Here is a 54,041-nt window from a genome sequence, read left to right on the forward strand (position 1 = left end):
GTTTCCGCTAAATAGTTAACAAGTAATCCGCAAAAAGAAGCCTCCATATTCACAAATTGCACATACCTCATCTTTCACTCATTTCAAAGCATGATCGATCTTTCAGTTTGACTGTTAGCCTGTGGACCAGAATGACAATAGATACAGTGTGAATTCTTATAGGTTCCTTTAATATCGGGGTTCCCAACCTTTTTATTCAGTTTCCTCCTTATGTCTTTTGATAACTTTGATTCCCACACACTTTTAACTCACTTGACTAAAAACAGCCTCTACAAATTATAATCCTATTTTATTGTATGTACCGTATCTAAAAATATAACAACATATTATTAATTTTATACAGCACACATAGGCTACCACACAACAACACATGATCTTTGGCATGGCGGTGAATTGGTTTATGACTAGGCTAACTTACTATCCAATAAAAATCGGGATGGATGTGTTTACATATATCTGGGTTCTGATTAGTGGCTTATTATTAGCAACTAGTGTTATAGATAAAACCAAAATGTTAAATGATGAAACCCAAACTCACACGGCACTACAGGACATAAATTATAAATTTAACAAATCAGACACCTCTTTGTTCCCCCCTTGTATATTCAAAATTCCCCCTCGGAGGGAATTCCTCCCTGGTTGGAAACCCCTGCTTTAACCTAAGATGGTAGGTTCTTTCAGTCCAACATAGTCAGTTTCTTCAACTCAAGGTGTTACGTTCCTTTAACTTAACAGTGCAGATCCCAACCAATCTGGTAGATCTCAGCAATCGTGCCTAGAATTGTTTAGACTATTGGTTTTTAAAGTATAAAAAAATGAACTTAATTGTATATTGGAAGCAGAGCGAAAGGCATATTTTTATTTCTGAATGTTGATAGAGTGAGTCAACAAAGGGGAGTGTATGAGCACCTGTTCCGTTTGTCAGCTTTCTTAAAGCTCGGCTTTGAAGAACATTGCACAATTAATCCTGGGCACTACACATATTTCTTTAATAATTTTTGTTATTCTCTTTATGTTTGTAAATTGCACTAACTATTGTTAAACTGATTCTAAAATAGTACCAGACCATTGCTAAATTATTGCTAGAATATAACTAGACTATTGTTAGAATACAGCTAGACTATTGTTAGAATATAGCTAGACTATATTTGTTAGGATATAGCTAGACTATTGTTAGAATATAACTAGACTATGGTTAGGGAATAGCTAAACGATGGTTAGAGTATAGCTAAACTTCTAATATGCTTTTGCTAAACTATTGCTATGCTTTAGCTAGGTTATAGCTAAATTGCTGTAGGTTATTGCTTAAATGTTTTTTTTCAAATATAGTCAGAAGGAGTAATTGAACTTCATGAGTAACTGAATTTCATACTTACTACATCTTACATCATAAATTTGGTAGCTCTATTAAAAACTAAAAACATAGAAGAGTGAATTCACAAACCTTTCAATTCAAATGCAAAAATATTAATTCAAATCATTTAAACCTTATACTGGCGAGCTGCGTAGTTGCCTACTCACGACACAAAATTCAAGTTTATCGAGTTGCTTGTCTCTGTAGGCGACTCCATTGCCGTAATTTTAGCGTTTCGACGCCAGATATTTGCCGACGAGTAGTCTGTTGACGAGTTCTTACCAAAACGATAACTTTGATTTTAACTATTGCGATTGTGGGTTTTTCGGATCACCTAATGTTTAGAGAGGTGGTAAGAACATAATTTTAACAAAATGAATATTGAAAGAATGGAAGCCGAGGTTCTGCGGGAAAAGCTTGGAGAGCATCAATTAAAGCTGGCACGTACAATATCTCAACTCCAACTTGTAGAAAATAAATTGAGGGATCTGCAACAAAGATCACAACGAGCGAGTGCTAACAAACAACCCGCTTATGAATACCATCTTCGAATGAAGTAAGCATGTTTATTTCTAGCAGAGGTGTGTGTATACAATTTAAAGAGGGAATCTTCTTTTTTCATTGATACTAACACGTTTGGAACACCTAATAATATTAGAGTGTATAGATGACGCGCTTCACACGAAAGTCCTTTTGTTTTAAAAGTATTAGTCTCGGTTTGTTATCTGAAGTGAGGTGAAACCTTTACGGTATTCATGGCATAAAATTAAGAAAATGCTATATTTACGTCATTGTTAGGTTTCTGTTAAGTGTCTTTGTGTATCATCGTAGTCCTATTGAGGAATGGATTTAGGTTGGCTGGTATGCCTCTCATATCACTATTGGTAGGAGATGAGAAACTTTGATGGTATATATTTTTATTTGCTGCTAAGGGTGTTGGTTCTCTTTTAGCTGCTGATCTGGCTATTGTCATGGTGTGTTCTTAGTCTCTTATACTTTCACCTTGTGATTTGAAAAGAGCATAGTGCCACTCCTTGTCCTGGTGGATGTTTTAAAAAGTTGTTATGCATATATGCATTACAATTTTGGTTTTTTTAGCTTAAATGGTTGTGGTTTTGATAGAGCAATATTGTAACCCAAGCTAAACTAATTGAACAGAAAATAGTAAGCGATACTGATGGCAGTCAGGGTTGATCATAAATCATAGCTTTAAAGCTACTTGAGTAGTTCACTAGCAAAACCAAATTATGGTGCAACTTTGAAGTTCTACCAGCTGATTTATCTGGTACTGTTGTCCTACCTTCTCTTCAGTATGCGTACAATGAAATCATGTGGTTTTGATATAATAGTTAAACGGTTTCTTAAAACCTGCTACAGAAATCTATAAAAAAACTTTCCACTACTGTGATACTATTGGGGTGAGGTAACTGCGGTTGAATGAAGCTGAGAGAATCTTATTTTCAACTCAAGCGCTATTCACTGTGTACCATAGCAACTGTACTATGTGAGTTGTCGTTTGAGTTAATTCCTAAAGGATATTTGCCTCTCTTGCAACTACTCATTTTGTATTCTTGTATATGACACTGCGTCTGTAGCTGTGATTTTGCTAGCCACCACACTCTCATATACTGCCGTTGATTCTGCTATTTTCTTGAACTATAAAAGCTTGTACGTTTGCTGTAAGCTGATCAAAGCTATCTGTGCTTCTCCTTCTAGCGATTGACTGCTCTCAGTTCTGCATGAACGCGAGGTTTAGCATCTCACTTCGCTGTTGCTTTATGGAGCTTAGGCCCTGTACAGTTAGACTGTCAGGGGAGGAAAATTTTTGTTCTGGCAAACTGATATTAACTAAAACACATGGTTTGCTTTCATTCAAGTGAACAAATCTCTAAGAGTTTCCGCTTTTTTTATTTTGCCCTTGAACCTCACAAGTTCGTTCGTTCGTTTTATTTTACATTAAAAGTTTACTTGCAACAAAATTCACATTACAGTTATTTGGTATCAAAAACTTCACCATGTCTTACTCTGTTGTGTTGTTCATGTAGGTGCAAAATATTTGGAAATGTGTTTACAAGCTCTTAAAAGCTAAAAAAACGAACAGTTAATCACTGCCATCATGAAAACGCCCTAGTTTGGAATCTCTTTATTCCGACGACGTACTCAAACATTGTGATTATTGTTGTGACACGTGATGTTATCACGTGAAATTAAAGGCCAATAAAAGGCTCAATATAAAACGTCTCGTAGAACTAGTTGATGACAAACACTTCGGGTTCTACCGGAAAGCCCGTATCAAATAGAGATACTTGCAACTTTACAGTTGCGTTTCAGCCTGGTCTAATCATCTAGTCGTAATCTGATCATGTGACCCATACTTCCTGCCAAATGGCGCAAACAATTTCTGCAGCATTTTTCGACTATCACAGGTGACCAACAGGCTCGTCATGTTTATCAGAGGATTATATGTGCTCCTTCGAGCTAAGGTTGAAAAATTAAACAAATTTTTACGGTAGGTTTTAAGATATCGGTGCTCAAAGTGACAGCGTTACAATGATGATGATGTTACATGGTTTTATTGAATGCGTGAAGTATGTTTGTGAAAATATTTTGACGAATGAGGTTGCATGAAAGTGTAAACAGAAGCCATCGTGTTCAACTACGGTCCATTTTAGCTGTTTTAGAAATGGATTCCAATCTACGGCATTTTCGCGATGGCTGCAATTAACATGTTCGTTTTTGAGCTTTCAAGAGCTTGTAATCACATTCCCACACGTTTTACATCTACAACATAACAGAGTAAGACATGGTGAATCTTTTCATATCAAATAACTGTAATGTGAATTTTGTTGCGAGTCAACTTTTAAATCATAAAACTTGTACACAGACATCGTGCAAAGGCCAAATGCTTATACTTCTATTCTAATAAAAATTGGTGGCATCTTGCTATCATGCTCAGCAATATTGGGTTACACCAAACTAACAAACAAGCAGTCGAGCGAAGTGCAGAACGCTCTTTATGATCATTGCTTGTATTTCATCTATAGTTCTGCCCTGACTAGCTGCAATCATAGTTTTTTACCACAATTTTAATGCCCTGGTGTGTCAACATGTATTCCATATTACACAATTACCTATGATACAGCAGTGCTATTTCAATATACTAACCTCGTGTGTCAACATGTATACCATATTACACTGGTTACCTGTGATACAGCAGTGCTATCTCAATATACTAACCTGGTGTGTCAACATGTATACCATATTTCACTGGTTACCTGTGATACAGCAGTGCTATCTCAATATACTAATATGGATTAATAATAATAATAATAATAAAGGATTAATAAGGATTAAAAGCTGAGAGGAATACAAAAAGTGCCGACTTTGTTCCACTTAATACCAACATGCGGTTGGCGTTACTTTTGTCGAAATGACTGAGCTGAGTGTCTCTTTGTTATCCTTCACTTCCTACTGAGATTTGAGCCGTTTGTATACCTCTACAAGTACCAGGTTGTCGAGGCTCTACATCTCTTTACTTGTACGCTGATGGTATAATCAGCCTTTCTCGAACAATTAGCTTTTAGGTATTTAGTTTTTTATACCATTGAATGCCAATTTATCAAATTTTGTGATTTCCAAACTGCTGGTTAAACAGAATATCAATCCTGAGCGTTTGTGTTGCATCTTTGATTGTTTCTTTTATTACAATAAGTATAATATATTTTTAGTATTTGAGTAAAAATATGTGTAAATGAAATTTTTTTGTGTGATGGCTGCGAACAAAAGTATTTAATTTTCATTTGTCACATTTCTTTTAACTTAAGTTTTTTGTGTAAAAATTCCTATTTGCATAAATGGTAATTATTACACACACTGCTTATATACTAAAACAAACAAAAAATCTCATCCAGTTTATCAGTTATGGATAAAAGTAATTCACTGTGATCAGAATTCATCAGATATTCCTGAGTGAGAAAATTATATCTATTAGTGTGTTAGACTGATATACTATTGATCAGTACTGATCAGTAGTATTTATTAGTAATATTTTTTATTATTTACTTATTGTTGTTTATTGGTAATATTGATCAATACTGTGATCAATAGCGAGTTTGTAGAAAATATCTCAAGTCACAGATTTATTTAAAAAGATCTGGCATTTCCTGTTTTGGCATGTAATATTAAAATATGGTATAAAGTTATTTCAGTCTAAATTTACATGTCAAGCCTTCAAAGTTATTTAGAGTTTTAATAACTAACTTTCCGTACTCGCTTTTTTTAGTTTGCATGCCGACTACACGGACGACTTAAGGATATTTTGTCGACATTTGCTGACATATTTTTAGGATGCGGTCTAGTACTTAGAGCCGAAACAGAGCAGCTTTATCGGTCTACCTTTTCTGCTGTTTACAAGTAGATAAGGAAATAACAGTAATTATGTTGTTTTTTTGGGCTGGATATCTGAGAAGTTTAAGTAGATGATTTATATATTGTCATAAGTTATTTTAAATCTCTCTGCTTGGGTTTATTCACTGAGAATGCTTTCCTGTTTGAGATAATCCCACATTTTATTGCAAACATCGGGTGCTTCAGTTAAAATCTGAGCCTTTTGGAATGTACTTTAGTTAGTCACGCCACCTGTATCTAAACAATGACAAGACATGTATAATAATCATAATATAATTATCATAATACATAATAGATTAGGTACAAAGGAACTGTTATGTAAAACCAAGGATATACAGCCCCCCCCCCTGTATATCATTGGTAAAACTGAGCAACACAAAATTTTCTCAGCTGAGATGAAAAGCACTGATTGAACTTAATTCAGCTCGACACTGGCAGGCGATAAAAGAGTAGTTCACATGTAAAATGCTAGCTTGTGCTATATAGTGACAGATGAGGAATTGTCTTCTTTTTAGTAGCTTGAAAAATTGATAAAAATTGTGGCCTTACTAAACTCACTAACCTCCATACACCAGCCCGTTATTGCCATGATTGTTACACAACATTAGCTGCGTATAAAGGGTTGTCTTCTGTTGGATTTTAAATTACTCCCCGTGGTGCATTGCTAGCAATCCTGAAATTTTGTGATTTCTACAGCCAAAGTATTGAAGAACATGAGAATTTAAAATATGATAGAAGTAAATTTAAATTTCAAAATTTAAGTGTTTTAATACTATTAGTGCAGCCCAATATGTGAAGTTCTTCGTGTGCTGCTGTAATGTTTCAAGTTTATAAATTTACATGATGTTTTTTGTTGCTAGGCATTCGATTACAGGAAACATAAAGATAGCCTATCAGCAGTATGTGACCAAGAAAGCCGTCGAGGTTAGACAGATGGAAGAGGCCCTGGTGACGCTGTTGCAGAGGCAGCAAGAGAATGAGCAGGCTGCTCAGGAAATGCCTGCAGAACCGGCTGTCGCTGTTGCCAGGTGGGCTGATTTATAGATTTTATGTTTATGGCGGCGTTGTACCCCCACCTGCAGCGACGAGTGTAGTAACCCCATAACATTCATTAATGATATTCAGCCGAGCATCGACGATCGCCTTCGCACCGTGAACCATCTCGGCGATATTAATTCCCAAATAGTGTGATTTATTTATTTTCGTTTATGATAGTTGCTGCGGGACTAGTATTTGATTTAATCACACAAAAACAAAGAGGTTTTTTCGCGAAATTTTCAAAAGAAAAATAAGAACACTACATCCCGGAGTATCTCCTGATGCAAATGTGGATGGGTTTATGATAGTGTAAACATTGTTATCATCAACGATCACAGAAGTATAGCGCCGAGATAGAACGATATAGTGTGAACCAACTTTAAGGCCCACTGACTCGTATTGCATAATCGTGACAATAATATTTGTCTACATGTATATCAACTCGCTTAAAATTTAACTGTGTCTCAGATTTTTCTAATTAGTGACACACTAGTATTCTACTAGAGTGATATGTGGAGGCATCTGGTTTCAATCAGAACTATTTATTGTACACTGTAAGATACCCTATCTTCAGTTTATTGAATCTCTTATTTCTAAATTCATTCTTGCTGTTCATCGCTGGCCTCCAAATACAGCAATAGAAATACAGTAGAAAGAACTTCAGGAATTTCTTGCCATCCAAACTGTTGAGGAACTTTATATATAATTAATATTCTGAGGATGGAAGTATGACGGCGTAGTTTACACATTTTGCGGAACTTCTGACGATACACTGAAACTGGCAGAAGATAATTTTAAGTTTGAGGGGTTACATCGTGTTAGACTAAACAATTATTTATTTATTATTTATTACCTGTTCTACAATAGACGTTTCTTCAACATTTTGTCGCACTCACCTCTGGAGTACGTGTAGGGAATATGTAAGTGTCTTTAGTGCAATACTTCTAAAAATGTTGCTGGCTCCACCATACCAGTACAGATTTTTTTAAATAAATGAAAACTTTAATCGCACGATCACTGTTAAAGCAACTTGCTATTTTCACTGCTGCTTACACAACACTTAAACTTGGTTAGTGAAAAATTAAAATTAAATAAATTTAATTGTTAAATTTACAAATAGGTTTAAATAGTTAATATAGTAATAATAGGTAAATAGTTTAAAAAATTGAAGGTTTTAGTATTGTTAATGCAGTCAAATATGTGAAATTCTTCACGTGTTGGTTTTTGTAATGTTTCACGCTTGGGTGTTTTTATAATAATAATGTTTTTTCAAATGAAAACCTTTTTTCAGCTTTTTCAGATTTGTACAACAAATCAACCTTCAGCTTTACATTTACTATCAACATGCAGCTATCATTGTATTCTCTGTGTAATTACTAATACTTTTGACAGTCTAGTGTGCCTTGATAGATCATTAGGTACAATAACGGCTCGTTCAGTTATTCTGAAAAAGCCTGGAAGTGATCGGTCGGTGCAATTGTTAGAACATCGGTCTGTCGGGCTGAAAATCAGGAGTTTGAATCCTATATGATGCAATCTTTTTTCCAAACTCCAACAGTGGCTGATAGATGGACACAGCTCTTATTTTAGTAGAGCCTAGTTGTACAACCCGGCATTGCCCAGGTAATAAAAAATTCTTTGGACAGAAAATTGATTTGTATTTAACATATAACAACATTTGCCATTCTAACTTTCAAACTTCATATCATCAGAAAAGTGTTTTGTGTAATTGAAATAAATTAGAGAGAAAATAATCGAGAAAAATCCGTATCGCAGAAGATTTGATCTCAGAACCTTCCATACACAAAGCGACAAGCTAACCCATCAAGCTAAAATCAGAGAATCGAGAAAATAATTAATTAATTTTAATTTAATTACTTAATTAATTAATTAAATTGAGAAAATAATAGAGAAAAATCCGTATCACAGTTGAAAAACAACTGTAAAGGTTTTCAAACTCTGTCAAACAACTTTTCAACTTCATATCATGAAGAAAATGTTTCATGCAAGACAAATAAATTAAAAATAAAACGACTATAGAAAGGTTTATTTAAATCTTTCTATAGTCGGTAATATTTAAATACCGTAAATCTTTTATGGTAAAGATTATCTCTGACATCCGCATCGCTTTCTTAAGCCCGCCTGTCTATTCTAGACCTCATTATTAACTTTTCTTACTATTAACTAGGCTTCAAGTGTTTCTGTTTCACAGTATCGTCATACTATCAGAGATGTCGTCATACTGTCATAGATGTCGTCATACTGTCATAGATGTCGTCATACTATCATAGATGTCGTCATACTGTCATAGATGTCGTCATACTGTCATAGATGTCGTCATACTATCATAGATGTCGTCATACTATCATAGATGTCGTCATACTATCATAGATGTCGTCATACTGTCATAGATGTCGTCATACTGTCATAGATGTCGTCATACTATCAGAGATGTCGTCATACTATCATAGATGTCGTCATACTATCATAGATGTCGTCATACTATCATAGATGTCGTCATACTGTCATAGATGTCGTCATACTGTCATAGATGTCGTCATACTGTCATAGATGTCGTCATACTGTCAGAGATGTCGTCATACTATCAGAGATGTCGTCATACTGTCATAGATGTCGTCATACTGTCATAGATGTCGTCATACTATCATAGATGTCGTCATACTGTCATAGATGTCGTCATACTGTCATAGATGTCGTCATACTATCATAGATGTCGGATATTTGTTGGTTTTGTAAGTTAGTTCTTAGCGCCTATCTGTGTAGATGCCTGACATCAATCACCTATTGTTTACACTATAAGCTCCACATGGTTTATGACAATATTGTGTATAGCCGTGAAGAGTGGCTTGCTTTTCTTCTTGGAGTCTTTTCTGCATCCTGTTAGCCGAACAGTTTCCTCTCTTCACTCCAAAGATGTTTTCGCTTTTATTGGCACGTCTTCATATCAATCATTCTATGTATCTGTTATGCATTTTGATTGCCACTTTTCTAGCTAATTGGTCAAGTAAGGGTGCTTGCTGCGAGTACCCTGTAAACGTGACAAAATACCTAGAAATATGTCGTAGACATGGGTACGCGATAAGCATTCATTTTGTCTTTGGGTAATTTGCTACATACACGTCGCTTCTAATATATATGATCGACATGGCAATCACTCTATCAATGGCCGATGAATGAATCGAATTAAAACATTTTTAGCACACACTGAACATGTTTGTGGCAAGTGTTCAGTTATCTTGTCTTATATCTTAAAGAATAAAGAAAGCATAATATTATTATGCTTCATTATTTATCTTGAGGTGTTGACTGATGTTCTAAAAAAAGAATCAAGGAGATTGACCAACCAGAAGCTGAGATATAGCCAGCCAAACACAGGTCTACCAAAAAACATAAGTGTTTTGGTAATCATCAATATATGACGTATGAAATCGACTTGTGTGTCAATGGTCAATTAAGCCAGCTAATGCGCTCTCCTATAACAATCACGGCGTTTTAATTGGTTTAATCCCTGGAAGTATAGAACAATCAAATTGGGCCTAACAATCATTTCTCTGAGAATTCGAACCAGTCCCTCTGACGTGTAGATTAGTTTTAGCATGAAATAATTACACGCATCTATTATTTCGCAAAATTTCGCTATCTTGCTAGTTCAGCTCAGTTTTGTTGTTCTCCTACTTAGCTTCCCTATTCAGACTCATCTTTAGCGCTGTTCAGATTTTTTTAACTATAGCTAATAAATGGAATCAATTAAATCAATCATCAATCTCGGTTATCATTTGGAATTTTCTACAAATTATATTAGTTACATCATTTATTCTAAAGGCAGTTATATTATTATTTTGTATAATATGCATTATGATTATTATATCAATCATAAAAAATAATCATAGTTAAAATAATAGATAAATAGAAAAATCAAATCAAAAGTTATCGTTTTTTTTTTCTTACAGCAAGAGCAGCACGGTCAAGTTATTCTTTTTAAAATTATGGCTGTAGTGAACTTACAGTCTGTTAAGGCTGTCACGTAGTCACTGAGATCTTGTTGCAAAATTTTCACCTTATTAGATATTCAACATTTGCCAAATGAATATGATTTGTACATGTTTAGCTAGCATACATCTAGTTTAGTAAGCATACATCCCTTTTGAGACAATTTATGTTCTATAGCTTTAAAACTGGTATTTTATGGTTATGCTTTATGCTGGCTTGTGTTAAAAAGTATGTAACATTTTGTCTTGTAGGCGAGAAGGGAATATGTAATGCTTCCACATGTATCTGGGATCATCGACTGATGGTTACCATTTAGTCATACACACAGTATCTAGTCTTACTATGCAATGAGAAGAAAATTGTGCTTATGTCGTGTTTTTTATCAATTATTTTATATGCATACTCATATTTTACCTCTGCAGCTATTTACACTGTATCCTGGAATTCTTGTGCTAATAGGAGTCGTGCCAACTTGAAATATATGTTGGGACAACTCCAATTATTACTGGTGCATTTATATACATGTAGCTATTGTTTTGCCTGGCAGAAGTGGCCTAGGACAGATCTAGCTTTTCAAAATTTTTTGTACTCGTTGGAAGAATGCTATATCTTAAGGCTCTTACAATTGATTAGTGTTATTTTACTAATAGATTTACACAATAAATATGTTATCTCTTTATATGATGTTCTTTTGTCTATTAATGGCTTTCATTTCTTCTATCAGAAATTGTTCACGAAGTACAAAAAAGGTTCGAAATGCTTAACAAATTGGGGGGGGGTGAATTATTCGTAAATTTTATCATCATTGTAAAAGTTTTTTTGTGGACATTTTATAAACTAGAGATAGAAAAGGACAAAATGAAGTGGTGGTTGAAATATATATTGGCAAACATGTTGATCTGTTTTGGACCTAGCATATTGTTTAGGCTAGATTTCTCTCTTGATGGATTGGAATGTTTATAAGTCTAGAAACAGGAAATCTGTTTGTTGAAAATGATTGTAAAAACACGTCATTAGTACAGTCATAGACATGAAGCTTGGTGAAATTGTGTATAGGGTACAACAACACTGCTGCCATGGAAATAACGACATATGCAGTTTGCTGAGATAAGCACCTATTCTACATGCCGGCCAATGATCATTGACCACTAATAGTCACATTCTATGACGCATGAAAACCACACATTCTCGGATGCTGGCTATTAGTAGAGCGGGAGGGCCGTAAAAAATGATTTATTCCTTTGAAGGTGGGCTATGTGATAAGAGTGGCATCTAGATCAGAATTTTGAGCTGATTTCAAATATCTGGTTTCTACACCTCTCGGATTGTTCATTTTTGAGCAATATAATTAGTATATTATTTTAATTAAATAAATGTCTGTAATGTTTTATGTGCTTCTACGGACAATGTGATAATGGAAATGACATATAAATACTAAATAATTAGCAATAACCTAAGTTGGAATCAATTCTGATAACACTAAAATATTTATTCTTCAAATAATTATTATAATATTAGAATTGTATTATGTAATATTATGTATTCCCAGTTTGGTTGATATTGTGGCAGCTTTACAGTTTGTCTTTGTTATTCCGCAACTCCTATATCATTACAGATCTGCAAAACAAAATAAAAAGTATTTTTAAAGACTCAGACCATGTATAAATAACATTTTAGTATACATATATTCATCGTTAATGCTTATTATGTTGAACCGCGTACTTTATTATGCAAGTGAAATCGCAATTAGTCAGTCTTTTATTTGGTGTGACACATATGTATTCTAATCAAACATGATGCACACCTCTGGTTACAGTACCACTCGAATACTAACCTTCTAATTCACAGTCATCTGAATCTTCAGCATCACTACTTTCATCTCCATCCTTTTTATTTCTATTGCTACAGCAGGTGCGTCTGCACATGTCCGTACACTTGAGATCTGTATTTTTGCACTTACATCGACGAGACTGGCACCCAGTTTTGCATTGACATAACATGTTCGCGAGCACATTAGGAGGTGCTGGTTGTTTTGTCATCTATCTAGCTTTAAGCTCTCCATTTTCCATAAACCATCCATGTTGCTGGGGGATGGGGCATTGATGATGATTTGCTTGGCTCTTCTCTATGTCGCGGCCTGATAGGCGGCCCTAGATATATGGAGATTTAACTCATTTAGTGTGGGTGGTAGGTTTGATTGCGAGAAGGTGAGCAGAAGATCTTATACCGTGCTTCATTGATGGAATTTGTCTCTTCACCATATAATCTGCATATGAATGTCTCAATAGATTCTCTTATTGTACCCTCAACTTCAAAATCTGCTCCCAATGATTTCAGTGTATTACAGAATTCAAGATTGTTCTTTAGCAGCTTGAAGAAAGTTATCTTCCCTTTGGAATAGAATGCGCTTACACTGTCGCATCCACTTAGAGCATGAAACCCGAGCAGTGCTTTGCATCGTTCGGGTGTGAGGACGGTAGACAGACAGCCTGTTTACATATCTCAACTGCTTCTTACCACAGCAGTAAATGAGTTTTGTGATGGCAGCTCAACCACTAGAGATAGACAGCTTAGGAAAACATCTGTGTCCTGGCACTTAACTAGAACTTTTGAGCTGGGTTTGTCTTCTATTATCTTTGCTATATGTGATAACATGCGCGTATCTGCCTCCTCATGGTCTGATGCCAAACTATCTATTTGGCTTATAGCAATTAATCCATCAAGGTCATAGTTGATCATGTGGCATTCTTGAGAAAAAGCTGTTACAAGAACTAGTTTCTGCTTCACAGTTGACTTGCTCCATGTATCCTTCAAAGATTTCACTAGGGCAGTTTTGTTTGAGCCATCTGCTAAAAAATTCAGACCATTTTGGCACTAATTAGTTCGAACTAAACACAGCAACCTTCTGACTTCCTTTCACACTTCTACGCTGTCTCTCATCGCCATTAATGCTGATATCAGGGTATGTGTCACAAACAAAATCCACACGAAATGTGTGATACACGCTTTCAATACTAACTATCCATTGCAAAAGCTGACTTGCAACCATGCCAAAAGTTGGAGGAGCTTTCAGGGTCTAAATTTCGGCTGTAGCAACAACCACAACAGCGTCAAAGACTGGTAGCTGATCCTGGTTAACATAGATTGATGGTTGATCCTCAGCATCTTTCTCAACAGTAGCCATCAGAGGCGATATAGCAGTCTTCAATATATAGAGCCATCAGGGTTAGCCAGGTACCAGCTGATGTTGTCAAAAGAAAATGATAACACTTCTCAAATCCAAGTTACCCTGTTGGCTGACCACTAACAAATTCTCAAACAGTCTGTGCGAACACTCTAGGACTTTTTTTTGATTTCATCTTAGCTGATGGTAATGTGGTGAAATTTTTGAGCTTGTTTGACTTGATAGATGCATTGAAATCAATTTTTTGTGTTCTTAACCTCTTCTGGACAAATTCCGAAAGCTGTTTCTCTCCTATCACATTTGCTATTTCAAGATCCTGGTGGTTTGAAACGCAAACAGATTTATTCATGTATTCCCTCATTTCCTCATCAGCCTTCTATACCTTTTCACGCTTTTCATAATTTGCTTTATCCGAATCACCAAGCACTAGCATCTTTTTCATGTCTGTATGTACAGCTCTTTGTTTCGGGTGAGATAGAGTCCAGCGTTGAGAGGCCGATGACTTCCTGATAAACTCTATGATTCTACCATTAGTCTGAGTCTATTCTACCTGTTTGCTCAATAGATTGATCACAAGCAATAGAGCTGAATAGACAGTGATGTCGTGATTGATAAATAAAATACCCCTTCTTCATAAGAGCCTCATACACCTTGCTATGCAATACTTTCAGATTAGTCATCTCAGCATAGTACAGCGTGCCATATTTAGCGTAGTTTGTGTGCTCATACTCATATGCAAAAAACCAAGGAAGGATCATACATGTGGTTTATCTATACATTTATGTCCAAATTGTAGGCTATAACACGTCATGTAAACCGCAGTGTTAGTTTTGCTGCTCCAAAAAAGTGCAGACAAAAATGAAAATGTTTTCTTTTTTCCCCACCAAAGTACCATCATCATGGAGCAATCATCATAAATTTGTAAAGTTATAAATATCTAATCTTACCTCTTCTGCTGTATCACATTCTTTCTGTTTCTTCTAATGTTTTTTCTCAGCTCTTTCCATAACAAGTTTGTTACAATACTTTTTATAACAAGCATAATGACATAACAAGTCTGAACTCTCATCAAAGTTCTCAATGTTTAGCACTTTTTGAGCAATTTCACATAGAGTGCTCTTTGCTTCCAATATCAACCATCTGCTTGAATAGTGTTTGGCTGTCGCATATTGATGTTTAGTCACTCTGACTAGGGTTTCATTCACAGACTGATCAAGACAGTGAAACAAGCAGACTTGCTGCATCCTTGGCAGAAATTCAAAAATGCTGAGAGTTGACTCACCAAATCTCAAATAAAAGCATTTATTAATTTTCGAGATTATAAAATAGTTTTCTTTGTCTGATATGTAAAGTTTTTCAAGCAAACTTGGAGTTGTCCCCTCCCATTTCAAAAATTCTCTAGCTCAGAAATGTGCAAACACATAGGTGTAGAAACATTATAATTGAATTCAGCATACATATCTGACTATGAAACATCTTTGTATGAATAGCCCACCCTCTGAAGGAAAAGGCTGAAAGATAAGTTTTTTGTTCCAGCTCTACTATTATACTAAGCATTCTTTTAGCCCTATGCATATTCATAAGTTTAGAGTTATCTTCCACACACCAGTTTCAACAATATTTAACAATGTAATTACTCCATTGATGACCTCAATCAAGTAGAAAACAACTATAATTTTTTGCAATTATGAAGGGTATGTAATTAGAATCTGAAACCCAATTGCTTAAGAATCCAAAATCATCAGAAGTGTTTTAGTTTTTCCTATGAATTGATAACTTTTGCCTCATCTGCCTTGGCTTACTTTTATTTCACATTGTTAAATGTTTTACCCACCATAATTGCTGTGAGTTGTGCTATGTTGCTATGGTAACATTTCGAATAGAAACTAAGCTTAAAAATCAATTATCAAAACTTGTTTAAAAATATTTTTAAAAAATTGCAAAAAATTTTGATAAGGAAGTTTTGAATGTAAATTGATGGATGCTTTAGTTTTTTGTTAGAATACTCAGAAGAATGAGCATAGTCAACAATTCTTGCGCAACAAAAGAGGACAAGGGAGTCATAAAGAGTCATAACATGCGACTTAGCCTTGTACTGTGGTAGTTGTATGTAATTAAAGTAATTGTGTCATTTTGGAATTATGACGTAAGACTTATGGGTTACGTGTGCAATCATATATTATTTCTCTGTCCTTGGTAAACTATTCTAGCTAACTGTCCAGACCGATCTTATCAAGTGGTGACTGGCTATTCTCCTATTTACTTTGTAATTGTCCTGCACCATAGATATATAAACCTTATATATATATATATATTTTTTTTTTAGAGAAATATCTCCCTCTTGGAGAAGAAATTGAAAAATGCTGGAATGTAAGAACAACTGTAATTCCAGTAGTCATTGGGGCACTGGGCGCAATAACACCAGCGCATAAAATGTGGCTTGCCCAGATACCAACAGCAATCAACTCAGGTGAGTTGCAGAAAAGTGCGCTATTGGGAACAGCTAAGATCTTGAGGCGAGTCCTCAAACTCCCAGGTCTCTGGTAGGAGACCCGAGTTAGAGCAGAATTTACCACCCATACGGGTATCCGGGGTGAGGAGACAATTTATATATATATATATATATATATATATATAAAAGGTTTATATATGTTTATATATCTATGTCCTGCACTCACTCTGTAATTATTTATTGGAATGCAATGCACTTTTATTATGTTGCACGGTGATGTATAGTGTTTAATTCTCTATCGCTTATATATATAAGTACATATAGAGTACCCAGTTTATTCAGGTCTGTATGACAACCATGTAGCAATAGAGAATGGAGATATATATATCTATATATATATCTCTCCATTATATATCTCCATAAGTATATATATATGTATATCTTATATATATACTGTACTTATATATACATATGTATATAAGTATATACCTATATATATATAAGTATATACTTATATATAGTATATCTACTAACATCATATAAGTATATACTTATATATACTTTATGTTCTATGGTGGAATATTGTTACAGTAGGGTTATCAGCTTTTACTCATTAACGAAAAATGAAGCCACTGTCAAAACTTTGTATGCTAGAGTTGTCCTCTCTTGGGGACTGCTCTTCTGTGAAGATGCTTTGAAAAAACTCCAGTCATATTGATATTGGCTCTGCCTATCATAACAGGATACGTGATCTTTAATTTAGTCGTTGTGTTTTGACTTGGCTTCTGTTTTTTCAGGAAGTTTTTACATTGAGTTAGGGATGGTCTTGCTGATTTAGAAATACTTGGATATGTTCATGTGTGTATGGCATTGGGTTAATTTACTGAGAATTGAGTTGCATGCAGATGATATAGATAAATAAATTTAATCGAGTTTGGCATCTACATACACTGAATATATTTAGGCAAGCTGAAGATTTAAAAAACCGAATTCTCAGGTTTTATTAAGTAGGCATTGATGCAAACAGAATATTAAATCTAACGACTTCTTAAGTTAAATAAATGCGTTATTACAAACCTGTTACAAGTGAAAAGTCGTTACAGCTCTTCAGTTGGAAACTCACCAGTCTGGAATCTTGAAAAAAAGATGGCAAGCACGAATTGATAATCAACTCATCGTTTTACTGAACTCAGTGGTTGCAACATTTAATTGAATTGCTACGGACGTGCTATTGTTTTGCTTTTTGGCCCCAACTAATATAAATATAAGAGTCACGCAGGCGCCGCTTTTGGTTTCCTGCTTGGTAACAAAACATGGCCTCTAAAATGCTGTCCAAGGGGTAATGTTCAAAATCCTGTTGGGCAGCCTTTAGCTAGTGAGCAACCAAAAACCCAAACACGTTATACTATGTACAATGTTGAATCGCTCCAAGTTCTTGCACCAAGATGTGAATGCAACGGCTTCAAGCTCGCTGGGAATGCTGGTTGTTGCCTCCATTTTATTTGCCAATAAAAAGAGCCACATTGTTTAAAACTTTTATTGTTTAAAATTATTAGAAAAGATGTAGATTTTCTAAACATCAAGATCTACAAAAGTGAATTTTGAAAACTATGAACAATTTTAGTGCTAACCAAGCTGAAAATATTTCCTAACTTTCACAACTAACAACATCCGCTAGAATTTATACATGAAAGCAGCCGATTCATTTGAAAACATAATTAATCCACTGCAGTTAGACCATAGAAGTAGACATCGATGATACTCACACAGACAAATGATACAGACCATATTATAGTCATCCAATCATTAATTAACAATCGATCTTACCAGAATCAATACTCATAGAAAATCTAGTCTTCAGACCTGAACCCTTGTATATCTGTATATAGTGTCAATCAATTTATTTTTGTATAAGTTATCTCGCATAACCTATTTGAAGTCATCCTCTCATGTAAATTTTCTTGTACATAATTTTTTAAACAAATAATCTTAAACTAAACATGAATTGTTCACTACTCTAATCTTGTATTCAAGATACTTTTACAGTTTGCATTTTATTTGATAATATGCCTGCAAATAAAGGCTTTTTGTTATTTTGTTATCAATAAAATATTACTAACTAATCAAACAGAAACGCGATTGCTCACTCACGTGACCGCGCTGAGCGGTCCTAGTTTCACCACACCTCTTGCTTCGGACGACATAATATAGACGCGTACATGTGTAACGTATGTCGCACATTCGACCCCTCAAAAACTCTCGACTCAAAAACATGTAGTTTTATAAGATCAGTGTTTAGACAACTCCCCGGTATTGGTACTTTTATGATCGCGTGGTCTTCTAAAACACACGCTTATAGGGCGTGGTCAATGCCGCAGCTATTTATTGGCCGCTTGCGTTATATCTCAGCCATGATTGGTTAATTGAGCTATTGTTAAAGCAGCTTTCCTTATTACTGACTAGCAATAAGATTGTACTATACCGTCGATTGTAGTAGCTAGTTACAGCGCAGCTCGATCGCCGTCGTTGCAGTTGAGCTTTAGTTTGGTCAAAATTGACTTAAAAAGATCTCGCCACACCAACAATGAATATCAACAGAATGGAAGCTGAGATTTTGAGTGAAAAGTTAGAGGAGCTCAAATTAAAGCTGAGTAGGACAATTTCACAAATGCAACTGATTGACAATCGGATGAGAGATCTTTTGCAAAGAATGAGGAGAGCAGCAACAAATAAGAAGCATTCCTTTAGATATAATCTTAAAATGAGGTATGTATTTTGCTGATTATTTTAGTTTCAGCATTATTCTTATATAATGTTGGTCCTCGTATCGGTCTAGTCGTTAACATTGATTGCAAGCCTGTCCTTGTTTTATTTGTAATGTAGCCAGGTATCTAAATTTCGTTCTTTTTGCCGGCATTGAGTTTATTCTAGATCTGTCCTACTAGCTTAAATCTGCATACCAAAAAGTGAATCAGCTAATGACAAATTCAGGCCTCTCAGTTTCTAGGATTTTGTATCCAGCTCTGATTTTATAGCTCATTTCTATAGTTCGGCATGCCTGTGGGTATATTAATCACAGTTAAATTGCTGTGGTCTATATTACATATCATATTTGTGCATTGAAGAACGAGAAATCTTTTCAGACCTTACTTGACGTAACATTTCTTACTTGAGCAAATCTTAGTTACCCATAGGCCTAATGTTTAAAGAATACGTCACTGAGTGGTCATTTAATATGTTCATGGCTCTCCATTTTCTGAGAAACATTGCTCAAAGATTATCATAAACTGTTTGAGTTGGCTTCGGACCTGACCTGCATGCTTTATGCTGTTATTACGGGTTGAAAGGTCAATCACTTCTCTGTCATTACAGCCAACTAGCACGCTCCGTATAATGCACTGCAGGAGCTAAGTAGTAGCCAAATACTAGTAGTCTACTATTTTGCACTTCTGTTAGAACCTGAAAACAAGAAATATGTTTTCACTAAGAAAACATCTTAACGATAGAGGTTTACTAACCCGAGGACATGAAATGGGGTAGCTGTATCTTACATAAAAAAGAGCTGTAGTTCTTTTTTAAAGGTTGACTTGCAACAAAATTCACATTACAGTTATTTGATATCAAAAGATTCACCATATCTTACTCTGTTGTGTTGTAGGTGCAAAATATGTGGAAATGTGATTACAAGCTCTTAAAAGCTCAAAAACGAACAGTTAATTGCCGCCATCACAAAACCGCCGTAGATTAGAATCTCTTTCCAAAACGGCTCGAATGGGACATAGTTGTACAGTATAGTTTCTGTTTACATTTTCATGCAACCTCATTTGTCGAAATATTTTCACAAATATACTTCACGCATTCAATAAAACCATGTCTATTGTTCTTACGCGTCTGTTTTATCGTCATTGTAGTGCTGTCACTTTTGGCCCTGATATCTTATAACTACCGTAAAAATTTGTTTAATTTTTTAACCTTAGCTCGAAGGAGTACATGTCATTGTTTGATACTCATCACGAGCCTGTTGATCACCTGTGATAATTGAAAAGTGCTGCAGAAATTATTTGCGAAGTATTGGGTCACATGAACAGATTATGACTAGACGATTAGACCAAGTCGAAACAAAACTGTAAAGTAGCGAGCATCTATATTTGATACGGGGTCTTCGGTAAAACCCGAAGTGTTTGTCATAAACTAGTGCTACGAGAAGTTTTATATTGAGCCTTTTATTGGCCTTTCAATTCACGCGAAAACATCACGTGACAAAACAATAACCAAATGTTATGAATGTCAGAAATATGAACTGATTCCAATCTACGGTGGCTCTTCGTTTTTGAACTTTTAAGAGCTTGTAATAACATTTCCACATATTTTGTACCTACAACACAGCAGAGTAAAGCATGGTGAATCTTTTGATACCAAATAACTGTAATGAGAATTTTGTTGCAAGTCAACCTTTAACCAATCAGTGATTGAAGTAAATCATATGTGCATCATGTTTTCAAACCCATGTCACCTCTTCTTTGTCATTGTTTGTATGCACAAAAGGTATGAAGTCAAAATGTGGTCAATGGTTCCCTTTTGATGGTTTATGGAGATTTTGCCTAAATTCTGTTGGCCGAAAACACATGTAGAAAGACAACTTGTCAAAATTAAAGCCTTTATCAAAAAGTGGTTTAGTAAAAATTTTAGGCTATAAATCGAAAACATAAATCAGTTGGTCAAAAATAACAATATTGGACAAAAATATTATTAATTATAATATGAATACTAGGTTTTTACCTGTTAGCGAAATTCATATTCAACTTAGCGTTAGTTTAGCTTTATGATTTTGTACTAGCGGTAATAAATAAACATATGCTAAGTTATAAGTGCTTTGCTAAACACAATTTTAAGATGGATGCAATTCATTTTTTTTATAAATTTCTGTGACATATGGGTTTAATAATATAAGCATGCCTAGCATATGGTGTTCTGTTGATTCAAGGTCGAAGTTGCTGTGCAAAATTATGTTTGTTGAAAGCTCTCACAACTTTACCGACATGCATGTTTATTTGTTTTACAGCCTATACATAGTGAAATATTTTGAGAAGACATAATTGTTATGTTATGACTAGATGTGTACTTTTTAAGAATGATAGCAAAATGATAGTGATATAAGACGAGTCTTTTCATTAGTTTTGGATAATAATAATTAATAATAATAATGAATTATACTAATAGCCTGTTGACAACAACGGGTTTGACCATTTTCTTTTCCACTAAACCTCCATTTATCCTTTTGATCATTCCATAGTCATTTATAGTTTTGTTGAGCAGTTGTTTGCAATTGGTGATCGCTGGTTTAGGAAAGAAAACTCACACATTTATTAAAACATGATAGCCTTTTGTATTGCTGTTACTTGTCACAATAGAGCAGCTGGGCCAGCAATTATGAGGCTGTTACTTGTTACAACTGTGGTGTTACCTGTCATTATGGTGCTGTTCACCGCCATTCCGGTGCTACAACTTGTCATTACGGCGGCGCTTCCACTTGCCATTACAGTGCTTCATCTGTCATTACGGCGCTGTCATCTGTCATTACGGCGCTGTCATCTGTCATTACGGCGCTGCCATCTGTCATTACGGCGCTGTCATCTGTCATTACAATGATGTCACCTGTCATTACTGTGCTGTCACCTGTCATTACTGTGCTGTCACCTGTCATCACTGTGCTGTCATCTGTCATCAATGTGTTGTCATCTGTCATTAATGTGCTGTCATCTGTCATTAATGTGCTGTCATCTGTCATTACTGTGCTGTCACCTGTCATTACTGTGCTGTCATCTGTCATTACGGCGCTGCCATCTGTCATTACGGCGCTGTCATATGTCATTACGGCGCTGTCATTACAATTATGTCACCTGTCATTACTGTGCTGTCACCTGTCATCACTGTGCTGGCATCTGTCATTAATGTGCTGTCATCTGTCATTAATGTGCTGTCATCTGTCATTACTGTGCTGTCACCTGTCATTACTGTGCTGTCACCTGTCATTACTGTGCTGTCACCTGTCATTACTGTGCTGTCATCTGTCATTACGGCGCTGTCATATGTCATTACAGCGCTGTCACCTGTCATTGCGGTGCAGCTTCCACTCCGATTAACTAACGTATCAGTGTATGTGAATCAGTTATTGGAAACTGACAATGTATTATTACATCATACGAAACTATTACGCTGTATTTTATAGTTTGATGTTCTTACTCAGTGACATATCCTTTGTACAACAGCTTGGTAACTGGTACAAATCGCTCATTTCACTAAAAATTGGTAGTTTTATTCAATTTGTAAAGAGAAACAACTCATTTGTTGCACGATTTTGATTATTAACATTTGTAAGCCATAAAAGCGCAAAATCAGGTATTTCATAGTAACTGACTTGTATAAAATATACTCATCGCTGAGTCATAGGATCTACCAAATACCTTATCATAATGAAGACGCAACAATTACACCAAGTTAAGGATTTTGCCATTTTAGCCGATGTATTGAAACTAAAAATATATCTCTATAAGTAAAAAAATTATTTTGTCTACGTAAAACTATTTGCAACAGGTGAAACTCTAAACGGGAAGTTGTCTTCTTCTTACGGAGAACATTCAACGTATTAGCATGCCAATATTCCATAGAAGTGTAAAATTGTGATGATTTCAATATATGAATTTCTATACAACGCTTATAAAAGCTTTTATAACATTTGTTATATGCAATGTCCAATCGATATCATTCTGGCAAATCTAAAAACAGCCCTGACACTTTTCAATTGCCATTACATTCACTATTGCAGTTGTTTACAGATTGCCTGCTTATGACTGTCTCTGGTTAGTAGATTTCACCATCTACTTGCCAATAGGGACTAAATAAGCAAGTTTTAAATACTGAATTGAATTTAATAACATTGAATTGGCAAGTTATGACAAGTGTTACCCTCTTGTGGGCAGATGGCAGCTTAGAGCTTTATTGCAGCGCCATAGTGGTCTCGGTGCTTGAGGCTTCATGATGTTTCGCTTTCTTAAACAGATTAGCGTGTAATTACTGCTTGAAAAGGCTCTAAATTTACCATATTCAAGTCATTTATGTGATGGGAGTGTTCATGAAGTTATCAGCCAAAGCTTACAGACATTTCCGGCAGAGTACATCCTGTTACTCCGTGCTTCTATACAAGAAAGGTGTAATCATACGCATTCACTGCGTTTATTACTTTAGAGATTTTCTCTTCATTACATCCTTAAGTGAGTGGGAAAGCACAACAAAAAAGATTTCGTCTTTCAAAGAAGGTTTTTACAATGTTTGTTTTTTGACAAAGTTGGTTCTACAACAATTAGGAAATGGAATTTCTTTGAAGACTTAGAACTCTTTCACTCCTGTGTTAAACCATAACTGCCACGAACAACTTTTATCATATTTACTAAGTAAATCAGACATGCTGATTCCGATTTTGTAATCAAAATAAAGATTAGGCCACTAACTTTCAGAGTAATGAAGAACTTTTTATAGCGTTTTAATATCGGTCTCGAAAACAACACGATCGGCATAACAAGCTCCGCCCATAAATACTTGACGTAACCTAGCTTTTTAGGAACAGAAGTTACGTAGGGATGTTTAGACCGATTTAGAATAATAGAGATGGGTGTTTTAAAATTCATTAATATCTAAATTCAACCTTAAAAATAATATCAGTCTTTTCTGAAAGGTAGATAAGCTATTTAGCATTGCATATTTAAAAAGCGCAATAACAACGCTAGCTCGTAATAAAACCGCGCTTTTTGAGCTCATTTTTCTCGGCGTCCAGCCCATTTAAACGTCATGTAACAAGCTGCGAGCATTTTAAATAGTTTATATCCGTTTCATAAAAAACTGAAACTATTTTACAGGCTGGATTTAGATAATAATGGGTTTTAAGACACCCATCTCTATTATTCTAAATCGGACTAAACATTCTCAACTTCCGTTCCTGAAAAAGCTAGGTTTCGTCACATATTTATGGGCGGAGCTTGTAATGCCGATTGTGTTGTTTTTGAAACGGATATTGAAACGCTTTAAAAAAGCTTAAATGACTTTGAAGGTTAGTGGACTAATCTTTATTTTGAGTACAAAATCGGAATCAGCGTGTCTGATTTACCTAGAAAATACGATAAAAGTTGTTCGTGACAGTTATGGTTTAAATTCGTTATTCTGATCAAATTAATTCAAATGGTTTTTTGAAAATTTGATATACCGCTAGTATTTATGCAGTATCTTGAGAATTAATACAGATTTTGTTTTACTATAGAATTCATCTTATTCAGAACAGAATTCTCTGCAAGATAACTACAATAAAGTTTAGTAAATCTCACTCTCTCAAAATTTTTGACGCTTTGCATTGAACGAACACGGAGATTTTCTATTTGCCATGATGATAGCCATCTGATTTTCCCGTTTTGAAAAATAATAAAAATGGAATTACATAGCAAAAGAACTTTCGGCTGGTTGCACGTGATTGACAACAAGGTTGTTTTGGTATAGCCAAAATTTGATTGGACTAAGGTGTAGGCTTCATAATAAAAAAGGAGAGTGAAACCCTATTGATTAGCCGATTCAACAGCTTACGGTCTGCACTTCTATTACCGGGATTGTCGATACACCGGCTTACAGCAGCTATGTACATTATCTTTATGATAGTATTAGAAGCTGTGTACAAGTATTTTGATTGTGGTCATAAATATCAGTTTTCCATTATATACTGTAGCTTCATATATCCAATTTTTTTAACCAAAATATTTAAAACAGTCGGAAAAACAACAAGTAGCTTTAAACAAGTCACTGACATCATTAGGCAATGAAGAGGTCCTAGAATCCTATGAAATGTTTAAAATGGAATAGCTGGCACGGTACTTTAACGCGTATCATTCGCAAGTACTGTTTCCATTCGTAAGCATGATGGATTCGATAAAATTTTGCGAATCGCAAAACTCGATTAGCTTGCGGATTTGTCGTTGCCATGATGTTGTTAACTTGCGGATTGACTCAAGTTTGCAAATCATGCGCGTCATGGAAACATAGTGTATAGACTCCAACGAATCCATCTTTAAGGTCATCTGGACATTCTGCTCACACAAGGTTGTGATATGTATTTTTATTGGCTTCAGCATTCAGTTGAAGATCTTAGTGGAGAACGGATTAATTATTGTTTGCATCTCGTTGGCTCACTTTGTTCGGTGAAAGTGAACATTCTGCTGCAACTTTTAGAGTGTCCAATAAAATTTCTAATCGATTGTTGAAATTACATTGAAGATGTAATTTTACAAGCCAATAAACAACTACCATGATATCACCAGAAGTTGTGATATCATGTATGCAAATACTGATGAAATTCATCCTCCGTTGTAGCTAGTCAGTGTTGTTTTAGCTTTGCTGTCAGCATCATCTAAATGGAAGATGACCATGTGCGACTAGGTCCTGGTAATATATATATTTAAAAACTGCATGGTGAAGCAGCCAGCTCGCAGAGTGCACTGGTGCACAGGCTATGTCTAGTTCATACAATCAGAGTACACTGGAGCACAGGCTATGTCTAGTTCATACAATCAGAGTACACTGGAGCACAGGCTATGTCTAGTTCATACAATCAGAGTATACTGGAGCACAGGCTATGTCTAGTTCATACAATACCGTCTGCTTTCCATTCTTTTTGTCAGTGTCATAGTTCAATGCTTTCAGATCTGCTCAGCAAAAAATGAAATATTTCTGATTGAAAGATTACATGCATTTTAGCTCTGTTTACAAAAGGAATGCTGGTAGATTACCTGGGCGTTCTCGAGAGTCAAGCAAGCAATAAAAATAGTCATGCTGTAGAAAAAATCTTGTTTTTTATTTAGCAAAAACATTCAGATCCTCCTCCCTGGCAGGGGAGCAAGCCTGCACTTTGGCAAATCCTATATGATAGCATCAGGACTGGTTGTGATGCCTTTACTGATACCCACTGAGAGATGTAGAAGAAGGAAATTGTATTGTGGAGTGCATTTTGCAGGGCGACCATTGCTGGGGGGCTCAAGATTGTCTACACGGACTACGTGACGAAGAAGGCGGATGAAGTAGCCATGATGGAGCAAGCACTGGAAGCTCTTCGTCAGCGACAGCAGGCGGAGGCAGTAGAGCAAGCTGAAGCTAGAGAGGAGGCTGAAGGAGAGGCTGCACAGCAAGAGGTTAGTATGAACTGCTTATGACTGGTTCACACCATCGTCCTATCTCGGCATTGATACCACAATAATTTGGTAATCGTCGGTGATAACAATGTTCACACTATCACAAACCCATCTGCATTTGCATCAACGAACGCTCCGCGACGTAGTGTTTTTTAAGTTTGTTTGAAAGAATTTTTTTGTTGCCACATGCTCGAATCAAATACTAGTCCCGCAGCAGCTATCAAAGCGGAAATCAATTGCGCTATCCGCGATAGCGGAGTACCCTTGCAGAAATGGTGCACACTGTACAGGCTGTCGTCGACGCGTGGTAAAATATCGGGAAAGTTTGTTGACTGCAGACTTTCCCGAAGTATCCTCCGCATTGTTTTGTGGATGCTGTCGGTTTATGGTGCACGTAGTCGACGATAAACACCGAAAGGACAACTCCAACATACGGCGATATAGTGTGAACCAGCCTTTACTCAACAAACTCGAGTGTTTGAATATTTATTGTTTACTAAACAACTAACATTTGAGGAATAAGGATATGCAGGGTAAAAGATGAGTATGGATTGCTAAGGGAGCTCAACGCTCAATAACTTCAGTGTTTTAATATTTGTTGTTGATTAAAAGGGATTATCCGTGAATCATTCTCCTCTAATCTGGTTATATTCATCAGAGACCACTTACCACCTGCGAAATAAGCTGACGCTCGGTGATTGATTACCATCAGCCGTTTCTCAGAGAAGCTCTCGACTCATCTTCGCATTTCCTCCAATAACTTGTAGTCCTGACCAATATGTTGGAATACAGTCTGTTAGAATACAGTCTGTTAGAATACAGTCTGTTAGAATACAGTCTGTTAGAATACAGTCTGTTAGAATGCAGTCTGTTAGAATGCAGTCTGTTAGAATGCAGTCTGTTAGAATTCAGTCTGTTAGAATACAGTCTGTTAGAATGCAGTCTGTTAGAATGCAGTCTGTTAGAATACAGTCTGTTAGAATTCAGTCTGTTAGAATTCAGTCTGTTAGAATTCAGTCTGTTAGAATTCAGTCTGTTAGAATTCAGTCTGTTAGAATTCAGTCTGTTAGAATTCAGTCTGTTAGAATTCAGTCTGTTAGAATTCAGTCTGTTAGAATTCAGTCTGTTAGAATACAGTATACTGTATTCTATATTTGGTATCTGGTCTTCCCCATTATACCCAAGCTTAAATTATACAATGGTACCTGGTACAATGGTACAATTCGACCTCGAACGCCACGCCAACTAAAATTTGATTTCCATACACGAAAGTGTCGATCGATGTTCGGTTGAAGCACGTGCAACAACCGGTAGCATAATGGTTTCTGTGTCGAAAGAGATGTTATGGAACTCAGTCTTTTCTGAAAGAGAAAGTTGCTAGTGGTATAAATTATTTCTATTTTTCTATCATCTATGTCACTCTTTAGCGAGAGTTTGCTGACAGCCTGGAGCAGGTGGTTCTGTCCAATGTTTGTTATTATGCTAGTTTGCTTGTATAGTTCAGAGTTGTTTACCCATGTTAGTTGGTTTGTGATGAGAAAGGTGTTTCCTCCATTTTTGCTTACTCAATGCAGTTATTGATTAAAATATTAAAAGATGCAAATCTATTGACATCCTGCAGAGTGCAGAGAGAATTCCTGATCAATCCAGAGCTCACCATGAACTACTGTACATCGATGAGTGATTCTATCGATAGACTCGGTTTCAACCATTGACAAGCCAAGTCATCATCTTGTTATGAAAACTTAGCGATTGGTGGAGAAATTGAAAAACGTAAAAACCTCAACATGCAGATTTCACAATAATTTGCTTCTATAACCGAGTTCTACAGAGTGTTAGTGGTAGTCAGCTTTTTGTAGCCTGTGGTTCAACCAGGTATGTAGATGATGCTCATTTGTGTCATTTTGCTGCAGAAAGTTCACTAAAAGCGATAGTGAAAACCTTGACTCAATTGAAGCATAAAACAAGATTTAGTGGTCGATCGTTTCACCTGACTAGTTCACATGGATTTTGTGAAAATCTTTTGTTGGAATTCAAAGCATAATCCGTGTTATTTCGTGTTATTGAATGCATGAGCCTTCTATGGACTCTGATATCAACAGTGCAAATGATCTATTGCCAAGGCTGGTTCATCTGCTATGCCTGCACAGACGCTACTCTACATACGAGCATTCGTGTTACAATACCAACAATGGTAGATACAAATGGTGTTGTGCGTATGTCAAGAATGTTCGTACAGAGATGTCGTTAGTTGGATTTTGTGTTTAATTCTCTAATTCATTTTATTTTTATTCCTCTCTCTTTCACAACTATTGTTAAATAAACAGTTTTATATGAGCAGTAGATGCCATTTCATATATTTCCAAGCAATTACACAGCTAACATACCCCGAAGATGGAAAGTACTTCACCTCAAATACTCATCATTTAGATTGAGAAAAGGACTCAACCTACTATCAGAATGATCAGGAGAAATTACATGTTGCGACTATGCATAAAATTAATTTTGCTGTAATTTTGCTAATATGGCTGCTTTTTTCCAAAGCTTCATTACCAACCTATGGTCGGCCTTTGTCATAATAATATATTACAAGGTTACTTGACTTTCAGTGATGAACAACAAACCTTTTAAAAATGGAGCAGGAAGTCATGTAAAAGAGATTTATATAAAAAAAACAGACAATAAATTTCATCTGCACACGTGTTTCTCAACACAGATGGCAAAAAAGTTGCAAGTCATTCTAGAACATTGTCCATTTATACAAAAAATAGCAAAATTTATGAAGTTTATGAATACCTATCTTCAATAGATGGTGCAATTAAATTGATAAATCCCTGAGGAGGCAGGTGGGTGCAATTGACTTTCATCTATAAATGTACTCAATTGTGGAAGGGTTAATATATTGGAGTTGTGGCCACACCATCCATTATCAGTAGATGAAACATTTCACCAAACAATTAAACCTTTTCTATTTAAAAATAAAAAAATATTTAACATATCGGTGACATGTTTGTAAGCCGTTGCAGTCTGATAAGCTAATTATTTGTCTTCCTTCTTGTGATTGGATGCTTTTAGCAATGTTTCAAGCATACAATAAAGTCCTTAAAAGTTGAGCTTATGCCAGAGTTCATAGGTCATTTTAAAGGTTTAGATCACAGCTTCGAATTGCTCTGAAAAGAATGCACAATCGTTGTATCGAGCAATATTTGAACCATAAGTACTTGTTCGTTTTAGCACCTAAAGGAGAAATGGAACAGCTTCATGCATGACGATATACTAAGTTATATTGTATAATAAGTTAACATTTATGTATAACTAGCCAAATGCCTTGATGACTCTATAGATGAATGCCTCGATGACTCGACAGCGACTGATCTTATTTAAAAAGGGAAGACAGCTTTCAATAAAATATTCAGTAAAGCATAATTATTTAGTTACACATACATGTACTTAGCAGAGCTGAAGTTTTTAACTGACATACCTGAAGGCTGTTTCACACAATATCGCGTTAGTCATCGTTTTCCTTTTATCGTTCATCATCGAACATGAGAACCATGAACCAATGTGAACCATCGATTATGTGAACCAATGGCATCGATGAGGCATCGCGACCGCGCCGGGACAGTTCCCGATATTTTGCCGAGTATCGACGACCGCCTTTCAAATGTGAACCATTTCGGCGATGGTAATCCGCGGATAGAGTGATTTATATATATCCGTTTATGATAATCACTGCGGGAGTAGTTTTTAATTCCAGCACACGAAAATTTAAAAAGAAAATGAGAACACTACATCACGGAGTATTTGCTGATGCAAATGCGGATGGGTTTGTGATAGTGTGAATATTGTTATCTCCGACGATCACTTAAGTATTGTGAAATCATTGCCGAAGATACGACGATATAGTATGAACCAGCCTTTCGGAAAACCTCCTTGTGGTATCATGTTAGAGCTGACCTGAACTTTCTACAATACGATAGATGGCGCAGTTCGGCGCCATCTATCCTGCTGTAGAGCGATATAAAGGTTGAACCACTCTGTATATAGCCTGTCTTGACAAGCTGTTGTTTTTGCGTAGTTGTCCCCTCGTCGAGCGGCGAGCAACAACAGCTTGTCACAAGACGTACTGCAGCTGATGCATCAGCTGCATTTATAGGGAGTTTTTCTCTTCCGTCTACGCGGCTTGGCCGCGATGTTATGTCGGTCGCTCCATTGGTAATCATAACGGATTTCACGCAAAAATTTATGTAGAAAAATTAAGATAAGAATGTTTAACTGGCGACCCCTCTCTGCAATAAACTTTATTAGAATTTGAGAACTTAGGCAACAACAGCGACTAAACATGTCGTTATTTGTGATTGTCGAAAGAATGTCAAAAACTATGCAATGATTGGAAGTGGGTTAATACAGTTCTAAAAATCAATTCTGTTGTGAAAATGTCGATCACAAAAGAAAGTTTGTTTCTCAAATATTATTACGACTTGACACGGCTTTCGCTTGCTTTGTCTTATTACAACATAGCGTCTATATTCGAGGCCATGTTATAGTAAGAGAATGCACGCTAAAGACTTGACTAGTTACTACTATTAATAAATATTCCAGCCTTTTCGCTGAAAGGTGCAGATGTTATCTACATAAAGCATCATCGCTAAGTTGGCTGTTTTTTCAAGAGCTTTTTTCAGTAAATTACACTCCTTGCTTTGCATGATTAATGTGACCAACTCTATAGTAGTTATTATACGCCTGTAAACCACCCACATGTAGGTTGGGTCAGCCCTTACTAGCTCTAGAAATCAACTTTTCTGCTTTTCTCTTTGTAGCACTGAATTGTCATGTGGAGGGCTTTTACCCCTATCTGTGCCGCCCGAAGAGGTTCTACCACGCGATCTACTCGACAATCAAGCGAACAACCTACATCTTTTGATGCTTCGTGTTCCCAAGTACACTTTTAGTAAAGATTTTCAAGACTTGAAGTATTACACCCTGTAATAGTATGGAACTCTGGTTGACAGATACAAAAGCGATGCAAAGGCATTTCGAACAAACACCAACGTGCTAGAAGTATTTAGTATCCGAATGAACACTCCATCTGGTGCCAAGTGCTTTCCATCTAGTCTATCAAGGCGTTACACAAGGCCTGGCAGGACGCCAGAATTAGTGTGTCAACACTTGCCGTGCCAGGTGTGCATTGCGTCACGATGTGTCATGCCTCCGTGTCACAGTTCCTGGGCAAAGGATCTAATCCTACAAAGTATCTTTCTACTTACATACCGGTGCTGAGTTGATATCACGCGTCCTAATATTTAATGTGCATAATTTACCTCAGTCTATGCAGAAATATATATTTTTTACTTGTTATTTTCAGCTTGCAATTCAACAATGGGCTGACTCAAATTAAAAACATTGCACACATACGGATGTTGGGCTGGATACAATAACAATGTTTATATGATGCAGAAATGTGTTCTGTATTCAAATCTTCTTGCTATCATGATTTGATTGTTATTTATGTTACACAAAGCATTTATAGCTGGTTTACATAATTACAGTGCTTCAATTTCAGTAATAAAGTTTGATACCTGTGCATTCTTCTGTCATATTGGAACATTTTATCAAAATACTAAAATTCTCATTTACAACATGGTTACCCGTTATGCCGTTAGTCCATAGCCATGAATTAAATATTAAATCTATCTTTTTTGTCCTGATTTCCAATGTATAAAGCAAACAACTGTAAAATTGTTTTTGAATGATTACGTAGGCTAAATTCTGAACATGTCATTTTTTAAATTTTCAAAATATTGAAATGGTCAGAATTTAGCTAACATAATTATTAAAAAACATAATTTTACAGCTGCTTCATTTTATATTTGAAATAAGGACAAAAAGAAGATTAATTTAAAATATAATTTATGGCTATGGGCTAAACTCACAGTAGGTAACAATGTTGTAGATGATAATTTTAGTTTTCCGGAAGTCACTACATCACGAGAGACACAAACTCTATTGAAACTTTATTGTAGCTCTTCCTGATGTGTCACTTCTGATGAACCTGTATGAAGTCAACCATGTATACACGTGTAATAGCTTGTGAGTAATAAACAAATTTGCCCAGTGAAATGAAAGCCAAAGTATTAGTGAATTAAAACTTATACTGGTAGTCGGCTCCAACCGTCTCAATCACCTGGTTTTGATATTTTAACAGTTCCATTAAGGCTGGTTCACAATAAATTGCAGTATCTAGGTGGTGATGCCACAATACTTCGGTGATTGTTGGTGATAACGATGTTCACACTATCATAAATTCATCCTCGTATGCATCAGCGAATACTCCGTGACGTAGTGCTCTCATTTTTCTTTTTAAATTTTTGCGAAGAAACCTCTTTGTTTTCGCAAGCTGAAATCACATACTAGTCTCGCAACTATCATAAACGGAAATAAATCCCGGTATCAGAGATAGCGAATTACCATCGCCGAAATGGTTCACATTGTAAAGGTGGTCGTCGATGCTCGGCGAAATGTCGGGAAAGTTTGACAGCTGCAAACCTTTCCGACGCATCCGAGTGGCTTAGTCGAAGCCATCGGTTTACGGTTCCCATAATCGATAAGTCGAGGCCCTGAAAGGAAAACACTGACATATGACGACATAGTGTGAACCAGCCTATAGGGGCTACACGATTAGCTACACATATAGCATTTGTAATTGAGAGGCCATCCCTCGCAATTTTAGGACAAATACCTTAATTTGTGCCTTGATTTATGATGCAAGATTGCGCGTGTAGTCTGGCAAGTTCCATTGATAGTAACAAGCATCAGCACAAGTGTTAGCCTGGGATTCTTGTAAGTACTAGTACTACTTGTACTATTCATGTGTATTAACTAATTACACCAATTATTCCATAGTGTGGCAAGGAGGTAAATCGGAGCAGGTAGTGGAGCATCAGTCTACAGACCTTAAAGTTGTGAGTTCAACTCCCATTGGAAGCAATATTTAAGGTGAAAACACACTAGGCGATATTTAGAGCAATATCGCGCTGTGTGGCGCTAATCTGCGCTAGAATTCACTCAGCGTGTTCATGCAGAGCGATAACGCTAGACTTTCTCTACACAACTTTATCGCTAATGAGATGCATTTCGATTGGTTGGCTTTTACCAGAATGCAATTTATGGCGGGTAATTATTTCTTGTTGATGTTCCATAACATACAGCAGCCACAATTTGCTATTTTGTTACTATTGAAACATCTTCAGAATTTTTTTAATTTTTTAATCTTCAGAAATTTAATAATAGCACTCCCAGTTCTGTACACCATAACAAACACAAATTTCAAAAAATCCGAGTTGAAAACCAACAGTTGGAGTCAATCGTGGCGCAGGTTGACCATTTTGAGAACGGTAAATATTTAATATATTAAATATAAAAAACCACTGCAAAATAAAATAAGTATAAAAATCGTAAAAATATTAGTTAAAAATATACCTACAATAATCGTCTTTCTTATGTTTTCTTGTAGTGTAGGCAGCGTACAATTCGTGAAAATGAGATAGGTTAAATAACAAATGCGGAAGTTGTTTACGTTGTTGCCTAGACGGCGCCATATTGACTTACCTAAATTTATTAACAATTCCGAAGAAACTAATGATACGGAATTTTATTGGCAGTTTGTGAGTGTGCCCATTATATCGTTTGCTAGTGAATCGCTCAAGTGTGTTTATGCACACTCCAGCGATATCTCAACCCTCCTCATGACGCTCGCGATAAAATCGCCTAGTTTGTTTGGACCTTTATTCTTAACTTCTAATCTTGGCTTCGAACATGGCTCTTATTTTAGTAAGAGCACAAGTACAAGTACAGTAATAGTTCTGGTCTGAAAAAAAGCTCAGATAAATTGTACTTTTTGCGAGTTAGAGTTGTGATTGACGGTAGTAGCATTGACAGCTGGTGGAGTCAATTACGGTAAAAGTTATCAGGTTCATTTGGGAACAGCGTACTTTACAGTTGAGGTCATGATGCAAAGATGTAGTTTATCTCCAAGCATGTCACTGTGAATACTTTACTAACTATCCCCAATGATATTGCAGACATTTTTTTATTAAAAACCAGCTGACATGCAAGTTCTACCATAGAACTTGTAATTGAACGCAACCTCTATTTGACTGCCACTATGGAAAAAGAGTTGAAAAAGAGAACGCCATGGCGTTCATTTAGGGGTTTTAAGGCATATATAGAAATCTAAATGTTTAATTGTCTGTCTGTCATATGTCCAGTCTACAGTGAGTGGCTGAAATACTAGAAGCTCTTGAACTACTAGAAGAACTTAAACTAGCACGCATGAACTACTAAAAAAAAGGGTCGATATTTCCCCAAAAACAACGCTTGCAGTCCAATGCGTCATGCAAAACCATGATGAGTAACAATTATAAGCAGAATTATTCCAAGCTGCAGCAAGGTGGCAGCATGGGTAAGTGGAAGCGCTTGTGACTTAATATCAGTGTTTGCAAATGTATAGGTTTGATTCCTGTACGGAGCAATCTTTTTCTTAACGCCCAGTACAGACACGGCTCTTATTACAGTGAATGTTTCGACTAGCTTAAGTTACTAGCTTAAGTTACTCAAATTCATTGGGTAAAGAAACTTATCCAATGGCAACTACATTACCTGCCACTGTTTATGTTTGTCAACAATCTGTATAAGCCATGATTCAAGTTTTTGAATATTCGAATTATGCATTAGCTGTACACATACAGAAATAAATAAACACTTTCAAAATGGTAAAATAATAAATGTTGTCTTTGTTGATTAAAAATAAGTTTTCTGTGCAAAAACTTTTTTATTATTTGACACACTGCTGAGCATTCACCTAGTTATTACGGTGAATGTTTCGACTAGCTTAAGTTACTAGCTTAAGTTACTAGCTTAAGTTACTAGCTTAAGTTACTAGCTTAAGTTACTAGCTTAAGTTACTAGCTTAAGTTACTAGCTTAAGTTACTAGCTTAAGTTACTAGCTTAAGTTACTAGCTTAAGTTACTAGCTTATAGAACTTTACCTAGTGACATGTACAACGATAACTTGTTTTGAAATCGTTGAGCTAATTTTGGGTAACAAAATTAAAAAGAGTTTATATAAATTCAAACTAACATTTTCCAATCCCAACTAAAGAAAGTAGTACTACAAAATAGTACTACTTTCGGTAATACTATGTTGTAGTACTACCGAAAGGTAGTACTACAACATAGTATCGCCTTTGTTGGTGGTAGGTATGACAGCTTTCAAAACAATAGTGGCCAATAGTACGCGATTGTGGTATGATGATAACATGTTATGCAATGCATATTGTAAGTCATCAAATGTTTGACTCACTTTGTCCTCATGTATAAAATGAAAATTGACGCTAACAAAATTGTTGGTTTATCTTTGATGTAACTATTCATTGCCCAAATTGTCATTTCTTTTCTATACCAAATTTATGTCTCACTGAAAAAGCCTGGTGTAAGGCGTAATATTATTACTGGAGAGAGCATTTTAAGCGACCCATGAAATGATCAAAAACATCAAAGTCATCTCTAAAAGATGAGCTTTGTTGTTTGATGCTGATTAGATACTGATAGAGTTACTCTCTCCAACATGAGTTTGTGTCAAAATAGATACTAGACAATATTTTATAAACTAGTAATTTATTTGTTTAATAAAAGCAGTGAAGCTATGGTCTCAAGTTTTTTGAAGTGTCGAGCTAACAGCTTCAGTCAAAACATGGTAAACAGTTGGCCTCAGACCCTCAGATGCTATTGGCTTTGGGTTGGGCAGCTTAATATGAATTTGTTTATCTAGACATTGTATATTTTCATGAAATACAGTTGCTGTACATCTAATTGAACACTACGCGTCTGCTTGAATTAAAAAAAATTGAAAGCCTAAAATAATTAGCGAAAGAGCTGTGGTTTTCAACCGACGAAAATCGTTCCCGAATACAAAGTTTGATTTTCATCGGCCAAGTCAACTAGACTTGTCTGACGACGCCTCAAAAGGGAAAACAACTCGCGATACAAGCATTTATCCAATATCCGATAGAGTTTTTAATAATGTAGTCGAATTTCTCGATCAAAGGTTGGGTGTCGTTAGGGGTCCGGTTCAAACCACTTTTGGTATTAAAAGCTACATAAACGAGGAAACCTCGCTTCCACCTACATAAATTTAAAGAATTATGTCGTTAATAAAAAGGTTTCTGCCTAAAGATACCAATGATTTACCAGCGTTTGTGTTTATGAATGGTGCCTTTTGTTCGATCACGCTATATGAAATTTTTCATGTCTTACCAACTGTTGATGACAAGTCAAAGTTTGGAATGGCTTTTCATCTCCTAGTTGGTTTATATTTTTTCGCGAACATTTATGGAAATTTTATAAAACTTATTTTAACCGATAGTAGCACTAGAGGTATGATGTTGCCTACTACTTTGCAAGAGAACTGGCGGTAAGTTTGCATTGTTCTTTTGTAAACTACTGACCCTAATAGAGGTTAATATTTGCGTTCATTTTAGTTAACCCCAATCTTTTTCAATGTCTGGTGGCGGCAGGACTCAATCTAACCAATCATACATTTAGGTGTTTTGTTTGACGTGTGCTGTCTTGTTTCTATCCGTTTCCGTCTTTGCTTGCTTTGGTTAGGGGTAAATGTACTTGCCAATATCTCTGCACTTCAAAAGTAATACAATTTTGTTTGCAATATTTTAATCAAAACGTATTGTAAAAAGTTTCAAGCGCCAAATGAAAATACTTAATACCCTCAAATTTTATGCTACTTATACTAAGTGGCTTAAGCTAGTATTGTCAAGTGAGTTTTCTTGACTTACTGTATGTTTTTTAGATGCACATCTTTACTTCTTAAGTTTCGTTACATAATTTGTATACCTGCAGGTTCTGTCACACCTGTGAGTGCAACTCTCCTCCTAGGTCATGGCACTGCAACATCTGTAACACTTGTGTCATGCGACGAGACCACCACTGCACATTTGCTGGCGTTTGTGTAGGTTAGTTCGCCGCTGTCATAACTCACTTCCTTCAAGCCTATTTCAAACTCCATTTCCAAATAACTTTCTCAATTAATATGTATAGGCCTATGTGATAATAATGTTAATAGTTTAATAATCACTTTTTATGTTGTCTGGGCTGTAGATAGTGTACTAGCACATATTAGTACTATCTTTGGAGATCATCTGCATGTTGGAATGCTAGCATCAAGACAAACATGACAACTGAAAAAGACTGTTTTGTGTAATCTGTACATTGAAAGTTTTGTGGGTTTGAAACTGCTCAAGTCGTTTTCAATCTTTTATTTTAAGCAGATTTTTTAATGTTGTAGTTCAGTGTTGATGTTCAGTGTTCCACATAAACTACCCATCACTCTTGGATACTTTGCGCATTTCAATCGTGTTAAACAGCATTAATTAATGATTAGATCATATGAATTTATCCGGTGACCGCTCTGACTCTCCACTAATTTTGTGTTGAAGCATTTTCTTATACATTAAGAAAGCTTGTCTCTAACACTTGGATGTTTATTATACTTCTTGGCTGCTAAAACGTTGGTGTTTGCAGGTCATCGTAATTACAGATATTTTCTGATGATGTTGCTTCACCTGAGCGTCTGCGGCGCCTACATCAACATCATCAATGCCGAGTTTGCTTATGATATTCTTGGAGGGTTTAACCTGGGCTCTGCTCTTGCTATGATCATGCCTTGGGCTGCCTGGCTACTAGGTGAGCTTTCGCTTGCCCTTGAGTGAATCTTTCTAGACTAGAGTATATTTTATACATTAGCTGAATGTTTGGTGTTGCATGGGTATTAAAATCAACCTATATAAACAGTGACAAGTAATGTAGTTGCCTGCCACTTGCCATTAGCCTGGTGCATTGCCCATGGTTAATTTGAGTAAGTTAGCAAACTTACTAGTAAACTTACTAATTAATAAGAGTTGTGAGAGCAAGCTTTAATGACTTGCGGAACGCAGCACACTATGCGTATTTTCACCCATATACATGTATATCGCCCAATGAATCCACCAATCTTATGTAGCTTAATTACCCTAGGACACTTCTTTATTTGCGTCATCTAACTTTCGCATTTTCGCGGAGTCATCCTCTCGCGAAAATTTCATGACCGAAACTTAACTATCATAACGAACGAGCGAAATTAAATAGCTTTGTTCATTGATATCCACAATAAAACCGTCATATTAGAAATGCAGGTAATTTTCGTGTGTGGTTGGGCTAATTGGGAAATTTCTGATGTAAACTCGTTATAGCTAATACACCGACTTAGCAGCATGGCAAAGCAAATTAAGATAACAAGTTTTTTTGGAAAAGCCAAGACAAATGAAGAAGATGATGATATCAGTTTAATCACCGAATTTGTAGCTGATGACGATGAAAGTCTGGTAGGTGAAGTCATAAAATTGAATAATAATTATTGTAGTGATTAATTTTATTACCAACCAAAAACAATAACAACCCTCACCAGGTCCAACCATGTTGTATAGTTCTGGTTGTGAAGTTGGTTGTTATCTATTTTCTTCTTCTTGGACTTGAGTGTGAAAGACATGTGAAAGTCACGGCGGGAGGGACCTAGACCTCAATGATAGCCCAAGAAACAAATGGCAGCAAGCGATCAAATGAATTAACTATCTCACCCACACATTTTAACCTGGGGTTTACAAATACAAACTAGTCCCAAATCGAAAACTTTTCCTTACTAGCGAACTGGACATGAGGAATCTAATCTGTTTGTTCCACTGCATTTATTTTCACATCATGATATTTTCGCACTCATCAGAGCCGCGAAATTAAGTTGCAGCGAAATTTTACTCTGTGTGTTACTCACGTAACTAAATGTTAGCGAAATAAAAGTGTCCTAGGGTAGTAAGATATTTGTCTTGCGACTGGGAGGTTCCGAGATCAAATCCAGCATGAAACAGGTATTTCTAATTAATGATAGCTATAACTGGACACACAGAATCACACACAGACTTTGAGATTTATATACAATGTATATAGATTGTCAACTTTGCTAATGGTTAGGCTTGCCTAGAGACAAATATTAGTGCGAAATTCAAGTCTCATTCTGCTATCAAGTAGAAATAGGATGAGAATTTGACAAAGTGAATTTGTTATATTTTGGTTTGTCTCCCTCGGTGCTGCCGACTCACCTTACACAATATGCAGTACTTCATGTTAGCATATATACTCATACGAGCTTAGGGCGTCGCTGAACCAAGCTTATGTCAATTCTCTCTCATCTCAATTCAATTTTTCGTACATAAAATAACTAAATACAAATTAATCCATTCACACCCTCTGAAAAGAAATTGCCTAAAACAGGATATTACAATTGAAAAACGTGGTTTTAGTTGTTCTAATTCCGCCGCCTGCACTCACAAAGTAACAAATCGTATTTAGTGATTATGATCTGGAATAAAATATAATATCATGTGCAGTACTGTATGAAGTTCTCACCTTCGAGACAGACGATAGCGGCTAACGGCGGTGTGAGAGATTTGAGGGCAATACATTTGGTATACTACACTTTTATAACACTACTTATAGGTTGACCAACAAAATGTGATCAACAAAATTCACATTACTCTTATTTTACATCATTATTATTATTGCATATGCTATATATGCATTGATTGATCATATGCTATATATGTATTAATCATATGCTATATATGCATTGATTGATCATATGCTATACATGCATTGATTGATCATATGCTATATATGCATTGATCATATGCTATATATGTATTGATCATACGCTATATATGCATTGATCATGTGCTATATAGGTATTGATCATATGCTATATATGCATTGATTGATCATATGCTATATATGTACTGATCATATGCTATATATGCATTGATCATATGCTATATATGTATTGATCATATGCTATATATGCATTGATCATATGCTATATAGGTATTGATCATATGCTATATATGCATTGATTGATCTGTGCTATATATGTGTTGATCATAAATGGTGCTCCCTTATTAACTGTTCAACTATGCGTGTAATGACCCGCCGTATGTTATAAACCGAAAACTGTTTGTTCTTTCAGAGATAGTCAATTGGTTATAGGTCATGGTGTAGCTAGGCACTATGGTATAGCTAGGCACTATGGTGTAGCTAGGCACTATGGTGTAGCTAGGCACTATGGTATAGCTAGGCACTATGGTGTAGCTAGGCACTATGGTGTAGCTAGGCACTATTGTGTAGCTAGACACTATGGTGTAGCTAGGCACTATGGTGTAGCTAGGCACTATGGTGTAGCTAGGCACTACGGTGTAGCTAGACACTACGGTGTAGCTAGCCACTATGTTGTAGCTAGGCACTACGGTGTAGCTAGGCACTATGGTGTAGCTAGACACTATGGTGTAGCTAGACACTATGGTGTAGCTAGGCACTATAGTGTAGTTAGGCACTATGTTGTAGCTAGACACTATGATGTAGCTAGGCACTATGGTGTAGCTAGGCACTATGGTGTAGCTAGGCACTATGGTGTAGCTAGACACTATGGTGTAGCTAGGCACTATAGTGTAGTTAGGCACTATGTTGTAGCTAGACACTATGATGTAGCTAGGCACTATGGTGTAGCTAGGCACTATGGTGTAGCTAGGCACTATGGTGTAGCTAGGCACTATGGTGTAGCTAGACACTATGGTGTAGCTAGGCACTATGGTGTAGCTAGGCACTATGGTGTAGCTAGACACTATGGTGTAGCTAGGCACTATGGTGTAGCTAGACACTATGGTGTAGCTAGACACTATGGTGTAGCTAGGCACTATGGTGTAGCTAGGCACTATGGTGTAGTTAGGCACTATGTTGTAGCTAGGCACTATGGTGTAGCTAGACACTACGGTGTAGCTAGGCACTACGGTGTAGCTAGGCACTATGGTGTAGCTAGGCACTATGGTGTAGTTAGGCACTATGTTGTAGCTAGGCACTATGTTGTAGCTAGGCACTATGGTGTAGCTAGACACTACGGTGTAGCTAGGCACTACGGTGTAGCTAGACACTATGGTGTAGCTAGGCACTATGGTGTAGCTTGGCACTATGATGTAGCTAGGCACTATGGTGTAGCTAGACACTATGGTGTAGCTAGACACTATGGTGTAGCTAGGCACTATGGTGTAGCTAGGCACTATGGTGTAGCTAGGCACTATGGTGTAGTGATATGTTATGACGTAGCTTTACCTCATGCTTTAGTTAGATGTCATGATGTAGCTAAACGTCATGCTGGAGCTATATTGTCATTTGAGACAAGTTCGTTATATGAAACCATATATTCTTGTGTTATTATTTATTTTGAACTATCTTTCATATCCATACTGCAAGGATTTGCCTTCTCCTGCAGGGATACATGGCCCATTCACCTTTGTTGTGGCCTTCATGTCTTCATTGACACTCTTTGGGAGTCTTCTCGCCATTGGTTACTTTATCTACCAAATAAACCTTGTCAGCCAGGGTCGCACCTCCTTTGAGATACAAAGAGGTTAGTACACTTGCGAGTAGCTGAGAATATGTTACTCTCTAGCAGCACATGAAGAAGTCATGGTATCACTAAATGTACGGGAGTTGTCATCTCATCCCATATAGTCTGTCAACTTCACAATGCTTACTCACCAGAATTGAACCCATTTGTCATCCTCTGTTTAGGCGCAACATGAGGATACGCCATTGTAAAAATACAACTCAGCAAGCTATACTGCTATCTATTGCAGGCACTGGCAGAGAGTACGATGTGGGAAGGTTTGCCAACCTAAAACAAATATTTGGCAAAAATTGGAAACTCGTGTGGCTCTTCCCTTGGGTTCCATCAGAAATGTACACAGATGGAACAAGTTTTCCTACCAAGTTCACCTACGAAGAGGTCAAGGACTTATGAAAAGTCTATTCATCGACTCTGATCAATATGTGATATGTCCATCATTATCAGCTCAAATCTTTAACATTCTTACGTTTTATTTCTTGTTTGTAACCTTTTGTTCAAACATACATTTCTTCCCATGAATCATAGCTGTTGTTTTTTGTGAGCAGACAACTCCATTGAACTATCAAACGCATCTCTTCCCAAGAATCATAAATGTGGCTTTTTGAAAATTTAAAGGTTTTGAAGGGCACCAAATATAAACGAAATTTTACTGCAAGTCAATTTAGCAATCATCTGCAATATTTTTTGATCAGACAACTCCGTGTTGATTTCAAACATGCATATGACTTGGTCATATGAATCATAACTGTAAATATCTATTAAGTAGATGGGGAGGGCAACAGAAGGTCTGAAATTCAGTCGAAACAGGTATGTCTTGATGGTTCCAGAATCATTGCACAGTATTGGCTTTTAGATAATCTGATATGCCAAAATTGACATAGACTTGTCTCCCCTCATCTACATTTTGTGCAATAGTAGGCTCTAGCACTGCCAACTGTAGTTTCTCACGGCTACCTTTGCAAGAAATTTCATCTAAATCATGCACACTCTTCATACAAATAAAAAATTTTTTCGTTTCTGCGATTATATTCCAATAATTTGGATGAAACAAAATTGAGAGTTGTGCTGTAATAAACATGGCTGTAGTACCTCTCGTGAAGGTAGTCGATGAGATAAAATAAATATACTTTTTTGTCAACGGGTGCATAAGTAATTAAGCTTTGATAATAAAACATTCGCAAATCTCGGACTTTTTGTGTGCGAATATTACATTACCTTTAAAAAGGTTTTATAAAAACCTAAATATGAAGAATTGCATGATAATATCGCATTTTAAATCTCACGTGGTTCATCTAGTAAGCAAGGATACATAATTGTCATTGGTCAGCCAGGCTGGCCAAGTCCAGGCTGGTCCAATGACAAACAATGCCATTGGACCAGTCTAATGGCTTGTTAAGATTATTGCATAAGGAAATTTCTGCGAATAATATAGAAGTATTCTGAGTTCGCCGCTGTCATACCTCCTATTCAACAATAAAACTGCATCTTGTACTACTAGTGAGAATTTTATATGATAGCTTGCTTAGTGTTGACAAGCTAACATATGCAATCGACTTTTGAAAGTTGCAGATCACCTCTGCAAACTGCCTGTTTTACTATTTTTATTCGCTGGTGGTCAAACAGATTCTAGGGAACAGGTTGACTGTAGCTCCAACCATACTTTATGGTCTACAATCTAACATTTGTGTAATTTGTAACAGCTTGTCTAACAAGACTGATTGTAACTGCAGATTCTTACCAATGAAGTTCTGGTCTCAAATACTTACATGTACCTAACAGTGCATAACAGGTTGCTTAAGGCATTCAATAGTTTCAGAAATCTACCTGACAGTACATAACAGGTTGTTTAAGGCATTCGTTAATCTCAGATATTAGTCTGGTGGTAGAGCAGGTTGCTCAAGGCATTAATTGGTCTCAAAGATCTACCTGACAGTAATGAATAGGCTTTTCTAGGCAGATGCTAGTCTCAAAGGTCTGTGTAGTGTTTACGTGTTAATGCCATTGCAACATGTTTGGACATCAAACACATTATGGCATTATTCACCTGTTAAATAGCTATTATATTGCTGTCATATTATGCTGTTGTGAGAATACAAATCAGTTCAAGCGAAGTCACCAAGCTATGTATTAGGGCATGCACTAGTATTTTACAGTCCGCTTGGCAGTACATGGCAAGTTGTTGCAGGCAGGTGCTGGTCTTAGAAATCTGCCCCATAGTGCATAACAGGTTGTTCTAGGCAAACACTAGTCTCAGATGTATGCTTGGCACTACATAGCAGGTTGTTCTATGCAGGTACTGGTATCAGATGTTAGCCTGATAGCAAAAACAGGTCGCTCAAGGCAATCACTGATCTTAGATATCTGCATGGCAGTGCATAATAGGCATTTACTGGTCTTAGAGATCTACCTGACATTACGAAACACATTTTTTCGGGGAGAATAAATGTGAACTTAAATTACCTCAGTTTGTCAAGTTTTTTTATAAATGAAATATTTTCCAGAAGCCTCCTCACTTTAATGTTGATCAGCAAAGGCGTATGAAGGACAGCTGGGGCATTTGAAAGAGACAGCAGTTTATTCATGGTAAAATAGTAATAATCTTCGAAAAAAGCTTCTGGATCTTTTTAAATTCTGCAAATGTAGCCAATGATCTACTTCAGGGACTGAGCCAAGTTTATGTAATAATCTGAGTAAATAAACTTGCATGTGGATATTTTAACCTGCTGTCTCTTCTTCATGCTATTCCTGTACAATAAAGGTCCAGTAGGTAAAGTGTACCATGTGTACTATTTCATCTGACATTCATTTCATCATACTGCCTCTGTCATTATTATAGAAATTGCACTAATATTTCAACATGATGTGTTGGAGTTGTGGTCTCTTCATTTTCTAAGCTCAGTTTTAAATAATAGTCTGAGTGGTCTTGACTAGCAATGATTATTGAATCTTTGCATAGCTATTATCAAATGAGATGGTAGTACAACTAGTCTAGTCTACTACCTACTAGTCTGGCTTTTATAAATGTTCTGGAAATCTTTTAATTTCATATAGAAAATGGTATGGAAACCCATAGTAAATATCTAATGCAAACACCCCTTGGTGAAAATCATTAAAAATTTAAACACGTACTGCACATATTAAGAATTAGTTACACAATAATATTCTAACCTTAGTAACTATAATTACCTACAGTAACTTTAGTGTATTTAGCGATTGGGATCTGCAATAAAATGTAACATTACAAAGTAATATGTGCAGTATGTGTAATGGATTTATATATAATATCTGCGATATGTTGGCCATTTTTGTTTGGCTGAGAATTTTACTTTCTTCATGACAAACAACCGGTAGACTTGAATTACGAAATTATGATTCATGTTGTTTGCTGAGAACGGTGGTCAGCTTGGTATTTCTGCTGACGCCGGAACTACAGAGTAACTAGCCTGCACATGAAAAGATAATGATTGGACCAAGCAAATAAATACTTTAAGTTTATTGGTCTACCATTTATCTTTAGAAAGTATAAAACACTGTGTTACCTTATTTTTACTCAGTCTTTTTCCTGCTCTTATCTGAATATATTCTAAGCCTTATTCTATATTCAAGGTATGTGTTAGTCTGAATCAGTAAATAAAAGGAATTATAACCTGTGAAATTAAGCTTGTTGTTATATCTATCAATCTAGATTGTGGATAAGAGATTTTAGTCGCATGCTATGCTATTCTAGGCTGTAACGGCTTATCACCGAACAGCGTTGGTCTATCAATATCTGATTATCTCAGATATTGTTTGAGTTCGTACAACTTTTCATAGTCATCATATCACTATGTCAAGTTGATTATCCTATGTCAATTGATTGTCTCAATTACATAGGACTACGTTATTGAAGTAGCAATTATAACACGAAAGTCATCCTTTCGGGGTTATGGGGTTACACTAGTACTGTTCATCACAGTTTAGTGTAGCTGTGGGCAATATCAATAACCCGAAAGTCATCCTTTCAGGGTTATGTGGCTATGCTAACACTGTTCATCACAGTTTAGTGTAGCTATCTAGGCCTATTTAAATATTAGGGTTAATATTAATCTGACAACATTTAAACTATAGCCCGTGAGTTCTTGAAGGTGTAGTAATACGTAGGTATTAGGGAAAATCCTTCACATATGTACCGTGGGGAGTTCTTACTTTTGAGGCAGACGTATAACATAAACTTTGAATTTAACTTAAATGAATCTAGCTTAATAAACACATACTTACAGCTAATTTTTTAGTTTTTATTTTTAACTATTTCACTGAATTTCAACTTTTTCATCCCTAAAATTTTATCACTTAACCATTTCTGGTTTTGTTTTCACAATAAGTAATAATAAATAAGTAATAATAAATAACGCCGAACTGAGCGAGATCAGGCATCATATCTCTTTCCTTCGTTGTTAGAAGGATTTCGATGAATAGCATATCAGCATAATTGTTATTCCAACGTAATCAGCACACAAACTGCCAAATTTGAATTTTGAGAGAAATTCTTTGTTGATTCCATATGGCGAAAAAATTTTTGTATGGAGAGGGTGAAAAATCAGCGTGCTCTACATCGCAGGGCAAAAAAATTGTATAATAGGGTCATCGTAACCCAAGGGCACACTGTAGCAGTAAATATTTTAAATCTCTACCTAAATTGATTCTTGCAGCTAACTATCATGGATTGCATATATCATTACAATCCGAGTATCACATCTTAATAAGCTCATATGCTTTACTTATGGAAAAGCTGATAATGGAACATTTTTAGAGCTGAGGAGCTCTATTTACAAAGAGCCTGCAAGATTCGTTACAAACCAATTGAAGTTATCACAACTACTCGCATCGTTGACTCAACCAAATATGGAATGCTGAATGAAGTTTGTTAGCCAAATTATCAATTAAAGTGATTCTCAAGCTGCAAGGAATCTCACACCCCTAAAGCTATGTTCTCACCCTTAAACCAAGGTGAGAACATAGCGAACCCATTTACTCCATCCTTGAATGAGCAATCGAATGATTAATCAATTAAAAAGGAAATGCATTATTTTATTAAAAATTCCACATTCTCTTACCAAATTATTCATCTGCCGCAACCATGTACCTCGGTGTCTGAGGGAATGTAGTCAACTGTATGGTTTGAATAGAATCACTATAGATAGGCTGCTTAAAGCAGCTCAGTAGGGAAACAGTTTAACTACAGATGTATGATATGATATGTATGATAACACAAACGCAAAGGAGCTTTATAGCGAAGGAAGTCAATTACTACCACTCCTATAGAAAGGAATACTGTTCCATAGTGCATACACAAACTGTTTCTACCACAACTGAGATCAGTAAGGTGAGCTAACGATATTGTATGAGCTACATGTATATAAAGCAAAATTTAATATTTCAAGAACTCTTTTCACTATGAAAACTTACGTCTAATGTCTTGCCCTTCATTGAAAAAAAATATATCACGTTTATTTTGCCTATTTTTTATTCAGATAGTAAGTTTTATAACTAATTCATTAACTTTTTTCATTGATTGCATGCAGTTACAAATGATAATGTATTTATGCAATGTTTGTTGGTATTTCCAGGTAAAATGAGAGCATCTCATAAACCATATATTTCACTAATTTCTCAGCAATAACCTTCTTCATAAAAACCACATGCTTAAAAAAACAGTCTTGCTTACTATTCTATACAGCCAATAAAGTACAACAAATGTTATGCAACAATAATAGGTTATCTAGTCAAAACATCTACTATTATTGATAAGTTGCAAGACACAAGGACTACCAAATGGATATGAATGATACTACTTGCAACATTAAGTCAATAGGTCAGAAAAGCTGTGGTAATGGTGTTGATAAGAAGATCAGCCATATTTCTAACATCTGTCTGAAAAAGTTGTATAAGAAAAATAAATAGCATGCCCTGTTTAATAATGCACAAGCAAAAAATGTGTTGTAGATACAAATTATAATCAAATAGCAGAGTGTTATAACGATTGTTTGTTATGAATAAATATCATCAGCCATGAAGTAAGATAGAAAAATAAAGAATTACCAAAAGTGTTCACTTTCTATCTCATACAGACAGCTACGATCATTGGTCATGAGCAAGTTGCAAATATAGTGAGTAACCATGGCTGCATCTAGACACATATTTATATATGAATATCACGCAATTATCCAAATCGCTTGACCAATTTCATGTGTACCCTTCAACTCCGGTTCACTTCCAAAAATCTGCTGGTTTGCTTTTGAGTCTTTCAATCACAGATTAACTGAGCCACAAGGAGTCTTTCTATGTGTGGTTTTCTCTGTTACACTTTTACCATATACATTGTGAAAGTTTGATTGTTGCAGCTTATTCATATGACAAATACACTGGGGCGCATTGTTATGTTGTCTGTATCATTGCTGCTCGAAACACTCATAGTTTGATGCCTTTTATACAGAATTCTGAAACTTGTGCTTGAGAGAGGCTTTACAACACACACATTGAAGTTCACAGTTGTGCGTTGGGAGATCTGAGTCGAAGACCGAAGAAACTTGGCAAGTCATGAGACTGCAGCAGGGTTTATGAGACATCTGTAGTTGCAGATATATAAATCGTATGGGTGCAGCAACAACACTTAATAAAAAGCAGACAGTAGTTGGATTTGTAGTTTATTACCAATAGGCTATGTATGATATGGAATCATATGTAACTATAATCTATATCATTGATCCATTGGATTACAGAACGCTGTAAACAACAAAAATCCGCCTCATTTATTTTAGTTGAGGGATTATGTGAAGAGTATGCAGAGTTTCCAATCAAGCGATGCATTTACTTCTTGATTGATTATTTGATTATTCATCAAATGATGAAGTAGATGAGTTTGCTGATTTCTCATTTTAGTTTTTTCAAGTTTGAGATTCCTTGCAGCTTGAGAACTTTTTGATATTGTGGTGGATGGGCGTCCCCTTACATTTAGCCAAGCTGATGTACAGCCAAGCCAGAGCCGTACCGACTCGGTACCGAACCGAGCTGGACCGAGCCGAGCCATGCCGGGTCTAACCAAGCAGAACAAGGGCGGAGTTTAGCAGCTATATAAGCACGAACATTTGTCTAGTAGAGCAGAGCTGTTCTAGGCCTGTTCATTGCCTGTTACTTGATTCTTCCTTGTACACCTTGATGAACTAAGTAGAAATATATGTATTGTACTCATGCATGAGTCTTGTACTAGTGGAGGAAAAGTGAAGGTCGCACAAAACCTTTACAATATGTACACTTTATACACACAATACTTTACACTAGTAAATGTCACCCACCATTCAGTATGGTCTTTTCAAAAGACAAGCAGTTCGATTCGTTAAGGGGGCTTTAACTACTTTCCAATGAACCTCTCCAGATCTTTGCAGCTACTGTTCGATAGCTCACAAAAATGCTCCATCACCAGCTTGTTTCCATTAGCATATAAGCTTTTTAGAGCTTCCAGAACACATTTGCTGTTTGGTCAACCATTGGCATTGTGTTTCAAGAGAAGGATTCCAACTTTATCTTCTAGTAGCGCGGCTCTAATTCTGTCCAAGCGTTCCGATGCTATTGGGAGTCTCTCCAACCTTTCTGACACTTTCAATGGCTCAGCCAATTCCCTGATAGCTCTGCTCCTTCCAATGAAGGAGATCTGGAGAGTGCGTGTGCTAGCACCAACTTGCTGGCTGGAGTGTAAACTACTTTATAAGAGTACGATATCATTTTCTATCGAATGCGTTGAACTCTGTTGGGTAGCTTAGCTAGTTCTTTTGTCTCCAAAATAGCTAGCAGTTACATTCTTCCCAGTTATACAATACGAGAACTTATCACAAGCCCAGCATGTGGCCAATGCCTCCTTTTCAACCTGTGCATATCGCTTCTCTGCAGGAGTGAGCGAGCGCGATATACCACAGTTGTCTAATCATCATCTACTTTCTGCAACAGAGCTGCTCCAAGAACAAATGTAGATGCGTTTGCACTCATCATTGTTTCTGCTGCAACTGAATACGGAGCAAGAATCGGTGTCTTTGTCGGTAACTCTTTTACGAGGTTAAACTGTTCTATTTGCTTTTGTCTCCACAACCATTAACAGTCATTCTTGAGTAATTTACATAAATGATTCGTAGACTCAGCTAAGCGAGGAAAATTTTCCCAAATAATTTACAATACCAGAGAATTGCCCGAGGTTTCTTTTTGTTAGATGGGGTGGGAAACTCTAAAATTGCTTTAGTTTTGTCAGAATCAGTTCAGATTCCTCGCCGATCTACAACGGTACCTAGAACGGAACCTATATGTATAGAGAGCTGTTATAGCAAAAGTATTATCCTAGAATTATACATTAAGCAAGTAAATTTAATATGTAATTATTCCATAAACAACCAGCTATATATAATACTATAATGACATAGCAAATTTCCTTCACAATGTAATGCATTGATTGTCCATGGTAATGTCCTAACAGTAATTATTATTGTTTTACTTGGAGAAATACTCAAAGAAGTGATTATTACATAATTACTGTTATTATTAATTTAAATTAAAAAGAAAGTATACGGGAGTTCATAATACCTGTTTTATAAAGAGAACACATGATGAGCTGGTCACTATCTCTTAGATGCATGCAACCTGCCACGACAAGAGTAGATTTTTGGTTGCTGATGCAGTCAGCAGTAGGATCTCATGTCTATTCACCAGGCATCAAAGAGAGAACAAGAGGTCTGATCTCTCTTAGCTCTGGCAAGGGTAGGTAGGAGCACTACTCTTGGTACTATACCCTATTAAAAAAGAACTTTACTATCAGACATGACCCATACCTGCTGACATCATCCTATTGGCTAAGGAAAAATTGTGTCTTGGTTAGGTCAATTCAAACGTCAATCACGAGGTGAGACAATAGGTACCAATACCGTAACACAGCGCAAGTGATGTAAAGTAACCCAGCGAATGAGTGTGTTAGACAGTGACATTGCACAAATAGATCCGTGGTGACAGTGGTGTTAGATGGTGATATCAGTGACAGTGATATTAGACAGTTATATCCATGACACTCGGCGACTGAGCTCATTTTCATGGCTCAATAACTCATGGTGCCTTAAGTTACTCATGGTGCCTTAAGTTACTCATGGTGCCTTGAGTTACTCATGGTGCCTTGAGTTACTCATGGTGCCTTGAGTTACTCATGGTGCCTTAAGTTACTCATGGTGCCTTGAGTTACTCATGGTGCCTTGAGTTACTCATGGTGCCTTGAGTTACTCATGGTGATTTAAGTTACTCATGGTGCCTTAAGTTACTCATGGTGCCTTAAGTTACTCATGGTGCCTTGAGTTACTCATGGTGCCTTAAGTTACTCATGGTGCCTTGAGTTACTCATGGTGCCTTAAGTTACTCATGGTGCCTCAAGTTACTCATGGTACCTTGAGTTACTCATGGTGCCTTGAGTTACTCATGATGCCTTGAGTTACTCATGGTGATTTAAGTTACTCATGGTGCCTTAAGTTACTCATGGTGCCTTAAGTTACTCATGGTGCCTTAAGTTACTCATGGTGCCTTGAGTTACCCATGGTGATTTAAGTTACTCATGGTGCCTTAAGTTGCTCATGGTGCCTTGAGTTACTCATGGTGCCTTAAGTTACTCATGGTGCCTTAAGTTACTCATGGTGCCTTAAGTTACTCATGGTGCTTTAAGTTACTCATGGTGCCTTAAGTTACTCATGGTGCCTTAAGTTACTCATGGTGCCTTAAGTTACTCATGGTGCCTTAAGTTACTCATGGTGCCTTAAGTTACTCATGGTGCCTTAAGTTACTCATGGTGCCTTAAGTTACTCATGGTGCCTCAAGTTACTCATGGTACCTTGAGTTACTCATGGTGCCTTGAGTTACTCATGATGCCTTGAGTTACTCATGGTGATTTAAGTTACTCATGGTGCCTTAAGTTACTCATGGTGCCTTAAGTTACTCATGGTGCCTTAAGGTACTCATGGTGCCTTGAGTTACCCATGGTGATTTAAGTTACTCATGGTGCCTTAAGTTACTCATGGTGCCTTGAGTTACTCATGGTGCCTTAAGTTACTCATGGTGCCTTAAGTTACTCATGGTGCCTTAAGTTACTCATGGTGCCTTAAGTTACTCATGGTGCCTTAAGTTACTCATGGTGCCTTAAGTTACTCATGGTGCCTCAAGTTACTCATGGTACCTTGAGTTACTCATGGTGCCTTAAGTTACTCATGGTGCCTTAAGTTACTCATGGTGCCTTGAGTTACTCATGGTGATTTAAGTTACTCATGGTGCCTTAAGTTACTCATGGTGCCTTAAGTTACTCATGGTGCCTTAAGTTACTCATGGTGCCTTGAGTTACTCACGGTGCTTTAAGTTACTCATGGTGCCTTGAGTTAGTCATGGTGCCTTAAGTTACTCATGGTGCCTTAAGTTACTCATGGTGCCTTAAGTTACTCATGGTGCCTTAAGTTACTCATTGTGCCTTAAGTTGCTCATGGTGCCATGAGTTATTCAAAGCAAGATGACAATTCCGAGTTTCAAGTGATAGTTTAAAACTACCGAAACCAGATATAACTGACTTATTACAAAGCGTTTAGATTGATGAGTTAATTATGAGCTGATTCATGGTCAACTAGGCATATTTGTTTTGTTTTTTCAATTGTTTAGTCTCTCAGTAACCGTTTATTCTCTTAGACCTAAATTAGTCGCAAGATCCCTAAGAGAGAAGTGAGTAGAGGTATAATTAGTCAACCATGTACCCACTTAAACGAAGGAAAGCATCATCCATTTGTGTTGAGCCAATAAAAACATGTTTGCATCACACTTTGACCTCAGTAGTTTCGCTTTACAAGACACATTTTTATAACTACATATTTCTTCTTCGCGGTGATCAGACGCATTACAACTATGTAAAGTTTCATGAATTGTAGTTGAATAAACTTCTGATGATTATCTATTCAGCATAGTAACAGTATTTATTTTTAACAGTAATAAGAATGTAGTAAGCTCTAGTATACTAAGCTATAGTCATCGTGGTAACTCGTCTGACTCGGAACATGCCCAACTTGGCTACCACTATGGTATGAAGAGAACAAATGTGTCCAAATTCATTCTGCAACACATTTGTGGTTTTTTATGGCATCAGATGATGTAAGATTTTATGCTAATTAATTTATTTAAATGTTATAAAAAAAATTGTTTGTGCCATTGTGAAATATTTGGTTTTACTGAATATTTGGCCGTCTCGATAAAAAAATCTATTTGGCAGTGGAAGAGTTAATTAGTGGTAACCATTATTGTTTTTTTTTACTTCCATAATTAATACCGGTAAAAAATGTCTCAAAATTTTTGCAATTTGTTAAAAATTAAGTTAATGTAATGCCATTGTAATCTCTAAATAAATATGCAATGGAAAGCCTATAAATATCTCTACCGGTTGATATCTATTGCTTGCAATTAACCTGTGATTATCTTATTCAATCTAATATCTTATGATTTTGCTTTAATTTTATTTTTTTATTTTTTTCTAAATTTGAAGGCATAATATGGTGAAATTACGCGGTCAGGATATGCATTAGCGAGTCTGTTAATGTTAAGTCTGATAACGCTGTTTATCAACCGTAGGTTTTTGCCCCTTCTGAGAGTTAGCTTCTCACGGAATCTTGCAAATTTATCGATAGCCTGTGTTCCACACTTGTTTGTCAACTATAAGCAATGAAGTAACCAATATTTTTATGAATACCGGCTTATAAAAGAGCTAAGGTTAGGATAACTAGAACATTGCT

General features: G+C 36.2%; 4 protein-coding genes across 4 annotated transcripts; 3 read left to right on the forward strand and 1 right to left on the reverse strand.

Moving 5' to 3' along the window:
* The first annotated feature begins 1,637 nt into the window (after positions 1-1,637).
* On the forward strand, positions 1,638-11,489 carry LOC137397947 (uncharacterized). Its single transcript, XM_068084042.1, has 3 exons — positions 1,638-1,910; positions 6,622-6,789; positions 11,062-11,489. The coding sequence occupies exons 1-3, from the start codon at positions 1,729-1,731 to the stop codon at positions 11,078-11,080; spliced, it is 369 nt and encodes a 122-aa protein (XP_067940143.1). The 5' UTR covers positions 1,638-1,728; the 3' UTR covers positions 11,081-11,489.
* A 7,462-nt stretch (positions 11,490-18,951) lies between these two features.
* On the forward strand, positions 18,952-32,247 carry LOC137397948 (uncharacterized). Its single transcript, XM_068084044.1, has 3 exons — positions 18,952-19,212; positions 26,495-26,669; positions 31,490-32,247. Exons 1-3 carry the CDS (start codon positions 19,031-19,033, stop codon positions 31,493-31,495), a joined length of 363 nt encoding a protein of 120 aa, XP_067940145.1. The 5' UTR covers positions 18,952-19,030; the 3' UTR covers positions 31,496-32,247.
* LOC137398818 (polysialic acid O-acetyltransferase-like) lies at positions 21,983-22,563 on the reverse strand. Its single transcript, XM_068084994.1, has 2 exons — positions 22,342-22,563; positions 21,983-22,306 (listed from the first exon to the last, which is right to left on the reverse strand). Exons 1-2 carry the CDS (start codon positions 22,561-22,563, stop codon positions 21,983-21,985), a joined length of 546 nt encoding a protein of 181 aa, XP_067941095.1.
* Positions 32,248-36,827: 4,580 nt separating the features above from the next.
* Positions 36,828-42,744, forward strand: LOC137397939 (probable palmitoyltransferase ZDHHC24). Its single transcript, XM_068084031.1, has 5 exons — positions 36,828-37,140; positions 37,584-37,696; positions 38,265-38,426; positions 42,088-42,225; positions 42,455-42,744. Exons 1-5 carry the CDS (start codon positions 36,872-36,874, stop codon positions 42,616-42,618), a joined length of 846 nt encoding a protein of 281 aa, XP_067940132.1. The 5' UTR covers positions 36,828-36,871; the 3' UTR covers positions 42,619-42,744.
* The last annotated feature ends 11,297 nt before the right edge of the window (positions 42,745-54,041 follow it).

This window comes from Watersipora subatra, chromosome 6 (assembly GCF_963576615.1).
Source record: "Watersipora subatra chromosome 6, tzWatSuba1.1, whole genome shotgun sequence".
Classification (NCBI taxonomy): Eukaryota; Metazoa; Bryozoa; class Gymnolaemata; order Cheilostomatida; family Watersiporidae; genus Watersipora; species Watersipora subatra.

Coding starts and splice junctions, on each gene's coding strand:
- LOC137398818 (XM_068084994.1), bottom strand. CDS start 22,563: ATGACAGGTGACAGCGCTGTAATGACATATGACAGCGCCGTAATGACA. Junction 22,307..22,341: donor GCACAGTAATGACAGGTGAC/ATAATTGTAATG, acceptor ATGACATATGAC/AGCGCCGTAATGACAGATGG.
- LOC137397939 (XM_068084031.1), top strand. CDS start 36,872: ATGTCGTTAATAAAAAGGTTTCTGCCTAAAGATACCAATGATTTACCA. Junction 37,141..37,583: donor ACTTTGCAAGAGAACTGGCG/GTAAGTTTGCAT, acceptor GTATACCTGCAG/GTTCTGTCACACCTGTGAGT. Junction 42,226..42,454: donor CTCCTTTGAGATACAAAGAG/GTTAGTACACTT, acceptor TATCTATTGCAG/GCACTGGCAGAGAGTACGAT.
- LOC137397948 (XM_068084044.1), top strand. CDS start 19,031: ATGAATATCAACAGAATGGAAGCTGAGATTTTGAGTGAAAAGTTAGAG. Junction 19,213..26,494: donor AGATATAATCTTAAAATGAG/GTATGTATTTTG, acceptor TGCATTTTGCAG/GGCGACCATTGCTGGGGGGC.
- LOC137397947 (XM_068084042.1), top strand. CDS start 1,729: ATGAATATTGAAAGAATGGAAGCCGAGGTTCTGCGGGAAAAGCTTGGA. Junction 1,911..6,621: donor GAATACCATCTTCGAATGAA/GTAAGCATGTTT, acceptor TTTTGTTGCTAG/GCATTCGATTACAGGAAACA.